Consider the following 72,089-nt stretch of genomic DNA (forward strand, 5'->3'; position numbering starts at 1 on the left):
GCATACTTGTCCATCCAGTGGGTCGGAATTACGGTTATCTTAAGATCTTGAGATGATTTCGGGGCTTTTTTTTTTAGTGTCCCCGCGGCCCGGTTCTCAACCAGCCCTCCACCCCCAGGAAGCAGCCCGTGACAGCTGACTAACACCCAGGTACCTATTTTACTGCTAGGTAACAGGGGCATAGGGTGAAAGAAACTCTGCCCATTGTTTCTCGCCGGCGCCCGGGATCGAACCCGGTATCGCAGGATCACAAGACCAGCGTGCTGTCCGCTCGGCCGACCGGCTCCCTTGTCATTTACCTCGATTAGGTTAGTTGCCTAGATTCGAACGCTTCAGGAAAGGACTTCGAAACCCTTCAGATTTGATGAGACAAGATCCGCTTCCCCATCCCGGAAGTTTTGCCCATCGCCCATAGGAATTACTTTGCATGTATTGGGATTGAACTCTAACAGCCATTTGTGGTCCTCTTGCAGGTTACTGCAGACGTTTTCTGTGACAATTTTCCCACGACAATTGGCCTATTTTTCAAGCATTTTCCCTATCGACGACTTACATATTTCAGGAGATGCTTCAGTCACAGAACTAGCTCTCGTGTGGCTCCAATTGTTCTCTGTATTAGAGCTGAGATTCCTCCAGGGTCTGTGTAAGGAGGGAGACGAATTCTTACCTCGATTGTAATGGGAAGCAGACAGTGACAGATGAGGCTCCTCTTGCCTATCTTCTCCCTGACCCAGTCACCCTGGTGCCATAGTCACCCTGGTGCCAGTCACCCCTGGTGCCATAGTCACCCCTGGTGCCATAGTCACCCCTGGTGCCATAGTCACCCCTGGTGCCAGTCACCCTGGTGCCAGTCACCCTGGTGCCAGTCACCCTGGTGCCAGTCACCCTGGTGCCAGTCACCCTGGTGCCAGTCACTCTGGTGCCATAGTCACCCTGGTGCCAGTCACCCTGGTGCCAGTCACCCTGGTGCCAGTCACCTTTGGTATTTATCTTAATTTTAATATTTCTTCCTCTGCCAAATCTCCTTTGATCGACTCTCCTTGGCCAAATATGCTCTTTAGGAGAGTCTACACTGTAGATAGATCTGTAGATCACTGTAGATCATAATAGACACTGTATACTGTAGATCACAATAGACTGTAGGCTCTATGGTCTATTACGAGTAACCGAAATAAAGCAAAACACTTTATAAAATGGTAAAAAAAAAAAAATTAAATTGGCAATCCTTCTCGATAATTAAATCTGTCAGAGCTCTTCACGATAACAATGCGGGTGGAATTTCTGTTATCGTTTTAATCTTCGTTGGCGCTGTTGCAACACTATGTATGGAAACGTAGCAAAACTGTGCATAGAAACATTGCAATACTGTGCATAGAAACGTTGCAACACTGTGTATGGAAACGTTGCAATACTGTGCATAGAAACGTTGCAATACTGTGCATAGAAACGTTGCAATACTGTGCATAGAAACGTTGCAATACTGTGCATAGAAACGTTGCAATACTGTGCATAGAAACGTTGCAATACTGTGCATTGAAACGTTGCAAGACTGTGCATAGAAACGTTACAACACTGTGCACAGAAACGTTGCAAGACTGTGCATAGAAACGTTGCAACACTGTGCATAAAAACGTTGCAATACTGTGCATAGAAACGTTGCAACACTGTGCATTTGCAGCGTACTCCAAGGGGGAAAGTGTAGGTGCCAGCTAACACGCCGCAAATCTAACGTAATCAGTTAAAAAATACGATGTATTTGGCACTACAAAAGCGTCGTAATATTAACGTTTCGAATGCATCAGCCTCGATAGGTTAGGTGGGTTACGGGGGTCCATAGGTCTCTGGTAAGGTATAACCGTTGCTTTATTTACGTATTGGGAAATCAGGAGAGGGCGCTGGTCCATATATATAAGGAGAGACGAGATGAACGAGAGACATTGCTCAATGGCTATAGTGCAGCTGGATTATAACCGAATGGTCTAGGGTTCGACTCCCGGGTAAGGCAAGACGTTTGGGCACGTTTTCTAAGGTAATAGGTACCTGCGGGTTAGTTATCTGTTGTGGGTTGCCTTCTGGTGTGTGTGTGTATATATATATATATATATATATATATATATATATATATATATATATATATATATATATATATATATATATATATATATATAATTTAAATAAAAGTCTCGTGTGTTAGAGGGTGTTCGGCCTCCTTTTATGGCCGAGAAATTAATGATGAAAGGCTGAAACAAACGACGCTTTTTGAGATAAACGAGCAAATTACAGGAGTGCACCCAGAGATAAATTGATTGTGCTCAGGGCTGGGAACGGGGACCTGATTTTGGGGAGGGCTGACAGTGGGATGGGAGGAGGAGCAGGGGGGGGGGAGCTGACTGCTTGATCGGATTGAAATGACAGCGTGGGGGCTGACAGCGTGGGGGTGGGGGGGGGGGGCTGACAGCGTGGGGGGGGCTGACAGCGTGGGGGGGGGGCTGACAGAGTGTTTATAGAAACAAAACAAGCGAGAAAAGTAGAGTGTAGAGACGAGGACAGGACGGTACCTGTTCTTATGAATATAAGGAGACACTTGGAGCATAACTGGAGTCGTTATGGGACCTCTTCTTCACTCCAAGCACGGTCTGGGGTCTGGAAGCAAGCACACGATAGCTTGACTGGCTGGCCCACTGACAGAGGGCAATATGGAGGTCGTTACTGCGTCCACACGAAAGAAAACCTCTTTTAATTTTGATTAATAACAAAGCAAGCAAACGTGAACAGAAAGCCAGGTGGAACTGAACGTCTGTCAGCTTCGTGAATCTGTAATGGCGTTGAAGCAACACAAAACGTGCGCGCGAAGGCTTAGTCAGCTTCATTCATTTGTTATGATGTCCTGAAATATATTTCATGTAAATTATTTATCCATTCTAAAACGTTTAAATGGTTAAAACTTGTGAAATTTTGATTGACAGATACGAATTCGTAAGTTAATACATTTGTGAAAAGCCCGGAGCTTGAAAAAGAGCAAGGTCCAGGGATCCCAACCAGTCTGATAAAAGACTTGACGATTGAACTGAAACAGGCCCCCAGGAATTGGTCAAGCCCTGCTTTGCTTGGGAGGAAACCATTTGTATTCCAAGGGTTTGCAAGGGGGTCAAGATATCCTTCCTCGTCAGTACGATACAGGATGCAGGCGATGAGTCACAATAACGTGGCTAAAGTAAGTTGACCAGACCACACACTAGAAGGTGAAGGGACGACGACGTTTCGGTCCATCCTGGACCATTCTCAAGTCGACTTGAGAATGGTCCAGGACGGACCAAAACGTCGTCGTCCCTTCACCTTCTAGTGTGTGGTCTGGTCAACTTAGGATACAGGATACTTGATATCTGCGATTTACGTGCGATTTACAGGAAATACTTAGGAGCGAAAATAGTTGCATTCAGGATAGGATTGGGTTAATCGTGAGCTTAGAACACTGAAGCTGAGGTTCATTAATTGATCCGGAACTTTGCCAACTAAAGGTAATTGATTATGCTGGTGACCTTGGAGGTGGTAACAGGTAACTGATTGGTGATTGTGTTTACTGTCCTATCAAGGGGGATGGTGACTGCTGGAGAGAGTGGTGGTGGTAGTTACTGGTGATTGTAGGTGTTGTGGTGACTATGGTGACGGTGATTGGTAGTAGTGAATAGTATAACGGATATTGCAGGAGTATCTACTATTATGATTGGGCCTTTCGTATGAATGTAGTAATTGTTAGGGGGGTGATAAACGTGGCTGTAATGAATGATTTTGTTGTAGTTTGTAGTTACCATGATTGATATATCTCTGGTTGTGTGTTGTGTCTGGTGGCGGTTACCGTGAATGGTTTCTGGTATAGTGAGGTCTGGCTGTTTTGTTATGGTGGTGGTGGTGGATATGGTTGACTCTGTGGTGCCTGTGACGCCTGTCTGTGTGGTTATTGCAACTGTGGTTGTATATCTGGTCGTTATGTGTGCATGATAATTGTGATTGAGGTTGTATGTGATGGTGAGACAATGGATACGTAGAAATAACAGTTATGATCGGGTCCTTACAGTGACGCCTCCTGTATGCACGGTACTAATAGTCGCTGTAATGAATGTGTTGCTTCACAGTGGCGCTTAATATATGCACGGTACATATACACCGTCGCTGAGTTAGGTGGAGGCCTCACAGTGCTGTCCTCACGCCTCCCAGGTATTCCTCACGCTGATTAGCCTAAGTGCACTCTAAAAAATTGTCTCGTTTTGCATTAGCGCGTTGCTGAATACCTGTTGTTTAGATATTCTGAAATCTGAGAGTGAATTTTCATATTTGTAATTATTCGATTGCAAACTAGTCCCATTTATCTTAAAATAGTCACATATTATTTACAATATTTTGCATGTGTATGTAGGTGTATAGGTATATATGTTTGTTCGTATGTATATAGCATCGAGGCAGTTTACCCGTGTTAATAAGTTGATTTCATGTATAAGTGGAAGGGGTGAATTTAAACATGTTTGGGCCAACAGGCCACCTGTGGACCACCACCAGGGTCCACAGGTGCCACATTCATGGCTCTATATGGAAGCAGGTTGACGAGGAACTAAGTAGAGCGAGCCAGGACATAGTCAATAGCACATACTCTAAGGAATGTGCTGAAGAGATCATTAAAAGGTGAGCTACCATGCTAACTGCATGACTACAAGGCTAACAACGTATTACCTCTTAAACTATTCCGCTGGAATTTGCTTATTTACCGCGGCTTACAAAACGGAGGAAAGAGTCCCTAGAGAGACATAATTGTTAGAAACGTGACCTCCCCTACCGACACCAACTCAGAAGACCGGGTGAATGATATACTAAAAAAAGCAAGAAAACTGCCAATTTGCTCATGAAAAACTCTCCCGACACAAAATAAAAACGCTTTGAAAGACCCCGAACACGTCGTTTATGCCTCCCCTGGAAACACAAACCGTAAATGTCTCTATTTTCTGCTTGTTACAACTTGTAATAAAGTTGTTACATCTTGGCTTGACGTGTTTATGACGTATTAGAACGTTGTTACAACTTGCTATATTGGTTGTTATAACTGGTTAGGAGGTGTTAAAACTTGTTCAAACGTTGCACCAACGTCGTAGTTTCGGTGTGTGTTTGGCGGGTCCACACGCCCACTTGGGGAATCTAGACGTGTGAACGACCTCAGCATACAGGAATGACAACAATATCTCTTTCAAGGCGCCTGACAATGCACAAACAGCAAAGCTCCCATAATGGAACACACATGATCTCTACACCCAACGAGACCATCGCCAGTGAAACCCAGACAAACAGGACCAAAATAATCTTCAGATACAACGACAATGAAAGATTGGACCCCGACGAGGCCCTGAATGTGAAGCAACTTCAGTCACTCATCAACAGTTAGCTAACTCTTGGTTAGACCGTGAGCTTAGAGACCACGACGGACCATCCAACATACTGCCCCAATCGTCATTTAAACATGATAATAATATATATATATATATATATATATATATATATATATATATATATATATATATATATATCGCACACATATTCACATAACTTTTGACAAATATTTCTTGATCCAACAAGCAATACAAAAAATATTCGGAGTCGTAACGTCAAAACATTCGGTGACCGGATTTTACAACCTTTTGCCGTGGAAACTCAAATACACGAAGAGGAAATATGAAGGTGTTGTGTATATTTCCGGCGCAGTTGACGAGTTATAGGGCGGGTACTGCATCAGTCTGGGCCCCTTGACGAGTTATAGGGCGGGTTTAACGCCAGTCTGGGCCCCTTGACGAGTTATAGGGCGGGTACTGCATTAGTCTGGGCCCGTTGACGAGTTATAGGGCGGGTACTGCATCAGTCAGGGACCCCAGCATAAATAACTATGGTTTCTACCCTAACCTGGCCCAAAGGTCAGTGCTTCACATCTAATAACGAAAGGAGTGGAGACATAGTGACTTTCATTAACACATAATTGATATGGAAGGGATATAGTGTGAGGAAAGGAGAGAGAGAGAGAGAGAGAGAGAGAGAGAGAGAGAGAGAGAGAGAGAGAGAGAGAGAGAGAGAGAGAGAGAGAGAGAGAGAGAAAGAGAGAATCAATAAATGACCGAATACCACAGGTGCCACATTCATGGCTCTATATGGAAGCAGGTTGACGAGGAACTAAGTAGAGCGAGCCAGGTAAGTTCAGAGCAAGAGTCAGCTCAGCATTAAAACAACTTGTGCCTCCTGTCGACTACTAACAATTAGATCAAGAAATCGAAGCAGTATTTCACGTACCAAACAATAGCCTTCCTTTCTAGAGGACTTTATTATCATTGTATTAAAAAGTCTGAATGAGCAGTATAAAGGAAAGATTATTTCAGGAAAAAATTAAAAATGGTAAATTACGAAGCTACATTAACGTCGATAGGCATTGTAGGGAGTGAGTGAGGGAGTGAGGGAGGGTACAGCAGTGTGTGAGGGAGTGAGAGAGGGTATAGCACTGTGTGAGGGAGTGAGGGAGGGTACAGCACTGTGTGAGGGAGTGAGGGAGGGTACAGCACTGTGTGAGGGAGTGAGAGAGGGTACAGCACTGTGTGAGGGAGTGAGAGAGGGTACAGCACTGTGTGAGGGAGTGAGGGAGGGTACAGCACTGTGTGAGGGAGTGAGGGAGGGTACAGCAGTGTGTGAGGGAGTGAGGGAGGGTACAGCACTGTGTGAGGGAGTGAGGGAGGGTACAGCACTGTGTGAGGGAGTGAGAGAGGGTACAGCACTGTGTGAGGGAGTGAGGGAGGGTACAGCACTGTGTGAGGGAGTGAGGGAGGGTACAGCAGTGTGTGAGGGAGTGAGAGAGGGTACAGCACTGTGTGAGGGAGTGAGGGAGGGTACAGCACTGTGTGAGGGAGTGAGGGAGGGTACAGCAGTGTATGAGGGAGTGAGGGGGGGTACAGCACTGTGTGAGGGAGTGAGGGGGGGTACAGCACTGTGTGAGGGAGTGAGGGAGGGTACAGCACTGTGTGAGGGAGTGAGAGAGGGTACAGCACTGTGTGAGGGAGTGAGGGAGGGTACAGCACTGTGTGAGGGAGTGAGGGAGGGTACAGCAGTGTGTGAGGGAGTGAGGGGGGGTACAGCACTGTGTGAGGGAGTGAGGGGGGGTACAGCACTGTGTGAGGGAGTGAGGGAGGGTACAGCACTGTGTGAGGGAGTGAGGGAGGGTACAGCAGTGTGTGAGGGAGTGAGGGAGGGTACAGCACTGTGTGAGGGAGTGAGGGGGGTACAGCACTGTGTGAGGGAGTGAGGGAGGGTACAGCAGTGTGTGAGGGAGTGAGGGGGGGTACAGCACTGTGTGAGGGAGTGAGGGGGGGTACAGCACTGTGTGAGGGAGTGAGGGAGGGTACAGCACTGTGTGAGGGAGTGAGGGAGGGTACAGCACTGTGTGAGGGAGTGAGGGAGGGTACAGCACTGTGTGAGGGAGTGAGGGAGGGTACAGCAGTGTGTGAGGGAGTGAGGGGGGGTACAGCACTGTGTGAGGGAGTGAGGAGGGGTACAGCACTGTGTGAGGGAGTGAGGGAGGGTACAGCACTGTGTGAGGGAGTGAGGGAGGGTACAGCAGTGTGTGAGGGAGTGAGGGAGGGTACAGCACTGTGTGAGGGAGTGAGGGGGGGTACAGCACTGTGTGAGGGAGTGAGGGAGGGTACAGCAGTGTGTGAGGGAGTGAGGGGGGGTACAGCACTGTGTGAGGGAGTGAGGGGGGGTACAGCACTGTGTGAGGGAGTGAGGGAGGGTACAGCACTGTGTGAGGGAGTGAGGGAGGGTACAGCAGTGTGTGAGGGAGTGAGGGAGGGTACAGCACTGTGTGAGGGAGCGAGGGAAGGTACAGCACTGTGTGAGGGAGTGAGAGAGGGTACAGCACTGTGTGAGGGAGTGAGGGAGGGTACAGCACTGTGTGAGGGAGTGAGGGAGGGTACAGCACTGTGTGAGGGAGTGAGGGAGGGTACAGCACTGTGTGAGGGAGTGAGGGAGGGTACAGCACTGTGTGAGGGAGTGAGAGAGGGTACAGCACTGTGTGAGGGAGTGAGGGAGGGTACAGCAGTGTGTGAGGGAGTGAGGGAGGGTACAGTACTGTGTGAGGGAGTGAGGGAGGGTACAGCAGTATGTGAGGGAGTGAGGGAGGGTACAGCACTGTGTGAGGGAGTGAGGGAGGGTACAGCAGTGTGTGAGGGAGTGAGGGAGGGTACAGCACTGTGTGAGGGAGTGAGAGAGGGTACAGCACTGTGTGAGGGAGTGAGAGAGGGTACAGCACTGTGTGAGGGAGTGAGAGAGGGTACAGCACTGTGTGAGGGAGTGAGAGAGGGTACAGCACTGTGTGAGGGAGTGAGGGAGGGTACAGCAGTATGTGAGGGAGTGAGGGAGGGTACAGCACTGTGTGAGGGAGTGAGGGAGGGTACAGCAGTGTGTGAGGGAGTGAGGGAGGGTACAGCACTGTGTGAGGGAGTGAGAGAGGGTACAGCAGTGTGTGAGGGAGTGAGGGAGGGTACAGCACTGTGTGAGGGAGTGAGAGAGGGTACAGCACTGTGTGAGGGAGTGAGAGAGGGTACAGCACTGTGTGAGGGAGTGAGAGAGGGTACAGCAGTGTGTGAGGGAGGGTACAGCAGTGTGTGAGGGAGTGAGGGAGGGTACAGCAGTGTATGAGGGAGTGAGAGAAGGTACAGCAGTGTGTGAGGGAGTGAAGGAGGGTACAGCAGTGTGTGAGGGAGTGAGGGAGGGTACAGCAGTGTGTGAGGGAGTGAGGGAGGGTACAGCAGTGTGTGAGGGAGTGAGAGAGGGTACAGCAGTGTGTGAGGGAGGGTACAGCACTGTGTGAGGGAGTGAGGGAGGGTACAGCAGTATGTGAGGGAGTGAGGGAGGGTACAGCACTGTGTGAGGGAGTGAGGGAGGGTACAGCAGTGTGTGAGGGAGTGAGAGAGGGTACAGCACTGTGTGAGGGAGTGAGGGAGGGTACAGCAGTGTGTGAGGGAGTGAGGGAGGGTACAGCGTGGGTACAGCAGTGTGTGAGGGAGTGAGGGAGGGTACAGCGTGGGTACAGCAGTGTGTGAGTGAGGGAGGGTACAGCAGTGTGTGAGGGAGTGAGAGAGGGTACAGCAGTGTGTGAGGGAGTGAGAGAGGGTACAGCAGTGTGTGAGGGAGTGAGAGAGGGTACAGCAGTGTGTGAGGGAGTGAGGGAGGGTACAGCAGTGTGTGAGGGAGTGAGGGAGGGTACAGCAGTGTGTGAGGGAGTGAGGGAGGGTACAGCAGTGTGTGAGGGAGTGAGAGAGGGTACAGCAGTGTGTGAGGGAGTGAGAGAGGGTACAGCAGTGTGTGAGGGAGTGAGAGAGGGTACAGCAGTGTGTGAGGGAGTGAGAGAGGGTACAGCACTGTGTGAGGGAGTGAGAGAGGGTACAGCACTGTGTGAGGGAGTGAGAGAAGGTACAGCAGTGTGTGAGGGAGTGAAGGAGGGTACAGCACTGTGTGAGGGAGTGAGGGAGGGTACAGCGTGGGTACAGCAGTGTGTGAGGGAGTGAGAGAGGGTACAGCAGTGTGTGAGGGAGTGAGGGAGGGTACAGCAGTGTGTGAGGGAGTGAGAGAGGGTACAGCAGTGTGTGAGGGAGTGAGAGAGGGTACAGCAGTGTGTGAGGGAGTGAGGGAGGGTACAGCAGTGTGTGAGGGAGTGAGAGAGGGTACAGCAGTGTGTGAGGGAGTGAGAGAGGGTACAGCAGTGTGTGAGGGAGTGAGAGAGGGTACAGCAGTGTGTGAGGGAGTGAGAGAGGGTACAGCAGTGTGTGAGGGAGTGAGAGAGGGTACAGCAGTGTGTGAGGGAGTGAGAGAGGGCACAGCAGTGTGTGAGAGTGAGAGAGGGTACAGCAGTGTGTGAGGGAGTGAGAGAGGGTACAGCAGTGTGTGAGGGAGTGAGAGAGGGTACAGCAGTGTGTGAGGGAGTGAGAGAGGGTACAGCAGTGTGTGAGGGAGTGAGAGAGGGTACAGCAGTGTGTGAGGGAGTGAGAGAGGGTACAGCAGTGTGTGAGGGAGTGAGAGAGGGTACAGCAGTGTGTGAGGGAGTGAGAGAGGGTACAGCAGTGTGTGAGGGAGTGAGAGAGGGCACAGCAGTGTGTGAGGGAGTGAGAGAGGGTACAGCAGTGTGTGAGGGAGTGAGAGAGGGTACAGCAGTGTGTGAGGGAGTGAGGGAGGGTACAGCAGTGTGTGAGGGAGTGAGAGAGGGTACAGCAGTGTGTGAGGGAGTGAGAGAGGGTACAGCAGTGTGTGAGGGAGTGAGGGAGGGTACAGCAGTGTGTGAGGGAGTGAGAGAGGGTACAGCAGTGTGTGAGGGAGTGAGAGAGGGTACAGCAGTGTGTGAGGGAGTGAGGGAGGGTACAGCAGTGTGTGAGGGATATATGAGCTGCACTCATAGCCTAGACTATCTGTGAATGCATCGCTGGCAGATTAATTAATATTGGCAGGTGTCTAACACGCCTTGTCGCCTGACGAGTTTACCAGGTAAACACATCACAGGTAAACTAGAGTAACAGCTTCACAAGCAAACAAGAGCATCAGCTTAGGAAAACAAAGAGCATCACCACAGGTAAACCAGAGTACACCAAAGATAAACCACAGAAACGCCATAGGAAAGAAACAACATCAAATGTAAACTCACCAACAACATACCCCTTAGGATCGATTAGTAGACAATATACCACGATATCAAACACTTACGAAACCTATACATCTTAATTATGGCGGCTTTGTTTACATTTATTAAATAGTTTACAAGCTTCAAAACATCACAACCAAAGGTTATTATTGTCATAAGCAACCTCGTAGTGCTTCAGATCTCAAACAGTTTAATAAATGTGAACTATAACCTGCTGCGACTGAGCAAAGATGTAGAGGTTTCGCAAGTGGTTTGCGTAAATGCTTGATTAATCGTGGCTTACATCATTAATGTTATGTAAATATAGAAGCCCATAATAGGGTATTTTTTTTTAGATCCCTTTAATCTCTAGATTTAGTTTAGTTCACTAATTATTCAGCCCATACCTAATTATTCACCCTATACCCATCCTGTGGGTGGTCGTGGACCTCCAAACCCATCCTGTGGGTGGTCATGGACCCCAATCCCATCCTGTGGGTGGTCGTGGACCTCCAAACCCATCCTATGGGTGTTCGTGTACCCCATACCCATCCTGTGGGTGGTCGTGGACCTCCATACCCATCCTGTGAGTGGTCATGGACCCCATACCCATCCTGTGGGTGGTCATGGACCCCATACCCATCCTGTGGGTGGTTGTGGACCTCCATACCCATCCTGTGGGTGGTCATGGACCCCAATCCCATCCTGTGGGTGGTTGTGGACCTCCATACCCATCCTATGGGTGGTCATGGACCCCATACCCATCCTGTGGGTGGTCATGGACCCCAATCCCATCCTGTGGGTGGTTGTGGACCTCCATACCCATCCTGTGGGTGGTCATGGACCCCATACCCATCCTGTGGGTGGTTGTGGACCTCCATACCCATCCTGTGGGTGGTCATGGACCCCAATCCCATCCTGTGGGTGGTCATGGACCCCAATCCCATCCTGTGGGTGGTTGTGGACCTCCATACCCATCCTGTGGGTGGTCATGGACCCCATACCCATCCTGTGGGTGGTCATGGACCCCAATCCCATCCTGTGGGTGGTTGTGGACCTCCATACCCATCCTGTGGGTGGTCATGGACCCCATACCCATCCTGTGGGTGGTCATGGACCCCATACCCATCCTGTGGGTGGTCATGGACCTCCATACCCATCCTGTGGGTGGTCATGGACCCCATACCCATCCTGTGGGTGGTCATGGACCCCAATCCCATCCTGTGGGTGGTCATGGACCCCATACCCATCCTGTGAGTGGTCATGGACCTCCATACCCATCCTGTGGGTGGTCGTGGACCTCCATACCCATCCTGTGGGTGGTTGTGGACCTCCATACCCATCCTGTGAGTGGTCATGGACCTCCATACCCATCCTGTGGGTGGTTGTGGACCTCCATACCCATCCTGTGAGTGGTCATGGACCTCCATACCCATCCTGTGGGTGGTTGTGGACCTCCATACCCATCCTGTGGGTGGTCGTGGACCTCCATACCCATCCTGTGAGTGGTCATGGACCTCCATACCCATCCTGTGGGTGGTCATGGACCTCCATACCCATCCTGTGGGTGGTCGTGGACCTCCATACCCATCCTGTGAGTGGTCATGGACCTCCATACCCATCCTGTGGGTGGTCGTGGACCTCCATACCCATCCTGTGGGTGGTCGTGGACCTCCATACCCATCCTGTGGGTGGTCATGGACCTCCATACCCATCCTGTGAGTGGTCATGGACCTCCATACCCATCCTGTGGGTGGTTGCGGATCTATATAAACATCCTGTGAGTGGTCGTGGATCTTCATACCCATCCTGTGAGTGGTCGTGGACAAGGTTCTTCAGACACATAATGAGAGGCTCAGGAACTGAACCCCCAAAAATTCCTTTAAGCAAAACGACTCACTTAAGACCACGTCTCTTCGAAACCCCCACTATTACCCCACACATAAGAGCCGCTGCTACCCCTAATATAGCACCTCTTTCTATCCTCCTCCACATAACACCATTTTATACCCCTATTATAACCTCTTATACACCCCTATTATAACCTCTTATACACCCCTATTATAACCTCTTATACACCCCTATTATAACCTCTTATACACCCCTATTTAACATCCTATAACCCCACATTACATATTATAACACTTTATAGCACCTACCCCCCATGTACCTCCGACCCCCCTCTCATGTAACGCTTTCTACCCCCCCCCCCTAATAAAGCCCCCACCCCCTCATATAACACCCCCTCCTTACAATCCAGACACCCCCTCCTCCTCATCTTTCCCAACGGATCATGAGCGTGACCTAGCGTCCCATGGAGGGATTATGGGATAAAGCCGACGAGGAAAATTATGCCTGCAAGCAAAGGCTTAGTTGGGGGAGAATCTTTACGTCAAACAAGTGATGAGAACGGGCTTACCCGGCTCTGGGGGCAGTAATGGGGCACGAGAGACAGCTGGGGGCAGACAGCTGTTACTATTTTGTATGTAGTGATCATATCACCTCCTTGTGTGCCACTTGGGCTGGCCGGTAGAGCGACGGTCTCGATTCATGCAGGTTCAATCCCCGACCGTCCACGAGGGGTTGGACACCATTCTTTTCCACCCTCGTTTCATCCTAAATTACCTTATCCTGACCCCTTTCCAAGTGCTATATAGTCGTAATGGCTTGGCGCTTTTCCCCCCTGATAATTCCCTCCCACTTTGTGTGTGCGTGTTTGTGCGTGTGTGTGTGTATGTGTGCGTGCATGAGTGCCTGTACGAGGACAAGAATGCTCTACGTGGGATCTTAATCACCTGACCAACTTGTCAGTGCCAGGTCGAGGCTCATGGGTGCCATTCATCTCTCTTCATACTTTTATTAACATTAAACTAAGCAACACAATAATCCTTAAAACGTCATTTGCCAGGAAATTTGGAACTTACGTTTTTTTTTTAAATATAGATTTTTTTTTAAATTTGCGGGAAAGGAATTATGTACAGATGCGTCATTGGCGTCTAACTGGTTGTGTGGTTGCGTCACTTGCGTCTTACTAAACGCATACAGTTGCGTCATTTGCAACTTACTAGTCGAACACCTGGGCCATTTCAGCCCAACTAGCCGTATAGAGTTGCAACACTTGCGTCATACTAGCAGAGCCAAATCGCGTCATAGAAACCTATACACAACTGCCTGTTAATTTCTAGTAATACCCGGCTGCCTCAAGAAGCACTCTGCGGAGCTCATCTAATATGTAGCCGATCAATTTCTCCCACTCTTTTCACACTCTTTTCAAAGCAGTTATTAAAGCCATACATATCGTCGACAGTGACGGAGTCTTGCTGCTCGCGTTCCTCTCTTGTCTTCAATGGCCACACAAAAAGGTTATTATGTATTGATCGTAGAGTTCAATACGCTGTTGCCACGACCAGCAATTTATAGCTCCCGCTAATAGAAGTGAATCAATCATGCCAAACTTAACAATACCTCGCTAATACACTCAAGGGGTCTCGCTAATACACTCAAGGGGCCTCACTAATACATTCAAGAACCACTAATGCACTTGAGAGCCTCGCTAATACATTCGAGGACTTTATTGCACATTTAAGAGTTCGTTATGTTCAGTGGAATGACCCTATGTTAACTAAAAGCTTAGATCATTCACCCTATCTTCGCCAAACTCACTAAGTCGTCACTACACACAGAAAAAAATATACAAAATCGAGAAAACCCCGCCACACCCCACCAGAACATCGCCACACCCCACCAGAACATCGCCACACCCACCAGGACCTCACCACACCCACCAGGACCTCCCCCACACCCACCAGGACCTCGCTACACCCACCAGGACCTCGCCACACCCACCAGGACCTCACCACACCCACCAGGACCTCGCTACACCCACCAACACCTCACCCACACCCACCAGGACCTTCCCCACACCCACCAGGACCTCGCCACACCCACCAACACCTCACCACACCCACCAACACCTCGCCACACCCACCAGGACCTCGCCACACCCACCAACACCTCACCACACCCACCAGGACCTCGCCACACCCACCAACACCTCACCACACCCACCAACACCTCGCCACACCCACCAGGACCTCGCCACACCCACCAACACCTCACCACACCCACCAGGACCTCACCACACCCACCAACACCTCGCCACACCCACCAACACCTCGCCACACCCACCAACACCTCACCACACCCACCAGGACCTCACCACACCCACCAACACCTCGCCACACCCACCAACACCTCGCCACACCCACCAACACCTCGCCACACCCACCAACACCTCGTCACACCCACCAACACCTCGCCACACCCACCAACACCTCGCCACACCCACCAACACCTCACCACACCCACCAGGACCTCGCCACACCCACCAACACCTCACACCACCCACCAGGACCTCACCACACCCACCAACACCTCGTCACACCCACCAACACCTCGCCACACCCACCAACACCTCGCCACACCCTGCTGGAGTACGGTTACCGACCTATGATCACGTCTCACGTGCTATCAACATATTTCAACGAATGTTTGCTGGAATGTTATTCAGCTCATCATTAGCGTTATGAAAAAAAATGTGTTTTTGCACAAACATCTAAAAAAAATTAACTTATGTTTATCAAATCTTAGTTCTTCATATTTTTGTCACAATCGACTTGAGAATGGTCCAGGACGGACCGAAACGTCGTCGTCCCTTCAACTTCTAGTGTGTGGTCTGGTCAACATTTCTGTCTCGTTTATGTATTATTGTGTAAAATAGTCTTCAACACTGTGATCATTATGACATTATTCTTAGATAGGAACTACTGAGCAGCGTTCGGTCACAGTGTACAAGATGTAGTGCTGTCTGTGGCCACGGTGTTCGAACTACGGTGCGGTCTGAGAGCACTGTGTACGAACTACGGTGCGGTCTGAGAGCACAGTGTACGAACTTCGGTGTGGTCTGAGAGCACGGTGTTCGAACTACGGTGCGGTCTGAGAGCACAGTGTTCGAACTACGGTGCGGTCTGAGAGCACTGTGTACGAACTACGGTGCGGTCTGAGAGCACAGTGTACGAACTTCGGTGTGGTCTGAGAGCACGGTGTTCGAACTACGGTGCGGTCTGAGAGCACAGTGTACGAACTACGGTGCGGTTTGAGAGCACAGTGTTCGAACTACGGTGCGGTCTGAGAGCACAGTGTTCGAACTACGGTGCGGTCTGAGAGCACAGTCTACGAACTACGGTGCGGTCTGAGAGCACAGTGTTCGAACTACGGTGCGGTCTGAGAGCACAGTCTACGAACTACGGTGCGGTCTGAGAGCACAGTGTTCGAACTACGGTGTGGTCTGAGAGCACAGTCTACGAACTACGGTGCGGTCTGAGAGCACAGTGTTCGAACTACGGTGCGGTCTGAGAGCACAGTGTTCGAACTACGGTGCGGTCTGAGAGCACAGTCTACGAACTACGGTGCGGTCTGAGAGCACAGTGTTCGAACTACGGTGCGGTCTGAGAGCACAGTCTACGAACTACGGTGCGGTCTGAGAGCACAGTGCTCGAACTACGGTGCGGTCTGAGAGCACAGTCTACGAACTACGGTGCGGTCTGAGAGCACAGTGTTCGAACTACGGTGCGGTCTGAGAGCACAGTCTACGAACTACGGTGCGGTCTGAGAGCACAGTCTACGAACTACGGTGCGGTCTGAGAGCACAGGCTACGAACTACGGTGCGGTCTGAGAGCCCAGTGTTCGAACTACGGTTCTTCGTGTGAGCACAGCTTATCGAAGCCTTCAATAAGACCGAGGGAGCTTATCGTCCACTAAGATCCAAATAATCACAGTTTCAAAGGCGTCCCTCCTGAACACCCTCCCACCTCCCTTTACCCCACTACTCTGAATACTTGATAGGTTCACGCTCCATATAGGAGGCCCAACCACTTGGGCTGGACGGTAGAGCGACGGTCTCGCTTCATGCAGGTCGGTGTTCAATCCCCGACCGTCCAAGAGGTTGGGTATCATTCCTTTCCCCCCGTCCCATCCCAAATCCTTATCCTGACCCCTTCCCAGTGCTATATAGTCGTGATGGCTTGGCGCTTCCTCCTCATAGTTCCCTTCCCTTCCCTATAGGAGGAGAAACTCACAATGTCCCCCTCACGCTCAGGCCATGCTCAAACCTGCTGAGCATGAGCCTCTATGCTCCTTCGATAAGTTTGACGTACTGTGCAACCGAAAAATGCATTTTCTTGAATAAAACTTTTTATTAATGCATATTAGAATTTTTTGGGGGATGTTGGATGTTTGATAGGTTAGGTTAGGTTAGGTTAGGTTATTGTTAAGTGTTTTGGTTCTGCTAGCAATTCTTTGTATTTTCAGTGAGTGGTGGAAGGAAAGTCAAGTTTTCGTTTTCCTAACAAACTTCTACCCATACGTTTCTACTCGAGTATCGAGTATCTGATTTAAATTATTCATTTACGCTCTCATATAGAGTAGAGAGCAACTATAAACCTCCATTTGTATACGTTTTGTAAATATTAAAGATCTTACATCACTTTATCTGGTACTAGACCAGTAGGACTCTCAAGTCTATATACAACCATGCTTCAGTGAGAGGAATTATGTCTATCCCTGGAAACACAAACCGTAACTGTCTCTATTTTCCGCTTGTTACAACTTGTAATAAAGTTGTTACATCTTGGGTTAACGTGTTTATGACGAATTAGAACGTTGTTACAACTTGCTATATTGGTTGTTATAACTGGTTAGGAGGTGTTAAGACTTGTTCGAACGTTGTACCAACGTCGTAGTGTCGGTGTGTGTGTTTGGTGGGTACTGCCTTAGAGCACACAAGTGCTCTATCGTCCATCTTCCTCCCCACACTTCTGAAATTCGTATTATATAACTGGATTAGTACATTAGATTTTTTGTTAACTTATTACTTGGAATATTCTTGTTAATGTTTTTACAGGAACGAACCTTTATAGTGTAGTTTTTACAACGTTTTTTCACTCTTTTTTAAGGCTTTTTTTTCTCAACCTATTATTTACCTCCAAATAAATATTCAGAGTAATTATACTCCAAAAACTGGTTGAATCTATTGAAAAAAAAACTTTTTCTTCTTCGAGAACCGACAAAAAAGAAATATTGTTAAATACGTTACTGTATTGGTGTATCAAACTGCATTTAATAGAAATGTTCAAGGCTATTAAATTATTTTAATTAAAATTACTGAATAAGGAAAAATTAAATCGAAGAACGTGGAAATAAATAAAAGTTCTTAAGGACTTGGAATAGTATGATAATATAATCCTTGGAAATTTATTACTTATTCTAATCCTGTAATCCTTAAATATTTATGAAAACTTCTTATCCTGTAATCCACAAACATCAAATTTATTGCAGTCTCTTACTTTCCTCTCGCTTTAATCCTCATCTTTCTTTACCCGTCCTACAATACAGACTATTTTTGTTAATTATTTTTTTTTTTGAGATATATACAAGAGTTGTTACATTCTTGTACAGCCACTAGTACGCGTAGCGTTTCGGGCAAGTCCTTAATCCTATGGTCCCTGGAATACGATCCCCGCCGCGAAGAATCGTTGTTACAACCAAGTACACATTTTACTGTTGCGTTAAACAGAGGCTACAGTTAAGGAATTGCGCCCAGTAAATCCTCCCCGGCCAGGATACGAACCCATGACATAGCGCTCGCGGAACGCCAGGCGAGTGTCTTACCACTACACCACGGAAACTGTTAATGTATCTTTGTCTTCTCTAGTCCCCTCCCTCCCTAGAGAGCTAGAAAGATAGAGTTGGAGAGAAAAAAGAGAAAGAAAAAGAGCATAGAAAAAAAGTGAAGGGGGGGAAAGAAATAGAGGGAAAAGAGAGGAGGGAAAAAGAAAGAGGAGGGTAACAGGAAGGAAGAGAGAGAGAGAGAGAGAAAGGAGGAGAGGAGAGGAAGAGATAATGTGAGATTATGAGAGGAAGAAACTTCTGCGTTTTCAATCCTGTTCTCATCTGTGTCAAAAAAGGTTTGTGTCAGACACTGTAATGTTGCACTTCCAGCTGGTAATTGCAGCATGAACAGCTGTGTCGTGTATTTTGTTCACGCACTCTCCCTCTCCCTCCCTCCCTCCCTCCCTCTCTCCCTCTCTCCCTCTCTCTCTCTCTCTCATGAAATGAATTCCCCTCCTTTCCTTAAAATAAAGAAATTAAGTTATGGTGTTGAATTCTTGGGGAAAGCACACAAATGCAACAGACTAACTTATATCATACAAGAACTTTAAGTGCAAGTTTAAGTTGCAAGAGCAGAACAACAGCCGATGACAATGAAAGGTCTCAAATGGCATGCAAAACTCTGTTACAATTAAAACAATCATAAATCAGTCAACATTCTCAAATAAAGACATGACTGGGAGTCACAACTGTTCAGTAATGCAGACGAGGAGTCACAATATCGTGGCTGAAATATGTTGGCCAAACCACACACTAGAAAGTGAAGGGACGACAACGTTTCGTCCCTTCAGTAATAACTGAAGTAATAACTAATAACGTTCACTAATAACTAAATTGTAACGATGATTCTGTCATTTAAGAGAATCTTAGCCTTGTAGGATCAAAATTATAGCATAGAAACTAGTTTACTTCAGATCTAAATATTTGCACAATTTTAAATCTGCGACCAAGACTGTCCTTACATGAGCCTTTACAAGCTCATGCTGCTATTTAATAAATGAATTAACATAAGTCTGATGCACACTTTGGTCTGGTTGATGGACACAGGCAGAGATACAGGATAAAAGTGAGAAACAGGGAATACTGGAAGACGTTGAGAAAGTCCCTTCTACGATGATTCTCTCGCTAGAGAAACGAGTTGAGAAAACGAGAAAATCTTTCAAGCGAGTTGAACTTTTTCAAGGAAAACGAAAGACAGGCCCGGCCCTTTGAAAGTATTTAAAATATATTTTCTCTTGTTCACGTTTATAAATTTAATTCAAGGAGGGAACAGTAATAGAGTTTGATACGCGAGATTCATAGATCTTTAAAATAGAGTATACCTAAATAGGGTTTCGGGAGCTCTTCTATTCCCTAAGCCCGGCTTGGGGCCAGGCTCAACTTGTGATAACTCGGTCCAACAGGCTGTTGCTTGGAGCGGCACGCAGGCCCACATATCCACTACAGCCTGGTTGGTCCGGCACTTCTTGCACGAACTTATCTAAGTGCTTCCCATGCGAGTCTGACGTCCTGTACAACAGACTGTTTTATCCCGTAAACGATAAAATTATGTTCTTATATTATTGTTTAACTTCAAGACATCTTTGTTGGGAAACGGGAGACGATACTTCAGACATCACCTAGTGGCAGTAGCCTGTAAACCCCGGTTATGTTGTAGGCAACATCTAGTAACCACCACATTTACACCGCTCCTGTGCCAGGTAAGTCCACTACGGGCACACCATAGCCCGTGCTACTTGCCCCGCTCCTGTGCCAGGTAAGTCCACTACGGGCTCACCATAGCCCGTGCTACTTGCCCCGCTCCTGTGCCAGGTAAGTCCACTACGGGCTCACCATAGCCCGTGCTACTTGCCCCGCTCCTGTGCCAGGTAAGTCCACTACGGGCTCACCATAGCCCGTGCTACTTGCCCCGCTCCTGTGCCAGGTAAGTCCACTACGGGCTCACCATAGCCCTTGCTACTTGCCCCGCTCCTGTGCCAGGTAAGTCCACTACGGGCTCACCATAGCCCTTGCTACTTGCCCCGCTCCTGTGCCAGGTAAGTCCACTACGGGCTCACCATAGCCCGTGCTACTTGCCCCGCTCCTGTGCCAGGTAAGTCCACTACGGGCTCACCATAGCCCGTGCTACTTGCCCCGCTCCTGTGCCAGGTAAGTCCACTACGGGCTCACCATAGCCCGTGCTACTTGCCCCGCTCCTGTGCCAGGTAAGTCCACTACGGGCTCACCATAGCCCGTGCTACTTGCCCCGCTCCTGTGCCAGGTAAGTCCACTACGGGCTCACCATAGCCCGTGCTACTTGCCCCGCTCCTGTGCCAGGTAAGTCCACTACGGGCTCACCATAGACCGTGCTACTTGGAAATTTTGTTCCGAGTGGCTGAATCTAAAAATAACAACAACAACCTATTGACGGTAACCTCGTATACCCAGCAGGTAATATCTGAATCAAGAGAAAGGTTTTTTTGCCATCTGATTTTCCAGGTTTCCGCTCTCTCTCTCTCTCTCTCTCTCTCTCTCTCTCTCTCTCTCTCTCTCTCTCTCTCTCTCTCTCTCTCTCTCTCTCTCTCTCTCTCTCTCCCTCTCTCTCTCTCGCTCCCTCCCTCTCTCCCTCTCTCTTTCTCTCTCTCTTTCTCAAAATCTTCCGCATTCCTCATTGACGGTATCATTATCTTCCTCTTTAACCTCGATTTATCAATTTTCATTATTTTATTTTCATCTTTCTGTATAATGACAATATTTGATAGTGTTCAAATACTAGACATGTCACCCATGAGGCAACAGCTTCGTTTATCACATCGTTATCAAAAACACATGATCTCAGACTGTTAAAAGACAGAGCAGCTATCAGAACAGAACAGAAGAATATTAGAATTAGCCAAATGCAAGATACAAAACCAGAGTAAAATCCAACAATGAAGCAGAATTCCTCAGTCAACAACATCAACGCTTGTGCCACACACACACAGAATTCCTCAGTCAACAACATCAACGCTTGTGTCACACACACACAGGATTCCTCAGTCAACAACATCAACGCTTGTGTCACACACACACAGGATTCCTCAGTCAACAACATCAACGCTTGTGTCACACACACACAGAATTCCTCAGTCAACAACATCAACGCTTGTGTCACACACACACAGGATTCCTCAGTCAACAACATCAACGCTTGTGTCACACACACACAGGATTCCTCAGTCAACAACATCATCGCTTGTGCCACACACACACAGGATTCCTCAGTCAACAACATCAACGCTTGTGTCACACACACACAGGACCAGGGCAAACAAAAACTAATGATGTTTTAAACACCACAAAAGCAGATGTAATGACATTAGGAAGCCGTGTTCAGAGCCTGTAGCCAGCCAACACTACATCACCATGGAAAAGTTGAAGGAACATTCAACATAGCTGCTACTATTGACAGAATAGGGGGGAAAGGGGGGTTGAGTATTGATTTGTACTCATCTCTACCGGTTCTGCCCCTCTATAGGCGCAGCGCTCTATTGCTCTGTTAGATTTGATCAAATTAACACTGGCGAAACTTTGTCTACCTTGTCTACTCTTTGAAACTTTGTCGTCACTATGGGGGTCTTCAGTAAGATACAAATGCTTATAATGTGTAAGTTTGGAAATCGGTAAACTTGCACACATGTTGCACATGTGTGGTACACCGGTTTTGTTTTATGAGAAGAGAGGTGTAGGCCCCTGGTCTACACCTGTCTCACAGATAATTGGTTGTGTACCTGTTAAAATATGTATTTTATTCATAAATATCCCAAAAAAATAAATGTATATCCGTTGATTCTGTCATTTTCCTGAAGCGCAGATCATTTACAACTTCATATCTGAATATTCGCAATAATTAAATCTTAACTGTATGGCGAGTTTTGGTTCGATATGGTCTACATGACAGCCGGTTTCAGATATAAATTTTCCGAAGAACTCATTACCCATAAAGCAATATGTCTTTGTTCAACTCTAAATAATTCTTATACTTAATAATCTTATACTTGCCGCTATTGAGATCCCGTATAGATCAGCAAAACCTGGAAAAGAAATGTAATTTAATTAGCACATTATTAATAAACAATTCAAATCTGTATACAAGATGGTACCCAGCGTCATCTAAGGAAAAATAATTTTTATATATGCTTAACCTAAGACATCTTCAAGCCACGGTTGTTCAAACTACGGTATTAATTAAAAAACTTAAAACCAGAATTATGTTGACCAGACCACACACTAGAAGGTGAAGGGACGACGACGTTTCGGTCCGTCCTGGACCGAATCGACTTGATAATGGTCCAGGATGGACCGAAACGCCGTCATCCCTTCACTTTCTAGTGTGTGGTCTGGTCAACATATTTCAGCCACGTTTTTGTGACTCATCGTCTGCTTAAAACCATAAACTTATGGTAGCTATTTTCGGCAAGTTTTCCTAATGTTAATGTTGCTGAACTGATAAAAAAATGATAAAAACTAATACAAGCATTTTTTCAACGTTTTCCACTCATTAATTCGGGACAGACAATAGAAAAAAGATCTAGGACTCATAGAAGTAAAAGCTGAGTGTTTAACATTAATATTGTTCCCCCCAAAAGTAAAAATATATGACTGACATATATGACATATATGAATATATGACTCTTGCTATATAGAAAAGGGCAAAAAAAAATTTTTCCGATAAATAAAGATCCCAAGAGACAATAGACAATTATGATTTCTCATCAAAGGTCTTCTATATTTACCTTAAATGATCAGAGACACTAAATAACAAACATCTAAATCAATGAATAATAATGGGAGAGTTTTGTTATAAACATTTCAATTTGTACACGAAATAAAAACAAAAGCAGCAGTGATAGATTGCCCATTTTCACTCTAAAACTGTAAAGTGGACATTTAAATTAATATTCCAAATACTTGTTACTATATTTGGGTAAATTAACAGATGCTCACCGCTATATGGGAACAATTCATCCCGTAGAAACAGTAGGAAGGCTGATTATCGCCTTCGTTAATCAGTGTTAATTAATAAATCCAGTCCAACAACTTTAAATGATAGTTGCTATAAGAACCGCTTGGTTAAAACGTTCAAAAATGGACTAGTGGAACCCAAACGTTTTCGTTTTGTGTGACTGAAATATCCCCACATGATAAACTGAATATTTGGAAACTAAAGAATCTAAGCAAAGGAATCCTTGGTCTAATATAATCCTTGGTCTAATATAATTCTTGGCCTAATATAATCCTTGGTCTAATATAATCCTTGGTCTAATATAATCCTTGGTCTAATATAATCCTTGGCCTAATATGCGCTATCTTAGGACTAATACAGAATATACTAGGCCAAGGAATGTTAAACTTTGGATTTTGCCTTTTTTTCCCAAGCGTTGTACAAAATTAACAATACAAAAAGGTGAGCATTGTTTGTTGTCATTTTTTGGCAGTCTAAAAATGAAGAAACAGTCCAAAAATGAACTGTTTGCAACAGTCCATTTTTCTACGTTCAATCAAAGAGTCGGTATAAGTATTGTCATTTTAGGAGGATGAACTGAATAAATTTGGTAATCGACAGACAAAAATAACAAATAATATTGTGTGTTTAAGCTTAGTTAGGCCTAGGTAAGGCTAAATAATGTAATTTGGTTACGTTGATTTAGGGAGTGGGCAGAAAATAGGCAGCAAGTGAATTACAGTAGTTAAGAACCTGTAACTTCGAGCAGTTAGACTGATAAATGAACAAAAATACAGATTATCATCAACTGGAACAATTCACATTTTGTACCCTGAACCCACAGTCTATTATTTTTTATAATTCCATTCTATTCCTCACGAACTCTGTGTCTGACACAATAGTATTTTTGGTGAGAATCAAAACGAATCTCAGATTTATTTCTCGTGAAACACATGTTAGTTGAACATTGCAATACTGCAGACACAGACAACAGACCTGAACACCACTGTTGGAACAAAACAACGAACCTGAACACCAGTGTTGGAACAAAACAACGAACCTGAACACCACTGTTGGAACAAAACAACGAACCTGAACACCAGTGTAGGAACAAAACAACGAACCTGAACACCAGTGTAGGAACAAAACAACGGACTTGAGCACCACTGAAACAAAGAAACACTAGAACTTCAAGATACAACCCTTAACACCACTGGAACCTCAAACAACAGACCTGAGCACCCCTGGAACATCAAGCAACAGACCTGAGCACCACTGGAACATCAAGCAACAGACCTGAGCACCACTGGAACATCAAGCAACAGACCTGAGCACCCCTGGAACATCAAGCAACAGACCTGAGCACCACTGGAACATCAAGCAACAGACCTGAGCACCACTGGAACATCAAGCAACAGACCTGAGCACCACTGGAACATCAAGCAACAGACCTGAGCACCCCTGGAACATCAAGCAACAGACCTGAGCACCACTGGAACATCAAGCAACAGACCTGAGCACCCCTGGAACATCAAGCAACAGACCTGAGCACCCCTAGAACATCAAGCAACAGACCTGAGCACCACTGGAACATCAAGCAACAGACCTGAGCACCACTGGAACATCAAGCAACAGACCTGAGCACCACTGGAACATCAAGCAACAGACCTGAGCACCCCTGGAACATCAAGCAACAGACCTGAGCACCACTGGAACATCAAGCAACAGACCTGAGCACCCCTGGAACATCAAGCAACATGAGCACCACTGGAACATCGAGCAGCAGACCTGAGCACCACTGGAACATCGAGCAGCAGACCTGAGCACCACTGGAACATCAAGCAACAGACCTGAGCACCACTGGAACATCGAGCAGCAGACCTGAGCACCACTGGAACATCAAGCAACAGACCTGAGCACCCCTGGAACATCGAGCAACATGAGCACCCCTGGAACATCAAGCAACAGACCTGAGCACCACTGGAACATCAAGCAACATGAGCACCCCTGGAACATCAAGTAACAGACCTGAGCACCACTGGAACATCGAGCAGCAGACCTGAGCACCACTGGAACATCAAGCAACAGACCTGAGCACCCCTGGAACATCAAGTAACAGACCTGAGCACCACTGGAACATCGAGCAGCAGACCTGAGCACCACTGGAACATCAAGCAACAGACCTGAGCACCCCTGGAACATCGAGCAACATGAGCACCACTGGAGCATCAAGCAACATGAGCACCCCTGGAACATCGAGCAGCAGACCTGAGCACCACTGGAACATCAAGCAACAGACCTGAGCACCACTGGAACATCAAGCAACAGACCTGAGCACCACTGGAACATCAAGTAACAGACCTGAGCACCCCTGGAACATCAAGCAACATGAGCACCACTGGAGCATCAAGCAACATGAGCACCACTGGAGCATCAAGCAACATGAGCACCACTGGAACATCAAGCAACAGACCTGAGCACCACTGGAACATCAAGCAACAGACCTGAGCACCACTGGAACATCAAGCAACATGAGCACCACTGGAGCATCAAGCAACATGAGCACCACTGGAGCATCAAGCAACATGAGCACCACTGGAGCATCAAGCAACATGAGCACCACTGGAGCATCAAGCAACATGAGCACCACTGGAACATCAAGCAACAGACCTGAGCACCCCTAGAACATCAAGCAACAGACCTGAGCACCCCTGGAACATCAAGCAACAGACCTGAGCACCACTGGAACATCAAGCAACAGACCTGAGCACCACTGGAACATCAAGCAACAGACCTGAGCACCACTGGAACATCAAGCAACAGACCTGAGCACCACTGGAACATCAAGCAACAGACCTGAGCACCACCGGATCATCGAGCAACATGAGCACCACTGGAGCATCAAGCAACATGAGCACCACTGGAGCATCAAGCAACATGAGCACCCCTGGAACATCGAGCAGCAGACCTGAGCACCACTGGAACATCCAGCAACATGAGCACCACTGATGTTACCTGCTCAGGCCCCCACCTGCTACACTTCCACAGTTTTTATCCCAAGTCCAGTGTTGATGGTGGTGTGAGGTGGCTGGCAGAGGTCGTTAACTTTTATAGGCGAGGTCGCTGGAGTTCACCATTCTGAGGGGACGGTATAGGGGGGGGGCAAACTCCCCTTCCATTCCCCTTCCCACTTCCCCTCCCCTCCCTCCCCCCTTCCCCTCCTCGACCCCCTCCTGACCCCACCTAAACAAAAATATTTGGAAAATAATTTTCATATAAGTTAAAAGGTGATATTAATGATGCTGTATCTACCAAATCTACTCATCATAATATAGGTATCAATAAAATATTCGTATATAAAGCATTTTATCCATATATCAGGTTAAAATATATGTGTCCTAAAATGTTTTACCTTAAGTTAACAGCCTTTCTTCTCTTCGCTGACTAGAGAGTTACTAAAATATAAAAGATTAAGCCACCACATTTTCCTTACCAAGCTGCCTATATTATATCCTATATATAAAATAGTTTGCCACCAGCTTGTAAATTTATTTGATCGTAAATACCAGAGTATAAAATAGATACTAGGCGAGTGAGCAACATTGAGAATATAGCTTTATAGAAATTTTGATACAATTTTGGATAATGAATTTTAATTGCAATTTATCAAATCAAATAACAATCCGTTGTGTGAAAATATTTCATACGATAAATAAATTAGGTTAGACGTGATATGTTTTGCATTATTGTGAAGATACGTTTTGTTGTTGGAGTCGAACTATGCTATTAATCAGAAATACACGAGAAATAGATGTTGCAACAGCGAGCAGCCTTGCAATATCTCTCAACATATGCATCAACACCTGCGAGAGGTATCAGAAACCAGACAATTTTCACATTCTGAAATTTTATTCTCAGTGATGTAAATGAATAATCTCGGTTAAATAAGCCATGAATTGATTTTAAGTTAAAAGTTTCATTGCAGATGTTGTTGATCTATTATAGATCTTGCCGATCTATCATAGATGTTGTCGATCTATCATAGATGTTGTCGATCTATCATAGATGTTGTCGATCTATCATAGATGTTGTCGATCTATCCCTCAGCTGATACTAGCGACATCATGGGGCCTGATTCCTGCTTCATACGCCGTCAGGGAACACCTGTCACAATGTTAACTCTTGGATATAGGATTATTTCTTGGTTTCCTGTTGCGTTTCTTATCATCCTACATCCTGTTATCTTCTGCAATGGTTTTCTCATCTCATCTCTCGAAATTGCCCTCATCTTCCTTACGACCCACTTTACCTCTATCCTTGTTACGACTCTACTCGTTTCTCTTTCTTTCAGAGGAACATTTTTACCTATTTTTTTCCATTCGACCCATCTCAAATGTCTTTTTTTCTACCACCCTTCATGTCTCTCTCTCTCTCTCTTTCTCTCTCTCTTTCTCACGACCCATGTAAGTTCTCTTTCCTGCGATTTATCTCCTTGAAATCCAGTCAATCCCGTCACTTCAACCCTTTGTTAATCCCTCTCCTGCATTATTCTTTCTTTGGCCTTCTTTTCTTTCTCCGCTTTATTTCCGAGTCTTCCCTAGTGGAGGGAAGGGAGTCGCCGATCAAGGCGGCTCAGGGGTCGAGTTCAGGGAACCCAAATTCCATATCTTTTAATATTTCTTCTCACCCTCTTTCTCTCTCTCTTCCGTTGCGGCAACAAGTAGTACATGCATTTCGGACAGGAAACGGTGGGTCAGGGCACAAGATACGAAACAGCTAGACAGGGGATATAAAGAGAAGAAACCGGGGTACGACAGAATGGAACAGGCGGGTACAAACCTGGGTGGATAGCTCTTAAAGTCAATTCGCCCATAATTGCCAAGCTAAACTATGCCGACACGACTCCACACCCCGGGGCAAGAGAGAGATATCCTTTATGATTGTACATTTTACTTTTATAAAATCATCTCCAATGTACTTTGTTCCATCGTTAACGTTTGATTGTGGCCATTTATTCTACAATGTTTAGCTCATCTTCAGCCCCCATCCATCCATCTCTTCTCACCGTATTCCTGACGCTAAATGTTTGCCTCTAATATATATTCTCATAGTTTCTTCTCTATGAAGCTGATATTTATGTACATGGCAGTCGTACAACTCTGCTTTCTATGATATAAATCTATTTTTGATGAGGATTACTCTATGTGATAGGAATCTATATTTAACGAAATATAACATGTAACGGGGTCTTAGTTATGACGCTAAGATTAATGTGATACGAGACTATGTATTACATATATGTGACTTAAAATGGTTGTGTAATGTCAGGTGTATGGGATTTAAGAATGTATGCCGCAAGAGCTTCGTACTTTGACTGAGTCGTAGAGCAACGGTCTCGCTTTCTGCAAGTCCATGTTCAATCCCCGACCGTCCAAGTGGACATCATTCCTGCCCAACGCCCTATCCCAAATCTCTATCCTTATATCATTTCCAAGTGCTATATAGCCGTAATGGCTTGGTGCTTTCTCCTAACAATAATACCATCCCCTACCCACAAACACAAAATGTTTGATCTGAACTTACTAAAGCCCTTTAAGTGTCGATGCGACTAATGGAAAGACCGAATAAAATCAATCGAGACAAAATAATACTATAACCCGTTCTTATGTTGTATGTTCGTGTATACCCAGCGGCCGACCCCCAAAGATGCATACATTAACATTTACTATGTATTCAAAATCGGCATTTTCATGTATGAATTACTATTATTGTTATATAACTGAATTTGGTGTATAGTTAGGCCTGGGTTAGGTAAGGTTAGGCTAGGTTAGGTAAGGTTAGGTTAGGTTAGGCCTGGGTTAGGTTAGGTTAGGTTAGGTTAGGCCAGGTTAGGCCTGGGTTAGGTTAGGTTAGGTTAGGTTAGGTTAGGTTAGGCCTGGGTTAGGCTAGGTTAGGCCTGGGTTAGGTTAGGTTAGGTTAGGTTAGGTTAGGCCTGGGTTAGGTTAGGTTAGGCCTGGGTTAGGTTAGGTTAGGCCTGGGTTAGGTTAGGTTAGGTTAGGTTAGGTTAGGTTAGGTTAGGTTAGGCTAGGTTAGGCCTGGGTTAGGTTAGGTTAGGTTAGGTTAGGTTAGGTAAGGTTAGGCTAGGTTAGGTTAGGTTAGGTTAGGTTAGGTAAGGTTAGGCTAGGTTAGGTTAGGTTAGGTTAGGTTAGGTTAGGTTAGGTTAGGTTAGGGTGCTCAAGCTTTTTTGGTTGTTATTAGCATTTATAGTAAGTGGGTGAAGCATTTACAGAGGTGCGATTCGAACTAAGGACGTGAGTTTCTCACGTTCGAACACCAACGACGTGTGTCTTTCAGTTACGATTGTCCCAGAAACTTCCGAACATCGTCAGTTGTGAGTCGTGTGTAAATTGAATGTCATTCATAAACAGGGACAATGGCGGTTTAACGAGTATTTGACCTGATTTCGCTAGATTTTTTTTTTACTTAACAACGTTTCGCTCTTTTATGTTCGAATCTCACATTTCTAAATGTTTCAACCACGTATTAATAATACAAAACAATAGGCAATAAACCCCAAACACACAACGTAACGTAGTCAAGAAATAAACACAATATAACATATAATATAATTTTGTAATCGAGAAAATAAGGTATTTTGGCTACAGATTACATTAAACGTAACGAAAGCGTCTTTGGAGCTTGAACGAGCACAACCTGAAAATGAGATACAAAATATTGACCAAACCACACACTAGAAAGTGAAGGGACGACGACGTTTCGGTCCGTCCTGGACCATTCTCAAGTCTCGTGTGTGGTCTGGTCAACATACTTCAGTCACGTTATTGTGACTCATCGCCTGCACATGAGACGTAAAATGTTCTTGTTTTGTTACCTGACACACAGGGGTCAGGTGGATTTATGTTTATAAATGTTTATAAATCCACCCGTCAGGTACGACGGGTGGATTTATAAACATTTGGCCAATGTTTATGTCGACTGGCTGGTGTATGACATTTGGGGCCCAGTAAGAATCCTTTATTACTGTGTATGACACTTGGCCAACTTGTTTTCTCAGAAAGTTCTCCCTTGCCCAGATGTACAACAAAACTTTCAGACACCAACGACGTGTGTCTCTCAGTTACGACTGTTTCCTCAGCACTGCGTGAGACAGCTACCATTGTTTCCTCAGCATGACGAATCACAGTAGAATTTTCCAAACATTGTCTGAGAATATTTTTTAATTCCAATCAGGCTTGAACAGAGGAGGAAGGGGGGGAGTAGGTTGGCCGGTTGGCATAGGCCTACGATTTTCAGGGTGCCTACTTGAATACAACTGCTCGTCGTTACCTAGTTTATAAATCGTTATAGTTATTCAATCCCGTTACTTGTAAAATACATAAAATAACATGTACTTAGCACTGATAACAAAAATACTTAATGAACATTTTGAAATGGGGCCTACATTTTACATCTGGACTAGGCCTATCATATGGTCAGGGAGTTTCACTCGAGATCATTAGTTTCTGTGGACATATTTTTCCAATACTTTCTGTTTGAATGTTAACATTACTACCTGTTCCGTCACACACTACATCGCCCTTCGACCAGGAAAGGTAGCAGAAGGATGAAAGCAGTGACAGGGAGCTTTAGTAATGGCTGCGGTTAGTTGACGCTCAATGGTTTCATATCTCCATATCTGGTCCACCGATTTTCTCTCTCTCTCTCTCTCTCTCTCTCTCTCTCTCTCTCTCTCTCTCTCTCTCTCTCATGTCACACAGAGAGAAAGTGAAAGAAGGTAAATCAGAGAACGACGACATCTTGTTTCCGAGCGAACAAGAGCACTATCTCTTCCGAGCGAACAAGAGCACCATCTCTTCCGAGCGAACAAGAGCACTATCTCTTCCGAGCGAACAAGAGCACCATTTCGGCCGAGCGAACAAGAGCACTATCTCTTCCGAGCGAACAAGAGCACTATCTCTTCCGAGCGAACAAGAGCACTATCTCTTCCGAGCGAACAAGAGCACCATCTCGGCCGAGCGAACAAGAACACCATCTCTTCCGAGCGAACAAGAGCACCATCTCGGCCGAGCGAACAAGAACACCATCTCGGCCGAGCGAACAAGAGCACCAACTCTTCCGAGCGAACAAGAGCACCATCTCTTCCGAGCGAACAAGAGCACTATCTCTTCCGAGCGAACAAGAGCACCATTTCGGCCGAGCGAACAAGAGCACTATCTCTTCCGAGCGAACAAGAGCACTATCTCTTCCGAGCGAACAAGAGCACCATCTCGGCCGAGCGAACAAGGCCACCATCTCGGCCGAGCGAACAAGGTTACCACAGGAGAACCCACCACCAAAACAACGCCATCCTGAGGCGTCCACATGGCGGCCATTGTCATAACCATAGTAATACCAGATACAAATAGCCTCCCTGCAGCCCCCGAACACAAGCTCGTACACTGACCTGTCTTCGGACACCTGACTCGCTTTTCTTCGATTTGTGTAATAATATCGAAGACAGCGAAGGTGAGGGGAGCAGGAGTAGTGTAACGCCATCGTCTGTTCCTCGTGGGGGACCTTGATATAAGCCTTAACGTACGTATATACACAGACTGCCTGTCCCCCGACCAAATGAATGATTATTAAATAATCAAAGGACTACTTATGGCTCTCAATAATTCACCTAACCTCACATCTGAGCTTGTTACTTAAGAAAGTAACGACGTTTCGAGCCGACTTGGACACTTATCAAGTCATGTTTAGCAAAAGTGGTAGAGTCAAAAATAATTTGTTTTAATCTACAAAAGAATTATTGACATTTCTGGTCTTAATTACAGTACAGACCTGATTTGTATAAGTTCATTTATTAGCAGATTCGTAGATAATGCTAGTGATGACCAGACCACACACTAGAAATTGAAGAGACGACGACGTTTCGGTCCGTCCTGGACCATTCTCAAGTCGATTGTGACTTGAGAATGGTCCAGGACGGACCGAAACGTCGTCGTCTCTTCAATTTCTAGTGTGTGGTCTGGTCATCATACTTCAGCCACGTTATTGTGACTCATCGCCTGCAGATAATGCTAGTCTTTTCCTCACACAAAATAATAGGTAGCAAGAATACCATTTTGTAGATCTTAATGATGTTTAACATTGTCTAAGTGTAAAATACACCCAAGCAGACCTTATAACTTGCCCTAAAGTAGGTGTAACCAAGCACAGGTGTAACCTAACGCAGGTGTAACCTTATTTATCTAATCTATTCTTATCTAATCAATTCTAAAGCTAAAGAAGGTTTTCATAACTTATGCCTAACCTATCCTAGCTTATCCTAGGCCTAACCTAACCTAACCTAACCTAACCTAACATAACTTATGCCTAACCTATCCTAGCTTATCCTAGGCCTAACCTAGCTGATCGTATTATGTACAAAACCTATATATTTTTACGGACAAAAATACCTCACCAATCTCTTACATATTAGTGACATTAATGTCGACGAAACACTTAATTTCATTTATCATAAAATTTCCATATTGATGTTTGAAATAAAACATAAACATGGAAATCGCAGCAAATGAAAATCAATAAGTTTAATTTAAATTTATAAATAAAATATATTTTTTCCTTCAATCAAATGAATCCCGAGAAGAATTAACATTAATTTGTATTATAATTTTTTTATATTTTATTACTTCATGGTCAAGGCGAGCAACTGCTTTACATATTTCTATACATGTATACAAATGAAATATGAGGATCAGTAAACATATATTTTCAGAATAAATTTGCGAGCAGGATAAATATAGAGAATTTTCGTCCTCACAGGTTTAATCTCCGGCTTGCTCACATGCAAACATTTACCCGGCGTCCATAACAGTGATGGAGCCTCTACTCTGTCCCTCGGGGCGTCCATAACAGTGATGGAGCCTGTACTCTGTCCCCCTGGCGTCCATAACAGTGATGGAGCCTGTACTCTGTCCCCCTGGCGTCCATAACAGTGATGGAGCCTGTACTCAGTCCCTCGGGGCGTCCATAACAGTGATGGAGCCTCTACTCTGTCCCTCGGGGCGTTCATAACTGTGATGGAGCCTGTACTCAGTCCCTCGGGGCGTCTATAACAGTGATGGAGCCTGTACTCTGTCCCTCGGGGCGTCTATAACAGTGATGGAGCCTGTACTCTGTCCCTCGGGGCGTCTATAACAGTGATGGAGCCTGTACTCTGTCCCTCGGGGCGTCTATAACAGTGATGGAGCCTGTACTCTGCCCCTCGGGGCGTCTATAACAGTGATGGAGCCTGTACTCTGACCCTCGGGGCGTCTATAACAGTGATGGAGCCTGTACTCTGTCCCTCGGGGCGTCTATAACAGTGATGGAGCCTCTACTCTGTCCCCCTGGCGTCCATAACAGTGATGGAGCCTGTACTCTGTCCCTCGGGGCGTCTATAACAGTGATGGAGCCTCTACTCTGTCCCCCTGGCGTCCATAACAGTGATGGAGCCTGTACTCTGTCCCTCGGGGCGTCTATAACAGTGATGGAGCCTGTACTCTGTCCCTCGGGGCGTCTATAACAGTGATGGAGCCTGTACTCTGTCCCCCTGGCGACCATAACAGTGATGGAGCCTGTACTCTGTCCCCCTGGCGACCATAACAGTGATGGAGCCTGTACTCTGTCCCTCGGGGCGTCTATAACAGTGATGGAGCCTGTACTCTGACCCTCGGGGCGTCTATAACAGTGATGGAGCCTGTACTCTGTCCCTCGGGGCGTCTATAACAGTGGTGGAGCCTCTACTCTGTCCCCCTGGCGTCCATAACAGTGATGGAGCCTGTACTCTGGAGGTGGTACATTTGTACACTCCCAGCAAGGAGGTGGTACATTTGTACACACCCAGCAAGGAGGTGGTACACTTCTACACTCCCAGCAAGGAGGTGGTACACTTCTACACTCCCAGCAAGGAGGTGGTACACTTCTACACTCCCGGCAAGGATGTGGTACACTTCTACACTCCCGGCAAGGATGTGGTACACTTCTACACTCCCAGCAAGGAGGTGGTACACTTCTACACGCCCAGCAAGGATGTGGTACACTTCTACACTCCCGGCAAGGAGGTGGTACACTTCTACACTCCCAGCAAGGAGCTGGTACACTTGTACACTCCCAGCAAGGAGGTGGTACACTTCTACACTCCCAGCAAGGAGGTGGTACACTTCTACACTCCCAGCAAGGAGGTGGTACACTTCTACACTCCCAGCAAGGGGCTGGTACACTTCTACACTCCCAGCAAGGAGGTGGTACACTTCTACACTCCCAGCAAGGAGGTGGTACACTTCTACACTCCCAGCAAGGAGGTGGTACACTTCTACACTCCCAGCAAGGAGGTGGTACACTTCTACACTCCCAGCAAGGAGCTGGTACACTTCTACACTCCCAGCAAGGAGCTGGTACACTTCTACACTCCCAGCAAGGAGGTGGTACACTTCTACACTCCCAGATGTGTTACAACCCTAATGGAAATAGAGAGAATAATTGGTGTGGAGAGATATACAGAAGACAGTCTTGAAACCTAAATGAATTAGAGAAACAGCATGAAAAAGAAGGAAGAAACAAAGTTCAAGACACCAAGAGAGAGAGAGAGAGAGAGAGAGAGAGAGAGAGAGAGAGAGAGAGAGAGAGAGAGAGAGAGAGAGAGAGAGAGAGAGAGAGAGAGAGAGAGAGAGAGAGAGAGGGAGAGAGAGAGAGAGAGAGAGAGAGAGAGAGATAGAGAGAGAGGGAGAGATAGAGAGATAGAGAGAGAGGGAGAGAGAGAGAGAGAGAGAGAGAGAGAGAGAGATAGAGAGAGAGGGAGAGAGAGAGAGAGAGAGAGAGAGAGAGATAGAGAGAGAGGGAGAGAGATAGAGAGAGAGGGAGAGAGAGAGAGAGAGAGAGAGAGAGAGAGATAGAGAGAGAGGGAGAGAGAGAGAGAGAAACAGATTAAAAGTAAGCAACATGAAAACCGGAGCAACATTGCATCACATGTTAGGAGATATGTAACCAAAACTTATACACAGTTGATGAAGGTCAGCAAGGAATAACACAGGTTAAAAATATTAACTCTGAATTATACTTGGTCTGGAAAACATCAAGTTCCTGATAAGTCCATCGGAATCTATAATGCCCTTCCGCGTGTCTTCTAGCCTCAGGTACACCTGACTCGACCTACATCAGAATTGTCCCACCATAAAGACACCTGCCTCAACCAGGCCTGACATAATCCAACATGATCAAACAAGTGCCTGAAAAGTTGTCATTTACAACACTTCCATACACGTGTCTTTAATTACGTGTATTAGTGAACTTTGGACAAATAGTTATAACAAGAAGAGAGGTGACACGGGAGCAAGAGAGGGGACACGGAAGCAAGAGAGGGGACACGGGAACTAGCAAGGCGAGACGCTAGTCTGACCCCCACAACTCATTGACGACCTAGGTGACGATCGAGGCTCCTGCAGGAGATTCTCTCAGGTAGTGCAAGAGTCTTAAGTCCCACAGACACCCGGATAACGAGAGAGAGAGAGAGAGAGAGAGAGAGAGAGAGAGAGAGAGAGAGAGAGAGAGAGAGAGAGAGAGAGAGAGAGAGAGAGAGAGAGAGAGAGAGAGAGAGAGACGTCCCTGTACTGCACAGATCCTCAAGTGGTTTGTTTGGAGACACAGAGAGAGAGACAGAGAGAGACAGACACAGACACAGAGACAGACACAGACAGATACAGAGACAGACGTCCCACAGATACCCAAGTGATATTAGAGATGCTGCCAGTTTTGTCACTCTGAATAACATTGACATATTAAATAAAGCAAAATGCTACATATTTTCTTCATTGACTTTTGCCTACATTATCGCATTTTATTACTATTTATTATTTGTATTACTTACTAAATTTCTTCTCCTTCGTCTTGCACTAATTTTTATTGCTATCATAGATATAATAATTGTATTAATAATAACAATACCTTATTTTTACACTAATCAGAATATTGTGAAACTCCGTTTTCAATGAACGTGTATGATTCAGAGGATTTATAGCACTCTAGCAATTAAATTACATTAGTATGTAAAGTGAATTACGCTGTATAATATTTTACGTCCATTTGATAAAAAAAAATGGAGCAGAATATACTCTGGAAGAGAGATATGATATTTTATTGCGAGACCGATTATTTTTAGTCATAAACTTTAACCGGATATTATATAAATCATTTAAATGGTTTGATATATATAAAAAAAATGGCCGAAATGTGGCGAATACGAGAAATAAAGTTCCATAAGAAGCTTCTTTGCTTGGCTTCACATCCTACAACCAGCTTCGAGGTCCGCTTCAAGACACCGCTGTTCAAAGGATACATGCGGCTAAGGAAATATTTTGATGGTTCATTCTGCTTCGTTGAGTTCTGAACTCACTACCAGAAGCACGTTTCAAGATGCTGCGTTCCCAGTGAATCCGTTTTGGGAGTAGAGTCTGGAGCGTCAGTATCAATTTTTAACCTTCAGTTGTTGGAAAATGTAAAGTCAAAAGTCGGAACGAAACTCTGTCTAAATGGAAAATTTAAGCACTACTACATGGAAAGTCTGAAACGACCGCATGGAAAGCCTGGCATACAGGTGTGAAAAGTCTGAAACTATTGTAGGATTGGCGCTATGAACCTTAACGAAAGCCTTGTTAAATTTTGCATCAATTAGCGAAGTGCGGAAGCTGAGGTAGCAACTGTGGAATGGTTTGGGCACGCATTTGTGAGAATGTCTGACTCATTTGCGGGATTCAACATTCTCCTACGAGTGTATTCCCATGGCAGTGTTGTGCAATCTTCCGTAAGAGTTTCTATCCTCTGTCTGAGCTCTCTGTCCCTCCACTGTCTGAGCCCTCTGTCCCTCCTCTATCTGAGCCCTCTGTCCCTCCTTTCTCTGAGCCCTCTGTCCCTCCTCTGGCTGAATACACTGCACATGGCAGTGTATTCAGAGCCTTTCAGTGTATTCCCAGTCTTTCCGAGTCTTTCCTTGACAATATTCCCTCTTTTAGAGCCCTCCCTTAAGAGTGTTCCCTCTTTCTGAGTCCTCCAATGACAAACAATATATTTTGTTTACCCTGTTAATATTCCCCTGAGTACCGAGTATACCTTCATCGTATACCCGCTGGTTCTTCTCTCCTTCATCCACGTGATATTAAGCACATTGATTACTTCCTTGAAGCTCTTTATCAAGGAAAAGCTCTTCTATGAAGCTCTTCCAAGACCTATTGGAAGCAAGATTGCTTCCTATGAAGCTCTTCCAAGACCTATTGGAAGCAAGATTGCTTCCAATTATGCTCTTCCAAGACCAATCCGGCAGCAAAACTCTGAACTTTGAGTGTCTTAATTAAGGGTTTAGATGAATTCTATGGAGTTGGTGTATAATGAAGTGTGAGACATCTTTTTTACCCCCACTTAATGCCCTCTTAGATTAGCATTTTATAAGCACCACAATCTCCTTCTGTGGTTAATTGTTCAATAAATCGCTGAACTGTACGATTAACAGATCTCTCACCCTGGCCATGGAGGACAGGAGAAATTCCATATATATACTGGTCTGTATTGAAGATACGTCGCCACGTCTGTGGTAGAAAATAATAATAATATTTATAAACTTACCGCACTAGCTATTTTTCTACGTGATCGACTTCAACGTAAACATTGCAGTGGTTTAGGGAGATTATAAGCACCGTAATACTGACGTTTTCTCGGACCAAGGAGCTTCAGCCGAGGGTTGACCAAACCACACACTAGAAAGTGAAGGGACGACGACGTTTCGGTCCGTCCTGGACCATTCTCACAATCGACTTGAGAATGGTCCAGGACGGACCGAAACGTCGTCGTCCCTTCACCTTCTAGTGTGTGGTCTGGTCAACATATTTCAGCCACGTTATTGTGACTCCTCGTCAGCATTCAGCCGAAGGTCTTCAACAACCAACCTGGGATTTAGAAACTTCAAGAGCGTTACCCTGCGGATATTCCATCATCCTCCATGTCAGGTTTATTTCACAATTTGACTTAACCATAATTAAAACAACATTAGCATTAAACTTTTCTGGTTAAAATCAAGGCATCATCCGTTTAGTATGTTGAGTCGAGGAAAACAAAAGTGTGGAATTTTCTTCTTAATATCTGAGGTTACTGTGGAGCATGGAGGTAATTAAGAGACTAGGACGAATGTAAACCGGTTTTCTTATATACAGTGTTAAACCACTAGGAGTTGCAGTATAGTACAGAATCCCATTATTCCTCGAAGGAAAACCATCATGGCGGTTCATTTAAAGTCAGGCGAGTTTAAATCGATCGGCTGATATATTAATGATTTCCTTCATGAACCACTTGACCGTATTTATAAGGAATCGGATCCAGACAATACCAGTCACATTATGTTTGCGTAATACTTATACATGCATACTTATTTACCCATATTGTGAACTGGTGCAGCGACACTAATTTAAGCATTTAAACAGTATAGAGACTCACCACTTCACAAACCAATCCAGTCAAAGCCTCCCTTTCCAGATTGAATCAAGTCGGTGTAAGGTCAATCCTGGCCAAAAGCTCATCTCTCTTAGCTAGGACATGGCCCAAACTACATTTTTTTATCCCTCACACCAGCCAGACAAGTTACAGTCCCGCTCCTGTGCCAGGTAAGTCCACAACGGGCTCACCATAGCCCGTGCCACTTGGAATTTTTTGTTCCCAGTAGCTGAATCTTTAAACCAGCCAGATATGATATCTTACCTACATCTCTACTCAAAGTCGCCTCGACGGGCTGTCTCAACTGCATTGCGATGCCTCGATACTTGCTCAAATTGCTATGCTCACCAATACATTGCTCATCACTATGCCAACTCGTCCTCCAGGAGACTACGTCGCATGCTACCATAAGTCTCTGACTATCTAGATCTTCACATTCAAAATATATTTCTTGCAAGTACACCACCCGATTTTCATAACTCAAACTGTGAATTCAGATCATATTCTCTTTCCCCCACATGAATATCCCATTACAATAATGTATACTTTCTAAGTATTATAGAGTTGATCTTAGAACCAAACTAAATATTCGTAACTTACGTAAATGTAAGATTATACATGTATAAAAATCATATGTATACATATTTATAAAACAAATCTGAGCAACAGCAAAGGTTAACAAAAGTATTGAATATCAACAGTGTAAAGGCGGAGAGGGTGAACAAAGCCAATCAGTGGTTTCAGGAAAAATTCACTCCAACTTTTCAGGTGAATTCTGTCGGGAAAGCGATGTATATACAACAGTGAAGGAGAGGTTCTGATAGAGCAGTGAAGGAGAGGCTCTGATAGAGCAGTGAAGGAGAGGTTCTGATAGAGCAGTGAAGGAGAGGCTCTGATAGAGCAGTGAAGGAGAGGCTCTGATAGAGCAGTGAAGGAGAGGCTCTGATAGAGCAGTGAAGGAGAGGTTCTGATAGAGCAGTGAAGGAGAGGTTCTGATAGAGCAGTGAAGGAGAGGTTCTGATAGAGCAGTGAAGGAGAGGCTCTGATAGAGCAGTGAAGGAGAGGCTCTGATAGAGCAGTGAAGGAGAGGCTCTCACAGAACAGTATATTCAGTGTTTGCTGTAAATACAAGTCAATTTACCTTAAAAGAAATCGCGCAAAAAACATTGTATAAAAAGACCAAACACAAACTTCACGTTTCAGAACTTTCTGTGCTTGTTTGAAGACGTTGGTTTTATGAAACTTCAGCATCGCTACAGCATAATTTCAGCACATCATCACTACAGCCACGCCACAGACTGTATTAGTATATACGAAGGTGTATATCGAGTGGGACCATTATCCTACGTAACGCATTCCAAAAGAAATAATACCCAAGAGACGACGTTGATTCGGCGTTGAATTGACGTCATCAGCGTTGAATTGACGCCATCAGCGTTGACTTGACATCAGCGCGGAATTGACACCATCAGCGTTGGTAATATAATGGTGGTCATTATAACTCTATGGCATCACGGGATCGGGGATACTTTCAAGTGTGTTGACCTCTTTAGAGGGAGTGGTGGTGTCATCCGTCAGAAATTTGCGAGTTTTTGGACTTCAGTCAATGATATGCGAACTATTCAGACCCCGACGGTACTACTAGGGTACGCCAGGAAGAGCTCTACGGTACCAATGGGGGTACGCCAGGAAGAGCTCTACGGTACCAATGGGGGTACGCCTTTCAGAGCTGCACGGTACCAATGGGGGTACGCCAGCCAGAGCCGAGACCTTGTGCAGGGCAAAATCACAGCACCGACGCACAAACTGGTTTTCGAAAGAATCTCAAGAACCATGAATTTGATCAGTGATGTCAGAGAACTACGGCAAGGAAAATTTTCATTGACCGGACCACACACTAGAAGGTGAAGGGACGACGACGTTTCGGTCCGTCCTGGACCATTCTCAAGTCGATTGTGAGACAATCGACTTGAGGTCTGGTCAACTTACTTTAGCCACGTTATTGTGACTCATCGCCTGCATAGGAAAATTTTCGTCAGCAAAGATAGAACGACGTCCAGATACAAAAAAAGAGCGACCGACGTCCTGATACAAAATAGAGCAACGTCTAGATACAAAACAGGGCGACGTCTAGATACAAAACAGGGCGACGTCTAGATACAAAACAGGGAGACGTCTAGATACAAAACAGGGCGACGTCTAGATACAAAACAGGGAGACGTCTAGATACAAAACAGGGCGACGTCTAGATACAAAACAGGGCGACGTCTAGATACAAAACAGGGCGACGTCTAGATACAAAACAGGGCGACGTCTAGATACAAAACAGGGCGACGTCTAGATACAAAACAGGGCGACGTCTAGATACAAAACAGGGAGACGTCTAGATACCAAAGAAACTTTGTATTGGTGGCAGGTACAAAGGAAAGTTCTAAATCTTCCGGTTGGAACTTGTCAGTCCGGAACAAAGAAAAGCTGCGTCCTCCACCTGGAACTTACCAGCTTGTTCTGTCGGCGTGAAGAGCACAATTTGCATATAGACGAATACGAAATAAAGAAAGAATCATCGATGTGTTTTTTTCGATCCCGTGTATGTTGCGATTTTTTTTTTTTGCTTGTCCGTTTTTGTTTGTTTGAAGTTCACTCGCTGTTTTTTCCCCATTTAACTTTTCTTTTGATCTAAAAACAAAAAAGTTTTGCTATTTTTTGCATGTGACTGGTTCAACTGTCCGGTGCTGCGAAGGTGATGTGATGATGGACATTATGATAGAGACCTCATATTGATGGTGACCTCATATTGATGGTGACCTCATATTCTCCGTGACCTCATATTCTCTGTGACCTCATATTCTCCACTCTCAGCCTGGTTTCACATCCCTCCCTCCCACAGCTCTCTCAGCCTGATCTTACATTCCTCAGCTCTTGCATCTCTCCAGCTTCTAGCCTGCTTCACTTTTCTTGGACCTCACAGATCTCTGGTCTCTCGGGAGGACAAAAAACTAGCTACAAATCTGACCTACTGTGGCCATGGCAGCCGCCGCATACAACGTGTATTTATACAATTATAAATTGTATAAAATACAGCCACACTTAAATGTATAAATTGTCATCCACACATTCCATTCATCTAGGCTGAAGAAGTCTCGAAACTTTCATGTCTCACTATTCATGTCATCATCATCTAATCATATTTTGATTTTAATGTCATCAATTCACACCTCACATCCCCCTTTTTCCCACTTAATTGACCAAAACAGATCATTTTTATTCAAGTGTTTCACTGTATTAGCAAATCTTGAGTTTTTCTCCATTGTTAAATTCACGTTAAAACCTCACATTAACCACAGATAAGCTTAAGAATTACAATGAACGTAAGAAAAAAAAAATTCAAAAAATACTAACGTTTTAAAATAAATTCTCAGTCTTTGCAAATTGAAGATAAATTTTAAACGGAACAAAAAATGCCAAAATCCTAGTGTATAGGATTATACATTATAGTCTATATAGTGTATTAGTAGTTTAGTAGATGTATAGTAGATTATAGTGTACATTAAGTTAAATTATATTCATCTATCTTAATATAATTGAAGAAAATTTAATGAAGTTTAGGAAAATTTCCGAGTAATTGCAGCGAAAACACAAGAAAGTCGTAAAGATTTTACAAGAACTTCAGGACAACAGTAAATAACCTTCTAGCACTCAGAGATGAGCTCCGGCCGGCACGTCCTGCCAGCAATTTCAAGATAAACTATATAAACTCCAGAGGCACTCGGGTGTACTCAAACTAGCTCTATGGAACTCCAGGCAAACTAAGCCCATTGTCGCGTGAACTTTGAGTATACTGTATGAAAATTCTACTTTCCATTTCTTGGAGGTTGCTTTTAAACATTTAATTTTCGGATAACTTTGTAATTTGAAAAAATAAAATGCCTCAAACAAGACATTTTATTCCAAAATAAACCCGGATAATCAAGAAAATTAAAGGGAAGCTAACAATAAGTTGCAGACTAATATAGACACTTTAGCAGCATGCAATCTTGAGGTTATCTTGAGGTTATCTTGAGATGATTTCGGGGCTTTAGTGTCCCCGCGGCCCGGTCCTCGACCAGGCCTCCACCCCCAGGAAGCAGCCCGTAACAGCTGACTAACTCCCAGGTACCTATTTACTGCTAGGTAACAGGGGCATTCAGGGTGAAAGAAACTTTGCCCATTTTGTTTCTGCCTCGTGCGGGAATCGAACCCGCGCCACAGAATTGCGAGTCCTGCGCGCTATCCACCAGGCTACGAGGCCCCTACAGATCGTACAGAAAAAAACTACATAAGGAACTGTAGGTCAAACCCCCAAAACTTTTTACTAAACGGCTGACACCTTAATAAATTGTGAGGCTCACGTCCTGAATCGTCTTTATCTCAAGCATCACGCAAGGCGTCACGCCACGGCAGAGCTGAAACTTCTTCCTAATTTGCATATCAAGGTGGGGATCTGGAGACGAGAAGGATGGATAGAGAGGGCCAGGGAGATTGGTGGATGGTAAGTGGCGTTCTTTGGGGAAGCTGCCAGCTCTTAAATTAGACTTCCTATCCTGGGTAAGTTTTCTAGACAATTATATCTGCAGTATTAGAGAGAATGTCTGTCTCTAAGGTTGGAGGCTATAGACGCTTGGGGCTAGTCTCACTCAAATTTGTAGAGGGAATGGTCTGGGGTATGGGACGGACATAAGCTGGTTGTGGTAAGAGATATATATAAATTATATAATGCGAGAGAGAATGTATGTTTGTCTCTCCAAGGTTGAAAGTCAAGCGCGTGAGGCTATAGTACCATCCACTGTACCTTTTCAACTTTTCAACTGATTTTGAACCCTCGTCAGCCAACTTTTCTGAGTGATTGACGAGGGGCAAGTGACCAACATTCTTGGGTCGGGGTCGGCCCCCATTGCTTCCACTTAAAGGAAGTCGGCTCCCAAGGCGACATTATAAAAAAAGGAAAACCACAATTCTTTTTCTAAACGTCTTAATTTTGTAGAATTTCATTGCACAGATTCCATATTTAACTCAAGAGTCCTCGTGATGGATACACAATGTCTATTCTCTTATACAGATGGGAAAAAAGTAAGTCGAATCATCTTCACATTAGAGAAGAAACGAAATGTGCATTTGCATTTATATTTGCATTTCCACATAAATTGATTGAATTTTTTGTATTAGAGAATTAAAGATCGTGTACTGTATTTACTAGTGGGTATAACGCATTTTTTTTATCCACCAGCAACCGAATATACATTTTATTTATATGCAACAAATCATGTTTTCCCCTACAAAACCACATTCAATAAAGGCATGATGAATCATGCAATTTATTTTTCTTTTTGGGCCAGAAAATATAATTATAAAATATGTGTGTCTAATACCCCAGCAAATACAGTAGTTGTATTTGCACATTGTGAAGGCACTTCATACATTCGGTTCAAATAATGTTGCAAGTTGCAAGTTAAACACTTAATAAGTCCCTTTAAAACATTTTAGGCCAATAACCTAATCTTACCTGAAAATACTTACTAGTTTGTGTAATAAAGCCACAAGCTGTATAACCCTTCCTCGGTGGCCTGTGAGTATATCTGGAGTTCTTCTACTCCCCAAACCCGGCTTGGGGCCAGGCTTGACATGTAATAACTTGCTACATCAGGCTTTTGCTCCGGGGTAGTATTGCTATATATCCCCTACAACCCGGATGGTACCATGCTTCTTGCGGGGAAGGTTATCTCGAGATGATTTCGGGGCTTAGCGTCCCAGCGGCCCGGTCCTCGACCAGGCCTTCTGTTTGTTACACTACCCCCAGGAAGCAGCCCGTAGCAGCTGTCTAACTCCCAGGTACCTATTTACTGCTAGGTAACAGGGGTATCAGAGTGAAAGAAACTTTGCCCAATGATTTCCGCCTCCACCGGGGATTGAACCCGAAACCTCAGGACTACGAATCCGAAACGCTGTCCACTCAGCTGTCAGGCCCCCAGCTAGAGGATCTGATCTTAGACTTAAGCTTCTCCTTGTTGTTATAGTTTGAGCTACTCGGAACAAATTCCAATTAGCACGGGCTATGGTGAGCCCGTAACTTACCTGGCACAGGAGCGGTGCTGATTAAGCTTCTCGTTTTCCTTTCATACTGGCAATAATTCTAATGTTTGTTAGAACGGCATTAAACAGCCGTTGACTTGTCCATTCCTTCCCAACCGTCCCATCCCAAATCTTTATCCTGATCCCTTCCAAGTGCTATCCCGCCAAACACACACCGAAACTACGACGTTGGTACAACGTTCGAGCAAGTTTTAACACCTCCTAACCAGTTATAACAACCAATATAGCAAGTTGTAACAACGTTCTAATACGTCATAAACACGTTAAGCCAAAATGTAACAATTTTATTACAAGTTGTAACAAGCGGAAAATAGAGACAGTTTCGGTTTGTGTTTCCAGGGATATAGTCGTAATGGCTTGGCGCTTTCACCCCCTGATAGTCCCCCCCCCCCCCCGTTCTCTTGTACATCACTTGTTCTGTGGGTGTTCTCTCTTGTACGCCTCATTAACGACCACGTGTTCACTAAATGATCAAACACAAACGACAGACTATTGTGCAGTATATTCAATATGTCTAACAACCTTATTCAATATATTTTTCAACCTAAAGCATCATGGTTATAATGATGATAACCCGTACGTGGTTGTCTTCAACAACTTTAACAACTGGTAAAAAGAGTTGTTGGTCTAGTTAAGAGTACAGTAACTACTGGTTCAAATTACTCGTCCAATAATCCAGAATTGAATGACTAAGTTCAGTAATTTACATTACTTGAAAAAGTATGGCAAGGGATTTATTTTGTAATTATTTGTCTGTCAAAACAATATATATATATATATATTTATATGTAATCCAAACATCAAACTTGCATTCTAGAATCTTAAAATTACAGTATTTGTATTACAGTATTAATACTCTATACAAATAGTCTATATCTGCATAAAGTATTTGATTTTTTGTAGTTTTTTGGGATTTAACGTATTTGCATTGGGTTCCCTTCAATGTTGGCGTGAGTCAAGACCGTCCTCTGGTGCTGACCTTTGACCCCAAGGCCTCACGGAACCCTCTTGCATGAACGCCAGACATTCCCAAGAGTTCATGGGCAATGGTCACAACACATATGTATATAGTTCTGGCCTCAGAGCTTATTGATCATGACGCTTTAATTCACTATAATCAAGCTGTGATCTACGATTGCTTCGCCTATGAACGGTATATGTATGGTTAGTGATAGAAATAGGCATGTACTGTTGACCAGATCATACACTAGAAAGTGAAGGAACGACGACGTTTCGGTCCGTCCTGGACCATTCTCAAGTCGATTGTGAATCATTCTCAAGTCACATTGGACTTGAGAATGGTCCAGGACGGACCGAAACGTCGTTGTCCCTTCACTTTCTAGTGTGTGGTCTGGTCAACATACTTCAGCCACGTTATTGTGACTCATAGTCTGCATAGGCATGTACTATTAGCCTGCCGGCACTACCAACCATTCAAGGCACTTTTTTAAGTAACCAATGACTCGCTTCTTGCGGGTCGGCGTTCGAGCTTCGATGGATCGAACGCCGACATTCATTAAGTAGTTGGACACCGTTCCTTCCCTCCGTCCTATCCCATCTTCTTGTCCTTATATCCCATCCAAAGTGTTGTTTAGTCATACTTGATGAGCAATAATAACGTGAATGTAACAATTAAGTGTTCAACGACTTGAGAGAGTCTCGAACTGTCGTTTGTGGGAACGGCACAACCATACTCTGATACCACTGGGTTCTAGTTTAAACTAAAGCAAGGAAGGTATTTGTTGTCTTCAACACCTTCTGTAATTCTCAGTTTCACCCTGTTCACACTCATCCTTCATCCTCTCTCACACTATCTTCCCCCCCATCCTTCCCCAAGTCTACGCGGCTCAATGTTACACTGGAAAATAAACACAAGATCAGGATGGCCTCACTAGCGAGCAATTGGAGGAAGTAAAAATCAAATGGTTTCAGAAAACTGGAGAAAACTTCATATTTTACAACTTGTGATTTTTTGACTGCCACGTTCACAATTTTTTTGTCACGTTTGCTGATCAGATTTAGTTTTTTTGTGGTCCTCAAATGCTTTTAACTATTTTAAGTAATGTCGTTTTTTTTCATTTTGAATTACAAGTCCAGTGATGAATCGCTGTGTAATACAAACATTCACTTCTTCATGCATACAATCACATTTACTAAGGTTTACAGCAACATAAAAGAAAGAAATAGATGCATTAGACAAGGGAAGACAAAAATTAACATTTCAGGTTGGGTTTCTTCGAGACCTGACCCAATTTTTCCTGTATCTGGCCGGACCATTCCCACAAATATCAGACAATAATATTCAACCCATTTTTTGCCATTCCTGATTCGGTCTCAACCACTCCCACACCTGACCCAAAAATATTGACCAGAGAGTCTCAGTTGGACAGAATCCGCACTCTCCTTCGCAGATGAGAAACAAAACGAATAGTCTACATTTTACAAATCACAAACAAACGTCAAGTTTGTTTGTGCCTTTTCACGTCAGTTACATATAATATGACTGACTATATAACATTATGAACTCAAGTCGGAGGCGACGGACGCAAGACGTACCCACCTCGACGCGAGACGTACCCACCTCGACGCAAGACGTGCCCACCTTGACACAAGACGTACCCACCTTGACGCAAGATCTACACATATTAGACGCAAGACATGCACGCAAAAATTGATGATACCTCCCCAACCACTGGGCACCTAATGAGCAAACGACGTCGATTCAACGTTGAATCGACGTTTCAACGTAACTGAAGCATGTTGTGCCTCCCCCACAGGGCATATATACCTTGTTAGAGGGCGAGTCGGTCGTGCATGTGCTTGGGGGATAAAACTAGTCACGCGAATTTTGTCCCACAGTATTGATCCAAAATTTTGCTTCACTCTTTCACGCATCCCGCTAAAGTGATCACGTTTTGCAGATATATATAATCATTCTATTGGGACTTATTTGAAAGATTCTTAACCCTTTGATTTTCCCAGTTGTTGTTAAAGATTCGCTACCCGGAACAAAGCTCCAAGCAGCACGGGCTATGGTGAGCCCGCATTATTCTGATTTTCACGGGTCGCCTAGAATGTGCTCGTTCAAGCTACGACCAATTGTAAAGACGTATATTCAGAAGACACAGAAATCACAATAGCGTGATGCATCAAATTTACTATATCGTAACTCAGTCGATTAAGGCAGCGTCTGGGATGCTCTCGGACGTAGGTTCGAATCTTCGTCACGGCCCTCGTGGATTTGTTCACGTATTCAGAAGTTTTAACGAATTGTGTATTTAAACTATTATCTCAAAATACAACAAAATAAATATTATAAATGGGAATTTTCAGAATAATTATGCCTAGGTATGGTGTTCAGATTGTGTTGACTATTCGTACTTCACCTGCCCTCAGGCTAGGCTCGTTCACGCGGCAGCCGCAGCTTGTCCTCGTTAAGCAGCTGTTCTCATCTACCAGCCCTCATCTACCAGTTCTCAACTACCAGCTATCATCTACCAGCCCGTTTTCATTAACAAGAACCAAAGGTTCACTCTATACAGCGCCAATTCCTATGTTTATGAATGAAAATTCGTTTTACACACGACTCATAGCGTTCGAACGCTTTTCGAACAGTGCTTCGCTGACGTTCGAACGTTTTTCGAACAGTGCTTCACTGACGACTTTTGTTTCAATTGTATCTCTTATAAATGCTCCACCCGCGTACTACAAATAAAACAGCCGTCCTCATCAACAAAGGCCAAATACTCGTTAATCCAGCCGCCGAACTACAAATGTTTTTTAATGTAAAACGCTTTACACACGATTTTAAAACTGGTGTTCGAACACTTATCGAACAACGCTTTGCTGACGTCAACCGTTCGATTCTCAATAGGGATTCACCCACGTGCTTCGAAACACAATTAATCGCCAACTAAACACCCAATCTAACCTACGACTAACTATCCACATTGAACTTTAATATATAATATTAATTTATATACGAGAACAAATGTGGATATCTTACCATTCTAGGTTGGCGCTTAAGGCCAATTTGCGTCCTCAATAATAACATGATCAATATAAATCCTTGCGTCACGCGCACACTGCACATTGCTTCACTATAATGACGCCACTTCTCTTAGACTAGACCTTAACGTCTTGGAATTGATTCAAGCGGCTAAAATGACACCTGATTGGAACAACTCAGAGGCCTCGACTCCATTGTTTACATATTAATATCGTTTTCTCTAAATCGGTTCGTAAGTCTTTTTGATAAAGTCTTATTATCTTGGTCTTTTGAATTTTATATTGATTTTAATCAATTGTCGAAATTTTATATGTAATTTTGGGCAAATTTTTAACTTAGCCATTTTTTTTGGCGTTGACGATGTAGTGTAATTACCAGAGATATTAGCTGCTAGCATTAATGGTTATCGACTTCTGGAATGGGTAGTTAGGTCACCACAAAAGTGAACTGACCAACCAGCAAACATACATTCCTCCTGGACATAATTCATGACTAAAATAAACTAGTATATGTATACTTAGTATTTGGTATGTATACATATATTTTTGGTATATGTATACCATGAAGGGGGGGGGGGGTGGTCGCATCTGGTGTATATCACAATTCCTGCTGGCCATATATACAGAGGACACAGAATATATATTGGTCCAATATACACATGTCCACAACGGCCAGTATATACATACACACACCAGACATGTACACAGCAGACACAGAAAATACACACGGTCACTGAACACACACGTACACACAAGCTCACACTCACACGCAAGGTTGTGAGGCGGGACCAAACAGCCAAAGCTCAACCCCCCGTAAGCACAACTAGGTGAGCAAAACTAGGAGAGTACACACGCTCACAAGGATAACAGATAAATAAAGTTTAATACACCTGTCAAACATTTTATTTGATAGTTGATAGTTGTTATCATGGTGAGTAGGTTGGTTGTGTGTGTGTATCTCATACCCCTCCTGCGAGCGGTAGTTTATTATGCACCTTAGAACCAATTTACAGAAGACAATATTAATATGTAAACAGTTGAGTCGAGGATTCTGAGTAGTTTCAATCAGGTGTCATTTTAGTCGTTTGAAACTATTCCAAGACGTTAAGGTCTAGTATAAGAGAAGTGAAGTCAGTCTAGTGAAGCAATGTGCAGTGTACGCGTGACGCAAGGATTTAAAGTGATCATGTTATTCTCGAGGACGCAATTTGCTCTAAAGTGCTAGTCCTGAATGGTAAGACATCCACAGTTGTTTTCATATATAAATTATATATTAGAGTTCAATGTGTATAGTTAGTCGTAGGTTTTGTTGGCGATTATTTGTGTTTGAAGCACGTGGGTGAATCACTTTTGTGAATCGAACTGTGGACGTCGGTAAATTATTTTGGGAATAACAGAGATTTCAATATTAGGTCCTGCAAGTTAGCAGAAGTATTGCTTATTATCATTTTAGGAATCTCAGCTTTTACTTTATTTTTTTTTTATTTTTTATTTTTTTTGCTTTACCAACTTGAACAGGGGGTCCCAGTCTGTTTTTTCCCCGTGCCCTCTTTGTATAATATGTCAGAATGGTGACGATGAGTCACAATAACGTGGCTGAAATATGTTGACCAGACCACACACTAGAAGTGAAGGGACGACGACGTTTCGGTCCGTCCTGGACCATTCTCAAGTCAATTGTAACAATCGACTTGAGAATGGTCCAGGACGGACCGAAACGTCGTCGTCCCTTCACTTCTAGTGTGTAGTTTGGTCAACATGTCAGAATGGTATTCTGGTATATGGTAAAATATCAGAATAAAATGTAAAAGGCACCATGCCTCCTTTCCAAGACTGTCTGACTCTAAAGTTGCATTCCAATATATCCAGAGATGAAAAAATGAACAAATATCTTTATTTCAATTGATTCTAGAGTGTGATGTTCTTTTAGATTATGAACTTGCTTGATGCCTGGTTGATGGGGTTCTGGGAGTTCTTCTACTCCCCAAGCCCGGCCCGAGGCCAGGCTTGACTTGTGAGAGTTTGGTCCACCAGGCTGTTGCTTGGAGCGGCCCGCAGGCCCACATACCCACCACAGCTCAGTTGGTCCGGCACTCCTTGGAGGAAACAATCTAGTTTCCTCTTTCCTCGATACAGAACGATCTATACTATCGTAGGGTATATAAAGCTATATTGTAGGTTGCTTAAGGATCATTATTCCACACAGTTTGAGTCTGAGATTTTAATTCCTCCCCAGAAACCCAAAAACTACCCCTTCCCTAAGGGGAAGGGGGGAGAATTCCTCCCCTTAGGCAGAGCTCCTTGATGTTGGACACTCATTCCATCAAGTTATCTCACATACTCTGTCACAACAGCAGTTCGATTAAGACAAGAATGCAATGGCAAAATCTTCTCTCTACGCTGCTAAATGGCGAGTCTGAAAATACAAATACATTTACATCTTGAGAATTCTAATCCCCGGGAAGATGAATGATCATCCCTCCACTAAAGCTGCATGAACAAAAGTGCGTCTTATGTTGCTTGAGTTGTCGTTTGTTGTAACCATTTGTAGTTATCGTTGTTTTGTGGTTAATTTAAAATAAGAAGGGCGACAGCCTCTGGAAAAGGATAGGGTGTTCAGTGCTCTTGGGTAAGGCTGGGTGGGCGTGTTTGGTAACGCTATGTGGGCGTGTTGGGTAACGCTATGTGGGCGTGTTGGGTAAGGCTATGTGGGCGTGTTGGGTAACGCTATGTGGGCGTGTTGGGTAACGCTATGTGGGCGTGTTGGGTAAGGCTATGTGGGCGTGTTGGGTAACGCTATGTGGGCGTGTTGGGTAACGCTATGTGGGCGTGTTGGGTAAGGCTATGGTGGGCGTGTTGGGTAAGGCAGTGTGGGCGTGTTGGGTAACGCTATGTGGGCGTGTTGGGTAACGCTATGTGGGCGTGTTGGGTAACGCTATGTGGGCGTGTTGGGTAACGCTGTGTGGGCGTGTTGGGTAACGTTGTGTGGGCGTGTTGGGTAACGCAGTGTGGGCGTGTTGGGTAACGCTGTGTGGGCGTGTTGGGTAACGCTGTGTGGGCATGTTGGGTAACGCAGTGTGGGCGTGTTGGGTAACGCAGTGTGGGCGTGTTGGGTAAGGCAGTGTGGGCGTGTTGGGTAACGCCGTGTGGGCGTGTTGGGTAACGCTATGTGGGCGTGTTGGGTAACGCAGTGTGGGCGTGTTGGGTAACGAAGCGAGGGCGTGTTGGGTAACGCCGTGTGGGCGTGTTGGGTAACGCTATGTGGGCGTGTTGGGTAACGCTATGTGGGCGTGTTGGGTAACGCTATGTGGGCGTGTTGGGTAACGCTGTGTGAGCATAATTGCTTAGGGCGTTGATTTTAATTATAACAAAATGAGAAAATAATTAGAAGGAAGAAGATAAAAATGAGAACAGAAGAATATATGAAACAAGAAACGGAAGATAAACGGAAGAACAGAAGGATGTGACGAAAACATTAACGACACAAGGAAGACAGGGCAGAAAAGGATGACATAAGAAAACAATGAATCTGGGAGGGAAATATATATATATATAATATATAATATATATTATATAATATATAATATATATCTGCTGTTTAACTATTGAATAAAGTGAGTTTCATGCTGAAATGTGTAGTGAAAGCGAACAGTAATTCAGGGTTGAGCAGGGCAGGATAGTGTTTGAATTAATCCCCTCGGTCTTAATGTGTTTACCAGTTGAAACTCTGTCTGTCTGTTTGGCTGGCTGCTACTCACTTAGTTGTGCTTCGGCTCTTTGGTCTGCCTCTCAACCATCAATCTATATGTGTACAGGTGCCTGAGCTTATTGGGGCCTTATCATATCTACATTTGAAACTGTGTATGGAGTCTGTCTCCACCACATCCCTGCCTAATGCATTCAATTAAACTACTCTGACACTGAAAAAGTTTGTTCTAATATCGTTGTGGCTCATTTGGATACACAGTTTCCACCTGTGTTCCCTTGTGCGAGTACCACCCGCACTAAATAATCTGCCCTTATCTACTCTTGTCAATTCCCCTGAGAATTTGGTAGATGGTGATCATGTCTCCCCGAACTCTTCTGTCTTCCAGCGACGTGAGGTGTAATTCACGCTGCCTTTCATATCTGGTTACCTGAATTTTTATATGGCTTGTTGGCTGGTTGATTGACGGGCTGACTGACTGGCTGGTTGACTGAGATGAGAGTCAGCTGACTCTCAATTATCCTGTCCACCTGGCTGTAGCATTGAAAGCATATTATACGTGAAAATATTTGCAGAAAATACAGCAAAATAGATTCCTACATGTATTGAACATTAGCAGGGGACCGTAATTAACAAAATTAACAAATAACCACCAATTACAGAATAATACGCTGTTTGAACCAACATTCTCTCGTCTCTATTTCGGGATTATAATATATATTGTCAACTGAAATATTTTATAAACCGCGGGTCTGAATTTATTACATTCACGCATAACAAGAAACAAAACAGTTTTATCAGAGGAATGATATTATTAATGATTTCCCCATGCGAGCAGTTAATCAGTAAGGCAGAAAATTACCAACAGAGGAAACGGTATCAGTAATTCCCGTTTATAATGGATGTTTGTCGAGGGAAGCATTAGGGAGAGTGAGGCAAGCGTTTGTCGATCGTTAGTTCGTTTCTGTTATTTTTGTAATGTTATTTGGAATGGAGGGGGGTGGGTGAGAGGGGAGGAGGGGGAGGGGGGAGGGGGGTGAGATTGATGTTCGGGTGTGGTGGTATGTGTGTGGTTGTGTGTGTGTGTGGTTGTGTATGTGTGTGTGTGTGTGTGTGTGTGTGTGTGTGTGTGTGTGTGTGTGTGTGTGTGTGTGTGTGTGTGGTTGTGTGTGAGTGTGTGTGTGTGTGTGTGTGTGTGTGTTAGTGTGTGTGTGTTAGTGTGTGTGTGTGTGTGGTGTGTGTGTATGTATGTGTGTGTGTGTGTGTGTGTGTGTGTGTGTGTGTGTGTGTGTGTGTGTGTGGTGTGAGTGTGTGTGTGTGGCACCTGTGTGTGTGTGTGGCACCTGTACCCACCTAGTTGAACTCACCTAGTTGTGTTTGCGGGGGTTGAGCTTTGGCTCTTTGGTCCCGCCTCTCAACTGTCAATCAACTGGTGTACAGATTCCTGAGCCTACTGGGCTCTATCATATCTACATTTGAAACTGTGTATGGAGTCAGCCTCCACCACAACACTACTTAATGCATTCCATTTGTTTACTACTCTGACACTAAAAAAGTTCTTTCTAATATCTCTGTGGCTCATTTGGGCACTAAGTTTCCATCTGTGTCCCCTTGTTCGTGTTCCACCAGCGCTAAAGAGTTTGTCTTTGTCCACCCTGTCAATTCCCCTGAGAATTTTGTAGGTGGTTATCATGTCTCCCCTTACTCTTCTGTTTTCCAGGGTTGTGAGGTTCAGCTCCCTTAGCCTTTCCTCGTAACTCATTCCTCTCAGTTCCGGGACCAGTCTGGTGGCATACCTCTGAATCTTCTCTAACTTCGTCTTGTGTTTAACTAAGTATGGACTCCAGGCTGGAGCTGCATACTCCAGGATTGGTCTTACATAAGTGGTATACAGGGTCCTGAACGATTCCTTACACAAGTTTCTAAAGGCAGTTCTTATATTGGCCAGTCTAGCATATGCCGCTGATGATATCTTTTTGATGTGGGTCTCTGGGGACAGGTTCGGTGTGATATCGACCCCCAGATCTTTCTCTCTATTTGACTCTTGTAGGATTTCACCTCCCAGATGGTACCTTGTGTTCAGCCTTCTGTTCCCTTCGCCTAATTTCATTACTTTACACTTTCCTGAGTTAAACTTTAGCAGCCATTTTCTAGACCATTCCTCCAGTTTGTCCAGGTCGTCCTGTAGTCTCTGTCTATCTTCATCTGTTTTGATTCTTCTCATAATTTTTGCATCGTCAGCAAACATTGAAAGGAATGAGTCTATACCCTCGGGAAGGTCGTTTACATATACTAGAAACAGGATGGGTCCGAGTACAGAGCCCTGTGGAACCCCGCTGGTGACATCTCGCCACTCTGATGCCTTCCCCCTCACCGTTACTCGCTGTTTCCTATTGCTTAGATACTCCCTTATCCATTAGAGCACCTTACCTTTACCTCCTGCCTGCTGCTCCAACTTTTGTAACAGCCTTTTGTGCGATACTGTGTCAAAGGCTTTCTGACTGTCCAAGAAAATCCAGTCTGCCCACCCTTCTCTTTCCTGCCTAATTTGTGTTGCTTGGTCATAGAATTCTATTAGGCCTGTGAGGCACGATTTACCATCTCTGAACCCATGCTGGTGGTGTGTTACAAAGCTGTTTCCCTCCAGATGCTCTACGAGCCTTTTCCTCACAATCTTCTCCATCTCCTTGCATGGTATACAAGTTAGGGAAACTGGCCTGTAGTTCAGTGCCTCTTGCCTGTCACCCTTTTTGTAAATTGGGACTACATTAGCTGTCTTCCAGCTTTCCGGAAGGTCTCCCGTTTCCAGTGACCTGTAATACAAAGAGAGTGGCACACTTAGTGCTTCTGCACCTTGTTTTAGAATCCACGGTGAGATTCTGTCAGGCCCAACAGCCTTTGACACATTCAGCTACAACAGATTCCTTTTGACCTCATCACTGGTGAGGTAACTTTCCTCCAAGGTTGTTCGGTTTGCCTCTTCATTTAGTGCAGGGACCTCTCCTTGTTCTATTGTGAAGACCTCCTGGAATCTCTTGTTGAGTTCTTCACACACTTCTTTGTCGTTCTCTGTGTATCTGTTCTCCCCTTTTCTCAGTTTCATCACTTGTTCCTTCACTGCTGTTTTCCTCCTGATGTGGCTGTGGAGAAGTTTTGGGTCTTAGTACGAAAATGACATCGCGAGTAAAGCTGTCTCTCTGCTTCTCTCCTCACTCTGATGTACTCATTTCTGGCCCTCTGGTATCTCTCTCTGCTCTCTGGTGTTCTGTTGTTCCTGTAGTTTCGCCATGTTCTTTTACTCAATTGCTTTGCTGCTGCACATTCCTGGTTGAACCACGGATTCTTCTGTTGCTTTTCATTTTTCACTTTTTGGACTGGGATAAACCTGTCTGCAGCCTCCTGACACTTCTGAGTGACATAATCCATCATATCCTGTACAGTCTTTTCTCTGAGTTCTGTTTCCCATGGTATTCCCATTAGGAAGTTCCTCATCTTGTCATATTTTCCTCTTCGGTAAATTAGTCTTTTTCCTTCCAATCCCATCCTCGGATAGGTTATCCCTACTTCTACCAAATACTCAAATATCAATACACTCTGGTCACTCATTCCTATGGGGGTTTCATATTTGACTTCCCTTATTTCTGAGCCATTTAAGGTGAAAATCAGGTCTAGTCTAGCTGGGTCGTCATTTCCTCTCATTCTTGTGGGCCCCTTGACATGTTGGCTCAGAAAGTTCCTTGTACTCACTTCCAAAAGTTTAGATCTCCGTGTGTCTTCACCTCCATGTGGGTCCCCATTCTCCCAGTCTATCTTTCCATGGTTGAAATCGCCCGTGATTAAGAGTCTGGATCCATTCCTGCAAACAACTGAAGCTGCTCTCTCTATTATGTTTATGGCAGCCATGTTGTTTCTGTCGAACTCTTGTCTGGGTTTTCTGTCATTTAATGGAGGGTTGTAAATGACTGCCACTATTATCTTAGGTCCACCCATTGTCATAGTTCCTGTTATGTAATCTCTGAATCCGTCGCAGCCCGGAATTTCCATCTCTTCAAAGCTCCAGTCCTTCCTTATCAGCAGAACTACTCCTCCTCCTCCTCTCCCATCTCTCTCTTTCCTTACTATATAAAAGTCTTTTGGAAACGCAGCATTTGTTATGACTCCGGACAATTTTGTTTCTGTGAGTCCTATTACATCTGAGTTTTCTTCCTTCGCCCTTTCTGCCAGTTCACTTGCTTTGTTGGTAATCCCATCGATGTTTGAGTACATTACCTTGAAGCTCACTTTCCTATGTTAATTTTCACCCACCCTCCCCACTAGTGCAGGAAGCTGTTCCATGGGTATTGCTGCTTGGGTAGGCTCATCCTCCTATGGGGTAGTTACCAGGGGTTCTGAGGGAGGTGGGGGTGGGGGGGGAAGGGGGTACTCGGGGTAGGGAGGGAGGGTGGAATTGGGTGGAATGGTGGAACTCCCCACCTATAGGGTGGTGAGTTGGGATGTTGCAGTCCCCTCTGGGGTTCCCGAGGTGCTGGGTTGGGGTTCCACACTCCTCACTTTGGGATTGCTGGGTTGGGGGTCGAGGTTCCCCTGGCTCCCTTCCCTCTGCCTGCGCCTTTTCCTTTCATCTGCTGCCTGTATTATCTCTGTTTTGGTCATGTCCCTCTGAAGGAATACCTGTCTGTAATTCGTTACATATTTCAGTTTGCTCTTTTTTGCTAGTATGTCCTCTTTGATCCACTCGTTTTTTAGCACTACCTTGATCAACCGGTCTTTGTCTTTGTTGTACTGGCCAATCCGGAAGAACTTCATTTCTGATGCAGCCCCTTCCAGACCTATCTCCTTTAGTATCCCTGCCACTGCAGCTTTGTCCTTAGACGTCCATTCTTCCCTTGTGGAACCCTCTTGTTCCTTAACACCTACCACTACTACAGCTCTTTTCCTTTCCAGTAACTGGCTCGTGCATCTAGCTGCCTCCTGTGAGGTTACTGCTTTCATCACAACTTCCTTGATTGTGGACATTGCTCCTGGGCTCTTCAGCATTTCAGCAAAGGTGGCACCCATTGTAGGGGTCCCTGCTATTGCTGCATCTCCTGGTACCTGGGGGTTGGTCTCCAGGGCCACAGTCTGAGGAGATCCTTTTTTTTACGTTTGTTATCTCCTCTTGCACTGCCTTTAGTTCATTCTGAAGTTTATTTATGAGTCCTCTCATGTGTTTCAGTTCCTCAGTGATTTCCCTCCATGGGCAAACAGTCATCTCCATGTATGACTCGTCCCGTTCCTCTCCTCCACCTGTGTTCTGTTTTCTTACCATCCTGCTTGATCCCTTTTCTTGTCCCTAGTGTTTGTTAGTCTATACTAACACCAGTGTGTGTGTGTGTGTGTGTGTGTGTGTGTGTGTGTGTGGGTGGCAGCTTTGTGTGTGTGTGTGGGGGGGGAGGGGAAAGCTTACAGTGAGCTGGGTGTTACACAAAGTAACTCACGCAAAGCAAAAATATCTCTTCCACTTGTACACTCACCAGTAAAACAATTAGCTAATTAAGCACTCTCTGTTGATACTAAATTTTTGCCCATTCTTCTTCCTAGATGGAAAAAACAGTCAATTTACAGCATTTGGAATTAGAGAACGATGTGAAATTAAATTATTTTCAAAATTATCAGAATAATTAAACAGTATTTTTTTTAGACGCCCAAGTTAAATTATGCATCATAGAAAAATATAGTAATTGAATGATATAATAATTATGTATTTTTTTAAATATTTGGTGAATTAGTTTCAGATAAAAATATGACAATAAACAAATTAGCGAATGGCGTTGTATTTGTTGTATCAGTGATGTTGTTTTCTCGGTAAATACAGCGAGACAAGTGCTTTGTTTTACTTTACTTATCGTTATGAATATATGTATTTATTTAAGTAACTGATTAATATATAACAATTAATTATGATAATTGATATTATAATTATTATTTTAATTATTATTAATATTAGGATTAGAATTATTATTGTTACAAATTTTGTCATCAAATATATTTCAGGTTCAAATGTAATTTAATAGCGATGGATGCAGCTCTACGCACGCACGCGCGCGCACACACACACGCATACAGGTCTTGGGGGATGGTTGGCTGAGTGGACCTAGGGACCAGGGTTCGATCCCTGCAGCCGGCGGAAAAACAAATGGGCAGAGTTTCCTTCATCCTGATGCCCCTGTTACCTAGCAGTAAATAGATACCTGGGAGTTAGACAGCTGCTACGGGCTGCTTCCTGGGTGTGTATGTGTGTGGGAAAAAAAATAGTTGGTTAGTAGTTAGTAACAGTTGATTGATTGACAGTTGAGAGGTGGACCGATAGATTAAGACGAGAGACACCGTAATTCTGAAGTATTCTAGAGTCATGTATACTAGGGAGATGTGAAAAATAGTTGAGTGGATCACGCTTTAAAAAGGTTAATTGAAAGTTGAGAGGAGGGTCCAAAGAGCCAGAGTTCAACCCTCGCAAGCACAACTAGGTGCGATTCCGAATGCTACAGCGAAAATTTAGACATTTTGCATGGGATTGATATACAAAATTAACCACCATTTTTGCATACAATTTTTATATTGAACCCACAATCTTATATAAGAACCTCCCACTCTTGCATGCAACACCGGGTCTAGGAACAGACAGCAACTCTAGCTAAAAGTAACATAAATAGCCGGAGGTTGAAGCCCCTATTCCTACCTATCATCATTTGTTGCACGAAGCACAAATAGTTGCAAGGACCGACACTAACTACAGAGGAAAACTATAGTTTCAGATAGGAAAAAATTATAATTGCAGGCATTAAGTTTAGTTACAAGTTGCAAACCTTTTAATTGTAAGTTATATTCCCAAATCACAGTTTTAATAACAGGAAGCTATCTCAGTTTCATGTAAAACTTGTGTCAGATTGCATTCCTACTTGCAGGAGTGAGAATTAGATCCAACCAGGTGTGATATATATGAAGATGGAACAGCGCATAAGGCAGGCGAGATTATAATTCCCAAGTGAGAAACGTGGTGAAAAGGTTAATTTGCTGCTTTTATTGAAAACCTTTACATGCTTGGGGGAGGAGGAGGAGATTACTGAGGTTGTTTCCTTGCGCTCAGTTAGGCTCTGAGAGCTCTAAGTGCGCATGTTCGACCCATTAACGCGACTCGGGTCTATATACCTCGGCCAGGGATGGGATGCTGGGACAGCAAAAGTGGCTTAAATTGATTTGTTTTGTGTGTATTCTCAGTTTGGGATTTTAAAGTTAGGTCTCGCTGGTGGAACAGCGTCGAGCTTTGGTTGTGTGAAAGAGATATAGGTTCTCCTCGTACACCAGTCTGTACTCATCTTACCTAGTTGTGCTTGCGGGGGTTGAGCTCTGGCTCTTTGGTCCCGCCTCTCAACTGTCAATCAACTGGTGTACAGATTCCTGAGCCTACAGGGCTCTATCATATCTACATTTGAAACTGTGTATGGAGTCAGCCTCCACCACATCACTGCCTAATGCATTCCATCTGTTAACTACTCTGACACTGAAAAAGTTCTTTCTAATGTCTCCGTAGCTCGTCTGGGTACTAAGTTTCCACCTGTGTCATCTTGTTCGTGTTCCGCCCGTGCTAAAGAGTTTGTCTTTGTCCACCCTGTCAATTCCCCTGAGAATTTTGTAGGTGGTTATCATGTGTGTTTCTCTGCTCGTAGGTTGGGATAGAGATGAGGTCCCTCTACACACGATCTGTATCTCGCTCCTAGAAAAGAGTCTCGTCTCATAGGTTTTCAAATTCTATCTTGAATATTTTTTTTATATATTTATTTTTCTTCTTTGTCTTATTTTATACAAACAGAACTTCTTTTTCGGGATCTCTTCGCCTCCCACACACACACGTCACTCTTACATATCAGAATCTTCATTGTCTCTTCCACGCATCACTCTTACTTGTCTCCTCCCTATTCATCACTACTCATCACTGTTCTCGTATTCCCTCTCTTGTCTCTGTCATTCCTTAATCCCCTTCTCTCCCTCTTATGTGTATATTCAACATCTTTCCTCTCAATTTTCCAAGATTTCCAATTCTTTTCACTCTCAGTTTCCGGGACAGCTGAGTTATTTACCCTCTCACTTTCCATAAGTCTTTCTCATCTCACTTTTCATTACGACTGAACAAATCCACAAGGGCCGTGACGAGGATTCGAACCTGCGTCCGGGAGCATCCCAGGCACTGCCTTAATCGACTGAGCTACATTTGATGCATCACGTTAGTGTGATATCTGTGTGTGTTCATTACGACTCTTTTTCTTCTAATTTTCCAGGACAGCCTAGTCTATTCCCTTCTCTTTCTAGGACAACTAAGTCTATTCCCAATCTATTTCCAGGACAGCTAAGTATTCCCTATCTTTTTCTTTGAAAACTGAGTCTATTTCCTCTACCCTTTTAGTCGTAATGGCTTGACGCTTTCTCCTGACAGTTCCCCTTCTCTTCCATTCCATTTCCCTTTCACTTTCCATAACGTCTGAGTCTTTCCCCGTCTCCTTTTCCAGAACAACTGTCGAGTCCTTTTCCGTCCCCTTTTTTTCCCAGGGTGAATGAGTATTTTCCTTCTTATTTCAAAACAGAGGAAACTGAAAGAAAGAAATTCTGTATGAACTAAAAGCCTGGCGAGGCCCTCTCGACAGAGAAGAAACGGAGGGACGCGGCAAGACTTTCTCTGTGTCGTTCTTCCCAAGACGGTTTGTCTCGTCCGGAATGCGACGTCTTTGGGGGTCTTCCTTCCACGAATTTCACGCTGGGTCAGGAGGAGGGGCGTCGCTGCTTCAGTTGATGGTGTGTGTGGGGGGGCTACTGTTGCTGTTGCTTCAGTTGATGGTGTGTTGGGGGCTACTGTTGATGCTGCTTCAGTTGATGGTGTGTGTGGGGGGCTACTGTTGATGCTGCTTCAGTTGACGGTGTGTGTGGGGGGGCTACTGTTGATGCTGCTTCAGTTGTTGGTGTGTGTGGGGGGCTACTGTTGATGTTGCTTCAGTTGCTGGTGTGTGTGGGGGGCTACTGTTGATGTTGCTTTAGTTGACGGTGTGTGTGGGGGGCTACTGTTGATGTTGCTTCAGTTGATGGTGTGGGGCTACTGTTGATGCTGCTTCAGTTGATGGTGTGAGACTATAGTTGATGCTAACGATCCTCTTTGGGGTCGCATTATAAATATTGTTAGAGTGCTTCTGTTTTGTTTCGGGTTTCTTAATTGTTACTGCTGGTTCGCCTGCTCTCCTGGCCATTACTTTTGTTCGCCTTCTTTAGCTGGTATTATTGTTTAACAACACAGCCCCGCTGCTGTGCCAGGTAAGTCCACTACGGGTTCACCATAGCCCGTGCTACTTGGACCTTATTCCGAGTAGCTGAATCTATAACAACAACATATTGTTTACAGCTCAGGCTACTGCCACCTTGCGTGATACAATTGCTGTTAAAGATGATTCCAAACGAGTCTGAGGTTCTGGGACATAGTTGCAATTGAAGCTACGATTGATGCTTCCCTTATTGAGGCTTCTCCTGTTGACGTAGCTCCTATTGACACTGCTCTGGTTGATGCTGTTCTTGTTGGAACTAATCATTTTGATGTGCCAGATATTTTTCCACTCAGTCCTAATCAGAAAAGGATTCAAAAATATATTTTAAACATTTGTGTCATATTTTATAAAACGCTTCGACTGTTAAGCCAGGATTAAACAAGCATATGTACGTAAAATATAACATGAAACAAACATATGCATTTATCAACATATTTAATGAAAACTATATAAATATAATATACATATAATGTCAATATACACAACAACATTGTGACTATTGTTACTTTTCTTTTAGGATATTTTTTCCATTATATGCAAATATCTTCTACCATCTGGAGGGGGAAGAAACACTAGATCATTTAATCTTTCCATTTTTATGGTTCGACGTTTCGTCAGCAATGTGACAGTACTACTCTGATCTACGTCACATTGATCTTCAACGGATCTACTACTACTACTTCTACCGTCGCTCTACCGTCCAGCCCAAGCATTTGTACGGTGATTACTTTTGTTGTGCTTCCTTAAGTGGTAATTGTCGGTCAAGTCGTAAATTTTTGCATTCAGAAACAGGAGATTTGGCGGGTTAATTAAACAGCATTTAGCCTTTGTTGATGAAGACGAGTTGAAAGTAGATGGATGGAATTCGATCAAAACAACAGATGAAAATTGAGAGAATGAGGTGATGAATTGAGCTTAATCACCTCTCCCATTTACATATTACCGTCTAATAATACATTTAAGCTTTTCTATATCAACCCACAAATAAAATATTTGCAAATATTTTCAAGCATACGTTTTAGTCTTCCATGACATGCTAATACACTCCAACTTTCACAAGCAACTAAAGAGGAAGCTTTCCCCTAGATCCAGTTGAGGAAACTAATTTGTTAGATTATAGACTCCCCTGCTCACTGACTAGAGAGCTGCGGAGTCTTATTGATCAATACTCTGACTAGAGCCAACTGGGGGAGTATTGTTGATCATTCCACTGAATCCGACAATCGTAAACCTGACCTTAGTTCTCAGGATGAATAGCTTTCGGTCTGCCTAACGTCAATCCAGACACAAACCTCTCCACGATATTAGATTCTAACTTCCCTCCTGGTTTCAGGTAAGCCAGGTATATACGTTCATGCTTTAGGTGAGCCAGGTGTATACTTTTCTGCTTCAGGTGAGCCAGGAGTATACTTTTCTGCTTCAGGTAAACCAGGTGTATACTTCTCTGCTTCAGGTAAACCAGGTTTATACCTCCCTGCTTTAGGTGAGCCAGGTGTATACGTCCATGCTTCAGGTAAACCAGGTGTATACTTCTCTGCTTCAGGTAAACCAGGTTTATACCTCCCTGCTTTAGGTGAGCCAGGTGTATACGTCCATGCTTCAGGTAAACCAGGTGTATACTTCTCTGCCTCAGGTGAGCTAGGGCACTTCTCACCGGCTGGCAGGTGAACAAGATTTACTATGTCAACGGAAAGACGGGGGACATTAGGGCCGGGAAGCTGACCTTATCCCTGAATATACTGGAACTTACCTGCAACTTACTTTAAAGTGTGAAAATACCTAGTCTCCTGCTACGTTTCTTTGATTCAAGTAAACTGTTGCTACTGGTGGATGAAAGCTGCTTGCCGGAGGCGCAGAAATAAGTTCTGGTTTTGTTCTATCGAGAAATGTGGTCAGTAGCAAAAATGGCAGACTATTGCCAAGAGGGGATCACAGGCGAGCCCAATCACTGCTTGCAAGGGGCTACATTGTCAACAAAACTGTCTTCTCCAGTAAGGTTCTAGGCTAACAACGAAGTGTGTTAATCAACGATGTTCTAGACTGGTTATCTTGAGATGATTTCGGGGCTTTAGTGTCCCCGCGGCCCGGTCCTCGACCAGGCCTCCACCCCCAGAAAGCAGCCCGTGACAGCTGACTAACTCCCAGGTACCTATTTACTGCAAGGTAACAGGGGCATTCAGGGTGAAAGAAACTTTGCCCATTTGTTTCTGCCTCGTGCGGGAATCGAACCCGCGCCACAGAATTACGAGTCCTGCGCGCTATCCACCAGGCTACGAGGCCCCACGAAGTGCCTTCACTAGCGAGGTTCTACACTGACAACGAAGCTTTACTGATCTTACAGTCTCAGGACGGGACAACAAACTCACGACACAAACAGTAAGGAGGCTTACGATTAACCTCGTGACAGCCGGACAGCCTAGTTGAAAAAGCGGAACCAAAGAGCTGAAGTTCAACCCTCCTTACCCCTTCCTCCCCCACAAACGCAGATAGGTGAGCACAACTAGGTGAGGTCTGGTTCAAGTCGCTGAGTTTGTCAAAAAATAAATAAAAAAATTTAAAGACACTTGTTGACCAGACCACACACTAGAAGGTGAAGGGACGACGACGTTTCGGTCCGTCCTGGACCATTCTCAAGTCGATTGTGAATGGTCTAGGACGGACCGAAACGTCGTCGTCCCTTCACCTTCTAGTGTGTGGTCTGGTCATCATACTTCAGCCACGTTATTGTGACTTATCGCCTGTATTTAACGACACTTGTAGTTTCTCCATGGCCGAAACAGTCTTTTTCCCTTTCAAATGTGGCCACACTAGATTCCTATTGCTGCTGCTGCTTCTTCTCACACTTAATGTGTGAGTCTCTCGTTAGTTCGTGTTCCCAACCCGTTCTCGCACTTTCGTATAGTCAATATTGACTTATTAAATACGTGCATATGTGACATACTAAACATACTAGTTTACCTTGAAAAGCTTCATAGAAAACACCGACCTTACCTAACCTTCTTAGTATGTTAAGATAAGCATCTTATTGCTTCGTAATTACAATTATTACTTAACCAATACCTATAATAGGTTAAGTAATAATTGTAATTACGAAGCAATAAGATGCTTATCTTAACATACTAAGAAGGTTAGGTAAGGTCGGTGTTTTCTATGAAGCTTTTCAAGGTAAACTAGTATGTTTAGTATGTCACATATGCACGTATTTAATAAGTCAATATTGACTGTAAGAAAGTGCGAGAACGGGTTGGTGTTCCTAATGCGTGACTGTGTAGTGTTAACTATTTCGTAGTTATCTGGTGGGAAGGTGTATGGGTAACAACTTCCTGTGTTGTTCAAACTGCCGTTCATCTTCAGCGTTAGCAGAGCCGCCTGCGGAGCACAGTGTTCATCTCCTATTGTCTGTTTACCTTCCCCCATAAGTATGCACATTTCTTTTTAGGAATTTATCGTTTAATCTACATTGAGATATAAATTTGTGACTTGCGGGTTATTCATGCTCGTGCCACCTCTTGGGTGGCTTAATCTTCATCAATCATCAATTTTTATTATCGAATCTTAATGATTGCAAATGATAAGATAATTTCCAGGATGCAACCCCCCCCCTCCCCCACCAGTCGTGACATCTTAAAGCGAGGTAAACAGAGGCATCAGGTGTAGGAAGACGCGTCCAAACATATCATCCGGTAGGAAACTCGAACCCTTTAACATTCGGCAACAAGGCAATTGCATTGACTACTACAATGCAGTAAGCAGGCGATGAGTCACAATAACGTGGCTAAATTATGTTGACCAGACCACACACTAGAAGGTGAAGGGACGACGACGTTTCGGTCCGTCCTGGACCATTCTCAAGTCGATTCATAATCCACTTGAAAATCGTCCAGGACGGACCGAAACGTCGTCGTCCCTTCACCTTCTAGTGTGTGGTCTGGTCAACGCAGTAACTTAGCTTCTCTGGAAACCATTATTGGTCGCATTTAAGCGCCAATTAGCCATAGAAGTTTGTTATAAACTATTTCTCTTCTTCAACTTGGATAAACAAGATGCTGAAGAACCTTCTGAATGAGGCTAAATTCTTATGTTTACCTGGTTTTGAAATGGGGGATGATAGATGATTTCTTCCCATTAACAGGCTGTCTGCCTTTGTTAACGACTAAATAGACTAAGTCGTTAATTGTCTTTAACTGCTATTATGGCGTATGTTAATTAATATGTAATTCTCTTGTCTCCAGGTGCTGTTGATTTGCCTGCCTCTGATAGCCTGTACTAGCTCTCAGGATGTCAGATTAGTGCTCTCAGGATGTCAGATTAGTGCTGCATCCTGTGTGAAGTGATCTTACGCTGTCTGAAGTGTAGACGCGATGTTCACTATATTATATTTGATCATGTTAAGACTGAAACTCATGTTTAATATTAAATGGTAAGTTATACACAGCCAGGTTCTGCGAACTTGAGAATTAACTTTTAGTCAGTATGTTCTCCAAGATGGTGGCGAAGAACTTGTTGCTCTGTTTCATACTCGCTGTGATCAAGTGAACATATCTCAAGCTTAGCTTCGACTGGCGTGACGATCTCTGCGACAACCTTACACTAAGTGCTGTCTCTCTTTAATTTAATAGACCTCTGTAAACCTGAATTTGGTGCCATTGAGAAATGAACCTCAGGTAAACTTGCTGTTTTTTCACTCTCTGGAAGCTGTTTTATGTCCCTTCATCTCTTCGTGTAGAAATTTGTCTTTTTCTGACATTCTATTAAAATCTTGGCCATTTTTTACGTTATTGGTGATGGTTTGGAAAATCAGAGAGGTGGAATTACCATGTTTTCCGATTCGTGGCATAGTTAACACATTGAAGTTATTTCATAAGCGACAAACTCTCAGCTCTTGCCACGTATATAGTCGTCAGTTTCATCAATATCTAAGTTTAATTCCTTTCTAGGTTGAGGCTTGTTAATATAGGAAAATAATCGCTATGTATGGTGACAACGAATTTAATTACGTGTTGTCAATATGAGCACAGGACTAACATGTGTTGACCCAAGGCACGTGATGGGGTCTTTAGAGGGTCGAGGTAGTTTCATGAACTGAAGTGTTGCGCAGTTTAATGGTTAAGGGAGAAGGGGGGGGGAGAGAAGAGGAGAAAGGAGGGGTTGAAGGAAAAGGGAGATGAAAAGAATGGTGGGAAAGTAGTTGAATTTTGGGACTTGGAGAAAAAGGGTGTTTTGTAAGTGGAGGCTGTGGCCTACAGTTCTTCCAACTGAAGATGTATTATAGATTGTTTCAACTCCTTGCGAGGTAAACTTTCACTTAATTACGTTACCTTACACTTCGTATCTTTATCAACTCTAGAAAGCTCTAGAACACTGTGACTATACAGCACTTAGAAGACCTATATATAGCACTATTAAACCATCATGGAATGAGAAGATCATATGATATGCCTTAATACGTTCAATCCATAACAAATAACAAATAAATTAGAACATAATACACTAACAATAGTACCAAATCGCACCATAGCGATCCACCAAGCTATCGTATACCATCTGTATTCTCGAGTATATTGTAAATTACTTGATATGTGCTGTAAATCGTTAAAGACAGCAGTTATTCAATAAAATTAAGAACTGTCAAGATGTGTCTAGCGCGTTGGCGGGAGATACGAAGCAGACGCTGGTGGTTGAAGAGCCACAAATTATTTTTTGATGGTGAGTGAGCCGTAACACAATGGGAGTCTGGTATTGTGTTTGGAGAGAGGTAATCAGAGTAATGAAAACATTACTTTGGTGTGTGTGTGTGTATTCACCTAGTTGTGCTTGCCGGGGTTGAGCTTCGGCTCTTTGGTCCCGCCTCTCAACCGTCAATCTACTGGTGTACAGATTTCTGGGGAGCTCTATCATATATACATTTGTAACTGTGTATGGAGTCGAGTCAGTCTCCACCACATCACTTCCTCTGTGTGTATGTGTGTGTGTGTGTGTGTGTGTGTGTGTGTGTGTGGTAGACATAGAGAGAGAGAGAGAGAGAGAGAGAGAGAGAGAGAGAGAGAGAGAGAGAGAGAGAGAGAGAGAGAGAGAGAGAGAGAGAGAGCATAGGTTACTAATCGACAATTGCAAATGAACATCTGGTCACTGGTCGCTTGAGAGTCCTCTGCCTTCAGAAGTGTGGAAACGCGCCGTGTACATGCTCACACTTCAATCATCGGGGGATTGGAACTCGGGCCCTGCAAATTATGAGACTATCACTCTGCTCACCAAGCCAGGATGCTCACAGCAACGAACGGATCTCAGAAGTATACCATTGGCTAGGAGATTGCTAGAGTTGCTCTAGACTCCCCTAGAACCACTTACCACTTACTTGGAGTGAACGGCAGAGTGACGATCTTGCTTCTTGCAGGTCGGCACTCGATCCCCGAGAGCCCAAGAGGTTGGGCACCACTCCTTCCCTCCGTCTTACACCAAATTCGTATCCTGTTATCCCTGTCAAGAGCTATATTGTCGTAAGGGCTTAGCTCTCTTGATAATTACTTTTCCTCCTCAGGAACAGAGCGGAATGAGGCAGCTGCTATTTATTATCACCCAAACTCATTCGTCGATCTAACCAACGCTTAAAACACTCAAGTGACACTACATGTTTTAAGTTACCAGGGGGCCAGATTCACGAAAGCACTTACGCAAGCACTTACGAACGTGTACATCTTTCCTCAATCTTTGACGGCTTTGGTTACATTTATTAAACAGTTTACAAGCATGAAAACTTCGCAATCAACTGTTGTTATTGTTATAATCAGCCTCCTGGTGCTTCGGAGCTCATTAACTGTTTAATAATTGGAAACAAAGCCGCCAAAGAGTGAGAAACGATGTACAGGTTCGTAAGTGCTTGCGTAAGTGCTTTCGTGACTCTGGCCCCCTGGTAATTTGTTCCATAAATCAACCCCCCCTTTTTCCAAACTAGTATTTACCCAGGTCTTTCCTGAATCTGAACTTATCCAATGTATATCGAGTTGTGATCGTCTCTTTATAGCGGCCAGAAAGTAGCTACACTACTTACCTAGCTGTAAACTAACTTTCCCCCACTTACTGCATATATTTCTACCCTTATCAAATAGAATGTCAAACTTTCAGGGTCCATATTACACACAAAAATCACAATCGCGTGATGCATCAAATGAACACAGTCCGTCTGGGATCCTTTCGGACGTAGGTTCGAACCCTCATCACGGCGCTTGTGGATTTGTTCACCTTCAGGGCCTCTTGGTTCAGGTAACAATGTTATTCACACCTGGAAAAATATATAATCTTCCTATGCTTCATTCTTTCCCGACGTCTCTGCTTCTTTTAAACAGTATGGATATTTTTCTCGCTATAAGGAAAGAATTGGATTCTGTTTTATTCATTTTTTTTCTCGCTAAGAGAAGAAAGAGAGATTTAATCTCTCTCTAAAGCAGAAGATCTCTCTCTCTCCTCTTAGCGAGGAGAGAGAGAGATCTTCTGCTTTAAGTGTTATGTTCGTGCTACGAAGTGTTCTAAGTGGGTTTTTTTGCCCAGCCACTTGGACTGGACAGTAGAGCAATGGTCTCGCATCTTGCAGGTCGGCGTTCAATCCCCCGACCGTCCAAGTAGTTGGCCACCATTCCTTTCCCCCGCGTCCCATCCCAAATCCTTATCCTGACCCCTTCCAAGTGCTATATAGTCGCTATTGCTTGGCGCTTACCCTTAAAAATTCCTTCATTCATTCCGCCTGGTAATTTATGTCTGCTTCCTGCAAGTCCAATCCACCACAGCTTAATTGAATTTTCTTGTATCCGTGACCACTACCAAGCTTACTGAGGGAGCCGCGATCTCTAAATGTAATTACCTACATAATTGTGTCTTGTTGATTATGTGACAAGGATGTGGAAGATCTATGAACACTTCCCTAAAATAGGTAAATAGGTACCTGGGTGTTAGTCAGCTGTCACGGGCTGTTTCCTGGGGGTGGAGGCCTGGTCGAGGACCAGGGGACACTAAAGCCCCGAAATCATCTCAAGATAACCTCAAGATAACCTTCCATCACTCAGTGACGCCCCCAGGGAAGGCTTAAAGTCTCATTTGGATTCAAGTTTGGTATCTCTGAGTTCCTTCTTTATTTGGGGGTTGATCATAGTGCGGTTGGTAGATCTAAGGTTTTCCACTTTTATGGTCCCAGGTTCGAGGTTCCGATGGTCCACGTGAATTAAATATTGTTACCTATGTTATTGTGGTTTTAAATTTATACCGATAGATGTTCAGGGTAGTTTAGAAATATCATAGTTTGTGACAAACTAATTTAACCAAGTTGTGTGGATCAAGTATAATTTTGAACAAATTCACAAGGGCCGTGATGAGGATTCGAACCTGCGTCCGAGAGCATCCCAGACGCTGCCTTAATCGACTGAGCTACGACATAGTCAAACATGGGACATGGCCCTTGTGGATTTGTTCATTTGATGCATCACGCAATTGTGATTTCTGTGTGTAATTATAATTTTGTGTACAACGAACAAGAAATATGTTCACTCATGTTCATATATATGTTCACTCACTCCGTATGTTCACTCATGGCAATGCGAGCAACGTAAGCTGGTAGAAAATCCAATGTTTGCATGAATATACAGTAGTTAAAACTTTAAACACGGTAAGGTAATTATGAGGAGAAAGAGCTAAGCGAAAATAATTAAATAGCACTTGAAGAGAATATGGAGATGGCGTGAAGCAGCTGTACCCAAGCACTTGGACATTTGGGGATCGAACGCTGCCCCGCAAAGAGCTCGGATGGACTAATTTCAAACTATCTCAATTTCTTCATAATTCAATTTAAATCGTTTCCCCTATCATTTTGAAGTCATTTTTGCGTGTTGTGTAATATTGGGAAATATTATATATTATATCAGCCAGCGCCTGACAGCTGGGTGGACAGTGCTTCGGATTCGTAGTCCTGAGGTTCCGGGTTCGATCCCCGGTGGAGGCGCAGACAAATGAGCAAATTGTTTCTTTCACCCTGATACCCCTGCTACCTAGCAGTAAATAGGTACCTGGGAATTAGACAGCGGCTACCGGCTGCTTCATGGGGGTTGTGTAACAAAAAGGAGGCCTGGTCGAGGACCGGGCCGCGGGGATGCTAATTCCCGAAATCATCTCAAGATAACCTCAAGATAACCAAAGGACTTGTCAATGTCCGATGATAATATTTTATACGTGAAATATGTTACCTTATTATCGTGCAAGACTGAATATCATTGCACAATAGAACGAATAACAATGGATATAAATTGCATACATTTAGACTCAGAGAAGACCTGGGTAAATACTGACATGGAAATACGGTGGCTGATTTGTGGAACAAATCTCCGGTAACACAATAAACGTGTTACCGGGGCATTGCAGTTGCTGTTGTTGTTGTTTAAGATTCGTTACCTGGAACAAAAAGCTCCAAGCAGCACGGGCTATGGTGATCCCGCATACCTGCAGTTACTATTATATGTTCTTACCCGTTCAATAGACATCAGAAAGTTACTGTAAACATTTTAAAGCCCTTTGTGACTTCAGCACCTGGGGGCCAGATTCACGAAGCAGTTACGCAAGCACTTACAAACGTGTTCCTCTTTCCTCAATATTTGACGGCTTTGGTCACAATTATTTAACAGTTTACAAGCATGAAAACTTCCCAATCAACTGTTGTTATTGTTATAAACAGCCTCCTGGTGCTTCGGAGCTCTTTAACTCTTTAATAATTGTAACCAAAGCCGCCAAGAAAGATTGAAGAAAAGATATATCGATTCGTGAGTGCTTGCGTAACTGCTTCGTGAATCTGGCCCCAGGAGTTCAGAGAAAGTAAACATAGACTCGCCAGGCTGACTATGGCAGCTGGCTATAATTTGCTGCTTTAATATGGTATCTGATCATCACGGCACAACAGGGGTTTAAAAGAGACACAAAGAAGGTCTGTTAGAATTTTTTGAGCGTCTTCTCGCTTCGTATCCCGGCCC

Source organism: Procambarus clarkii, chromosome 20, assembly GCF_040958095.1.
Source record: "Procambarus clarkii isolate CNS0578487 chromosome 20, FALCON_Pclarkii_2.0, whole genome shotgun sequence".
Lineage (NCBI taxonomy): Eukaryota > Metazoa > Arthropoda > Malacostraca > Decapoda > Cambaridae > Procambarus > Procambarus clarkii.